Source organism: Erigeron canadensis, chromosome 5 (genome assembly GCF_010389155.1).
Source record: "Erigeron canadensis isolate Cc75 chromosome 5, C_canadensis_v1, whole genome shotgun sequence".
NCBI classification, from domain to species: Eukaryota; Viridiplantae; Streptophyta; class Magnoliopsida; order Asterales; family Asteraceae; genus Erigeron; species Erigeron canadensis.
The window spans coordinates 8,051,259-8,123,347 of record NC_057765.1 but is presented as its reverse complement, the minus strand read 5'-3'; the positions used below and the strand labels follow the sequence as shown (position 1 = coordinate 8,123,347).

General features: G+C 34.3%; 3 protein-coding genes across 6 annotated transcripts; 2 read left to right on the top strand and 1 right to left on the bottom strand.

The window, feature by feature from the left end:
- Window positions 1-23,829: 23,829 nt before the first annotated feature.
- Window positions 23,830-32,848, top strand: LOC122602313 (auxin response factor 19-like). Its single transcript, XM_043775013.1, has 14 exons — window positions 23,830-24,299; window positions 24,451-24,569; window positions 27,412-27,510; window positions 27,601-27,657; window positions 27,750-27,905; window positions 28,003-28,087; window positions 28,180-28,270; window positions 28,380-28,544; window positions 28,621-28,743; window positions 28,913-28,988; window positions 29,364-29,505; window positions 29,901-31,477; window positions 31,568-31,758; window positions 32,318-32,848. Exons 1-14 carry the CDS (start codon window positions 24,254-24,256, stop codon window positions 32,454-32,456), a joined length of 3,066 nt encoding a protein of 1,021 aa, XP_043630948.1. The 5' UTR covers window positions 23,830-24,253; the 3' UTR covers window positions 32,457-32,848.
- A 4,954-nt stretch (window positions 32,849-37,802) lies between these two features.
- Window positions 37,803-40,771, top strand: LOC122600458 (pollen receptor-like kinase 4). Its single transcript, XM_043773171.1, has 3 exons — window positions 37,803-38,602; window positions 38,889-39,473; window positions 39,789-40,771. Exons 1-3 carry the CDS (start codon window positions 37,942-37,944, stop codon window positions 40,391-40,393), a joined length of 1,851 nt encoding a protein of 616 aa, XP_043629106.1. The 5' UTR covers window positions 37,803-37,941; the 3' UTR covers window positions 40,394-40,771.
- On the bottom strand, window positions 38,674-49,906 carry LOC122600459 (protein APEM9). 4 transcript variants are annotated; one of them, XR_006324055.1, is made up of 7 exons: window positions 49,691-49,906; window positions 48,624-48,782; window positions 46,466-46,543; window positions 45,493-45,772; window positions 43,326-43,630; window positions 42,809-42,995; window positions 38,674-39,336 (listed from the first exon to the last, which is right to left on the bottom strand). XR_006324055.1 is itself a non-coding variant. In XM_043773172.1 (7 exons), exons 1-6 carry the CDS (start codon window positions 49,789-49,791, stop codon window positions 42,866-42,868), a joined length of 1,053 nt encoding a protein of 350 aa, XP_043629107.1. In that variant the 5' UTR covers window positions 49,792-49,905; the 3' UTR covers window positions 38,674-39,336; window positions 42,824-42,865. The 4 variants fall into 4 exon arrangements, 2 of the variants coding, with proteins under 2 accessions (XP_043629107.1, XP_043629108.1); XM_043773172.1 differs by having other exon boundaries at window positions 42,824-42,995; window positions 49,691-49,905; XR_006324054.1 differs by lacking the exon at window positions 38,674-39,336 and adding an exon at window positions 41,400-41,677.
- Window positions 49,907-72,089: the final 22,183 nt, after the last annotated feature.

Below are 72,089 nucleotides of genomic sequence, written 5' to 3'. Positions count from 1 at the left end.
GAAACATATTTTTTTTGGTAATGAACATCTAGTTATATAATATTTGAAAGTAGTCAAAATATTGTATTACTTGGTTATTCTATTCAATCCTTTTTATAAAACACTTCATGACTATAATAAGATAAAGTTTGTTAATGAATTAGGGCTAACTCTTCAACTCTCGATAGCCGATTTCACTAAAATGTGAAATGTCGCGAGGATGGAGTATAAACAAAAACAACTTTATAAACGTTTTATAAACACACGTACCATTATATTAAGCCCATTTCACTAAAGTGTAAAATGTCACGAGGATAAAGTTTAAACAAAAACAACTTAAAAAATATTTTAGAAATACACGTACTGTATTATTTGATTAAAGGCTTTTTAATTAATTTTATTATCTTAAAACAGAAAAGATTGTATCTAATATTAGTTCATTTAATGTTTATTTTAGTGGAGAAAATAAATAATCATTTTTGATAAATAAACACTATATATAAATTGATAAATTTTTTAGCTACAAACAAAATATAATTTGCTTTTTGATTTTTTTTTAATGTACAAATGTATTACAGAAATATAAGTTTATGAATGTATTTCTAACTCATTAAGAATTTGAATCTATTTTTTTAATAATTTTTCTTTAAATTCAGTTGTTACTAAATATAAAAATGACATTTAATAGTTTCTAATATAATCCAACCAATCAGAATACAAGAAAATAAAACTCTCAGCCAATCAGAAGCAAGAGAATTCATTCTTTTTTTCTCTATGATCTACCGGCAATATATATATATATATATATATAGGGGTGAGTTATTTTGAGAACTCCTAAAAAAAAGAACTCAATAACCATTTTGGACCACACATTCTTTTCCTTTTTCTCTCTCTTCAATTAAATAATAAAATTCACCCAAATCATTCAAAATGTTCTAACTCACAAACCGTAAATCGTTAGACAAAACAAAAAGCATGGGTAGTCTTAAAATTTTGTCCTCTTTCATTAGAGATCCAATTCGATATACTTTTAACGACTTTTTAATTTTCATTTTCTTTTTGGTAGTTACACATAACTTACACATGTGTAGGTTGAATTTACACATGTGCAGGTTGAACTTACACATATGTAGGTTGAACAAAAAATTATGATTCGGAACGGGCTTCGCCCTTAAGGATATTCATAAACCAAAGCTAGTGGGGGTGATAGGTCATAGAGGGTGATAGGTCATAGGGTGGTAGGTCATAGAGGGTGATAGGTCATAGGGGGTGACCAGTGAAAGGTGATCTACCTAACGAGCTCCGCCCTTAGCCGTTATTCCTCCGCCATGGACTGACGGGCTCCGTCCTTGGCTACCATGGCTCTGCCATGGATTGACGGGCTCCGCCCTTGACCTTCATTGTTGTGTACATATGTTCATTTACTAATTTACATGTGAAAACAATGATCTTACACATGTGTAGGATGAACCTACACATGTGTAGGATGAACGCGATGGAAAAAAAAACAAAAATTAAAAAGTCGTCAAATTTATATCGAATTGGATCTCTAATAAAAGAGGACGAAATTTTAAGACTACCCATGCTTTTTGTTTCATCTAACGATTTACGGTTTGTGAGATAAAGCATTTTAAATGATTTGGGTGAATTTTTTTATTTAATGGAAGAGAGAGAAAATATAAGAAAATGAGTGGTCCAGAATTGTTCTCGCGTTCTTTTTTATTTGTGAGTTCTCGAATAACCTTTCTTCTCTTTCTCTCTCTCTCTCTCTATATATATATATATATCTATATATATATACTAGCACGGTACCCGCGCGATGCGGCGGTAGTCGTGGCCACGAGGTGTGATGGTTGGGCGACGGTTGGTGATGGAACAACGTTGAGTTGTGTATATAATTGACGTAAAGGGTTAATGAACGTATTTTAAAACATAAAGGTTTGATAGTGTAATTTAATTATTAATGTTAACGAGGTAGTGTATGTGAAAGTATTTTAAGGGGTGCCAAGTGAAAATATTACATATTTTCAACATTACCAAAAATAAAAAGGGTTATTCTTTTTATAATATAATGTATCTATATAATTATTAAGACAGTAGTTAACCGAACGATTCCAAAGCATCTACAACTCAAAACAAGCTTATAACATTGCCACATAGGATTTAATCTTATGTGGCATCTCCATACTTTTTTACGATATTTATCTTATATTAAAATAATAATATAAATATAAAATATTAAATATACGACCAAAGTTCAAAAGATCATGGATATTATTTGATCTGCTAACCATTTAAAGCATACTCCGTATCTTTTGATTTTGATTTTTTATTCTTTTGATTTGAATATTTTTAATTAATTTATAGAAATATAAAATAACTACATATGTTAAAATCCAAATTTCATGAATAACGAATCTAAAGGAAATAAATATAGATTTAGTTACCGGATGTTTAAATCATTTGTGCTAATGTGGGGATTTTATTTTATTTAGTTGATTATTTTACTTTGTAGATTGTAATAGTTAGTATTTACTCTTTCTGTCCCATTTTAGTTATCCACTATTGATTTTTCAAAGTTTTTTGTCTCGACTTTGACCACAAGTATTTTTTTTGTATTATATAATACTTGATGAAAGTTATATTATTGAAAAATTCGTTTAAAATGAAAATTATTTATATATTTTATATCAATTGTTTTAAAATATACTAGCTTATTATCCGCGTAATACGCGAGATTTGTACATTATTTTTTAAATTAAAAAAAAATTGAAAATATAAAAACAATTAGCATCTAGATAAATTACTAAGAATCTTTACCAAAAAAAAAAAATGAAGTAACAGGTATAGAGTATTAATAAACGAATAAGCGTATAGTAAATTTATCAAATTTTAAATACCATATTCAACGTATCAACTAATTCTAAATGAAAATATATCAATTGTTTTAAAATATATTTTATATGGTTACAAAAATAAATAACACATCAAAATTATGATGACTGAATCATATTTTATTGATTATCAATATCAATATTAAAAAATTTGAAGAAGCCTATCAATATCAATATTAAAAGATTTGAAAAATCGATTCAACATCCACGCATCGCGTGGGTAAAAAACCTAGTATATATATATATCTATAATACCTTATAAAAGAAACTGGGTTCCTCCCCTTTACTTAATTAAGAACCTGATAAGACAAAAATACCTTTAAATAATCTTCCTTGCTAGGCACCTTCTCATGTGATATACCAACTATGCCCTTCAACTATTTTCATCTCTAAAAAATTACTCTCACCGCCATCACCGGACCGTCTTTCCTACCACCACCGCCGCATTGCGCGGGTACCATGCTCGTATATATATATATATATATATATATGATCAAAACTATTATTCAATACTTCCTATAAAAACTATGTTATGGAGTAAACGTTCTTTGTAAGATATTTTGTATCGATGCATTTAAATATGTATTGTTTCATACTATGTTCATTATCTTCCAATACATTATATTTTTTTAAAAAAATATGAAATTACATAATTTAAAACATTTTACTTTTTATAATTTTTTAAAAACTAATTTATTTAGATTTTTTTTTAAACTCGACTTTACATGCCCTAGATCCCTACCCCGCATGTCAATCTTATGAGCTTCTTATCTATTCTTCTTATCTATTCTGCGACTACATTTTTAATTAGAACTATCTTTCAATGCATCTTATAATTACTACGTGATAAAATAAACTTTCTTTGTATGATAGTCTCATTAAATTGTTTAATCTATAACTATTTAGATCTTTTATGCATTATATTTAATAAATAATAGATCATAAGGAATATCTTTATCATAAGGAATATCTTTATGATTATATTTAATCAATAATCTTATGATTTATAGATCAAAAATTTTTCTACAACATATATTTTTATAATGTTTCACATGCGAATAAAAAAAAACCCATGTGATCCAATACATAATTTAAGAGTTCTCAAGGTTCTCAAAATAAGGATCCCCTAATTACGCATCCTAATTTGATAGTCTTTTATATTAATTATCTTAAACTATGAATAACTAGATTATTTTTCCGCGTAATACGCGAGATAAACATATTAATTATTCATTAGGGATAAAACATGTTAAAATTTGATGATATTATCATTCAAAAAATATTTTGTATCAAAATTGGTTAGTAGAATATGTATGTTATATCTTCATAACACGGTACCCATGTTATGCGGATATGATGACGGCGATGGGTGAAAATGGCCGTTACTATTGGTGGTGTGGTGGTGACAGTGTCGAGTGATGTAAGTGGGTTAGGGTGTTAATTAATTCATTAATTACGAATTAGGTCATTTAATATAACTCTTTCCATTGGGGGTTCATTAAGAACAATTGCCTCATTTCTAAACTAACTTTCTTATTGCATAATCTAAAAGGGAAGTACTATTAGGTAATGTTTGGTAATATCTTAAGTATAAAGTCATGAATTAATCTTAATTGCCTTAATCCATTTAGTCAATCAAATATATTTGTTTCTTCACTTAATAAACCAAAGCTATTGTACAATTATCACTTCCCTTTCAAAAAGATGGGGTATTCAAATTTTTATATAAAAAGAGAGATTTAATGACGTTGTAAATATAAATGTAGTGACTATCTGCTGAAAATGAAGATATTATAATTTGACAATGGTTTTTATTGTATATGATTCGTTCAATATGTTTGTTATATCTTTATATAATGATGATGTAAATTTTAATATTATTAGCATATATAATTTAAAACATATATCAACTTTATTTATTCAAATTATATATTTAAATAATACTTGGGCTTTTAAAATAAAAACAAATATAAGTGTTAAGCTGATCAAATATATTACTTGCTAAATATATTTATGTATTATTATTATTATTATTAAGTGAGAAGTTTATTTAATTTATGACATTAAATTATTCCTAAAAAAAGATATAAAAATATCTAAGAATAAATGATGTGACGATGTAGTGGCGACGGCTGATAGTGGTAGAGGCAACGTCAACAATGACAGTCGGTGGGGAATGTGGTGGCGGTTGTGGTTGTGGTGGTGGCGGTGACGATAAGTGGCGGTGGTGATGGCGGTAGTAGCATTGTAGTTATTAACTTCTTAATGTAAAATAACTGATGTAGAATGGGTGATGCTGTTATCTTAAGGGTTGATGATATATGTTACAGAAATTTCATTAAAAGGTATTATAGATATACAGTATTAGGTGAAGATATTTAACGTAGTTAAATGATAGGTATAGTTTACGTAGGTTAATATGTTTTTATAAAAATAAGAGAGGTTAGATTCCCGATTAATAAACCACTAGGTCCTGGATCAAATGGCTAACTGAGACCCTCTTTGAAAAAACTGATGGAAAGGATATTGGCTTGTAGACCCAAGAGTAAATCTTGGTTTATCGTGGTTTTAGGCATTTGTTTCTTGAGCCTGTGAGCTTACGTGTTATCATTCACGTTGTGCAAGAGTGCGTGAATTTCAACTTTTAACATACTATCCAACTTGGTGTCACTGGCTCACTGCTAGGGTCCCAAACATTAATATCTAACATTTTCCGTTAAACAAAAGATTCTCGGCTAAAAAAGTGAATAAAGTAGATATAGTTAAGAAATAACTCAAATACTATAACCTCTATTTTTGGATGATTATCCTAAATTAGCTAATCTTGTTTTATATATAGATTTACGTGTATATAATTAAGGAATGTTAGCAAATATTATTTTTAATGTTCAGGGTATATTTTAGCAAATTACATAAAGTATAAGTATTAATATTGTCATTTATAAAAGACGAAATAATTAAATATGATCTAATGGTTCTAAATCAAAGTTGGAAGTCATCCAAAGATTCTTATTTATTTAGAAATGAATTTAAGACCTTCTTATATATATATATATATTGGTAGATTGGTAGATACTATAAGTATTAATTACTTTTTATTTACGTTTTCGTATATGTGTTTAATCGAGTTTTATAGATAGGAAAAAAAAAAACAATAAATAATAAACGCTATTTTCTCAATCATACGTAGGACCTCGTTGCACATGCCTTGCCCGTCTTACGAGTTTATAATTTGTCATTTTCCCATTATTTAACTAGTTTTCATATTTTTGCAACAAAGAAAAAAAAATGATAAATGAAGTCGTGAAGAATTTTGGCCAGTGGAAGTAATTATAGAGGCATGCGCCATGATCATATGATCAGGATCCACATGCAGAAAACAAAATATATACTAATACAACAATTTTATATAGGAGATGCATGTGGCAAAAACAGAATGTTTAATTTAAACACAATTAAAAATTGATATTAGCAGATTGATGTACGTTGCTATGTTGTTAAAGTATGACACTTCGACATACACAAATTAAACAAGTGAAACAACTGGTAAATATAGATGATTAACACATTAATCCTTAATTACAAATGTAACAAAATAGGGAAATGCTATCTAGTATTATAAACAAATTTATTTTTTTTTTATGCATGTTAAGGGTTTCAATTTATATTTTCTTATTATAAACTATTCTACAGATCATATTATATACATACATGCCAATTATGCATGTCAATAAATCACTTATCTAGAAATTTTAAAGGGAAGTACCTAACTAGTCATATTTACTATGTCAGTTCTCTACACATTTTCGAATTGTTCAAAGATAAATGATCACATCACTCTCATCCATTTTAGCTTTGATTTTGATTTGAACATTGTTTATTTTATTCTATTTTATTTTTTGAAAGTTAACTTTTATTCACACAGTCGTCACCACCAAATTAGTGGTTCGGCAAACTATACAACCTTGTTAGTATAAAACAAAATTACACAAATTTTCCCAACTAATCATACAATGTTCTTTCTATTTCTATACCAAAAGAAGCATATTGATCGTATGTCTTGAAAAATCTTCTCCGTGTTGACACTGTCATTGTTAAATCTCTTCTCGTTCCGTACCTTTCAAAGACACCAACAAGCCACGAACACGATGCATTTAATGGTTTCTTTTTCCACCTTTCCCATACCCCCGGTTTGATAGAATTCGAACAAATCTTTCACCGAGAACACTAGAACACTATTTATTTAGTTCGTTGTAATCCTCTTATACAGATGAAGTGATGAACACTAACAAAGTTAAATAATAAATGTTTTAATAACAAATACTTTTTTATTATGTGTGTTAAAAAAAAAGTGAAAAAAACCATAATTTTACTAAATTCCGAATATAATATAATATAAAAATAATTAAAGATATAATGATGGGAATGTTTTATTCCCGCATAGATACATAGTCCCCTAAGTTTAAGGCTAAAAGGAGTGGAGCAAGATTGAGGGTAGGGGATTTCCGCCATATGGCGCCATGCCACCATGAAGAATTTGTTAGAGAAAGAGGGGAGTGGTGTAGCCGGCGAGATTTGGGCGACAAGGAGATTTTTGGGCGAGATAATATTTCCGTCTGGAAGGGGATTTGGGCGCAAATGGATGGAAGGGATGGTGTAGGCGGCGACATTTGGGCGACAAGGATGGGATTTCCGCCCCACTCCATTTAGCCTAGAGACCATATTCAGCAATATACTTCAATTTGAAAAGGACCCATATTTATGTAAGCTCATCTTATGAAAAATATAAAATTTCAGCTCAATTCGTGCAACAATGGTGACTTTAGAGTTAGTATGTGAAAAGGTGTTTGTGTGTGAAGATGAGAGGTTAGAGAGAGAATTGGCGTGGAATGTATATGATTAGTATTAATTTTTGGGAAAAGGTTACAAATCTCATTTGGAAGGGGGCTATATATACATTAAAGCTAAGTTTCACTAATGCCCCTTCCACATCTAAAATACTTACATTTTAACACCATTTTTTATCTCTAACATTCTTCCTCTTGGTGTTGAAATGTAATACATGCATGACAACATCTTTTAAATACGAATTTGTTGATGAAGGTCTTCGAAGCTTTCTCACTGTCTTCAAGATCTTCCATCAAACTTGGCTTTACGTCTTTAATCTTCACACTTTTCTTAAAGATGTATCTTTAAGTCTTGAACTTCTCAGAGTATAAGCATTGCGGAAACTTGATCTTGGCTCTTTAGATTTAAACATGAAAGCCTCTTCTTGACAATTTTGACTTTGTCACACTTCCCCTTAATTAATAAATCTCTCTCTCGAAACATTTGGACAAACATCATTTTCATCACAAACTTCCCCTCAATCAAACAATCATATTTGCATACCACCAACGCTTATGTATAGGGTGTACCCGCGGCGTACCCACCACGTCGGCGATAACTATCTTCAAAGAATAATTTGGGGATCACTTTAGTCAACAATTTATCTTTCTTCCCCTCAACTGATGAATTCTTCTTTCTCCCCATCAAAATTCAAGAAAGCACACACACTTGTTCGATTTCATTGTTCTCTTTCTTCCACTCATGATGAATGTGTGGCCACATGTTCATCATGTCTCTTTGAAGTCGAAACTGGGGAATCAACCATTATGAAGTAGTAGTCCAATAAACAACATCTTTAGCCCGGGTTATACACTGACATGTGTATAAGCCATATTCATCGAATCACTTACAAACAACCTTTGGGACCCATTTTTGTGTAGGCCCAACGGTTTTTGTCTTGGCATTCCAAATGTACGTGTCATCGATTCGACGAATAGAATCTGCACTCCACGGAGGATAAAAACTTGGCGTTGATGAAAAGGGAATTTTCCGTGGGAGCAGTGGAGAAGCAATGACATTCACTTTTTGCACTGCAAATGGTTTTGGTGCAAGATCAAATAACTCCCAAAGTGAATATTTGAGTGTCCTTGACTCAGTTGACTTGGGCTTATAAACTGACTTTGGCTTAGTCTTTGTCAACTGAGCTTTTGCTTGGGAAATGAATTGAGAGTTGTCTTCAAATGATAAGAATGGAATGAGAGACTGTGTTCCATCAATAGTAGGCTTCAAAGAATACTTTCTATCCTTGAATAAGGCATAGTTAGTAAATTGAGAAGCTTTACGTTCAGCATGAGATGAAACTCTGATCTTTGAGCTCTTTAGGGTGGACTCAGTGCAAACTTTCTTTGGAGCATCAAGTTCAGTTGGAAGTATTGGACTTGCATCATGATAAATTAAGCCATCATCACTTTGAGTGTCACAAGATGTTGATTGTGTTTGCAATTCCATCTCAAGTTCAGAGATTCTCTTTTGTAGAGATGTTTCATTTGATTGAAATTGCAAACAATTCTCTTCACGAGTCTTGATTTTGTTGCAAACATCTTGTCTCTCCTTTTCAACTTCGTTCATCTCATCAATGAACTTGCTCTTAAGAAAATTTGGGCAGAGTTTCGTTTAGAATTGAAAGGGTAAAAAAATATTTTTGAGCAAAACCGGTCCGAAAAGGTTCAGTTACGCAGAGTGTATGGTTCCCAACCACAACACTAAACCACGCAGCCACAAACTCGATCACACAGATCCACACAAGTCAAAGTAGCACAAAGAAATGCTACAATCACTCAAGATCGTCTTAAAAAAATCAAGATCGTCTTGACAAAACTCAGTCAAGATCGTCCTAAAAATCAAGATCGTCAAAAAAAAATCAGTCAAGATCGTCCTGATTGAAACCGTTCTTCAAGATCGTCCTGTATTTTTTCAGTGAGATCGTCTTAAAACAAAGTCGTTTTGTCAATCAGAAAGAAAGAGATCGTCTGGCCAATGAAAACGTGTTCTCGTGCAAAGTTAACCAATCAGAATCAACAACACAGTCAACTCTGACAGATACTGTAGCTCTTGTCTCCTCCTCCTTTTTAAATAAAGATCTCGGACAAATCAAACTTGATTTAATTTTGTATCCAATCAAAAAATTTAAACGTGCCACAGTGGATTCCACTACTATGTAACTTCTTGTTTAATCCGCCTTTCACACACACGTTTTTGAACAGATAGACCAATCAATGAATGAGCCAGTCAATCCACACACGCCGACATACTTTGACTACACTCAGTTTGTGTGAATCCAATACCTCACGCGCCTAACAATCTTTTCGATATTCACAAAGTTGATGAACAGAATGATGAACACATTCGAATATGAAAAAAAATTTCAAACACTAAATCGATGATAACTCTCTCAATCCTCAACGAAATTTCACAAACTTTATATATATCACTAGAATCGTAATCAAAATCCTGAACGAGCGGTGAACAAATTTCAGCGTGAAATGAACTCGAGCAGAATTCAATTTTGGAAGAAACTTGAATTTCGAATGAGAATTTGATGAATTGAGCTTGAATTGAGCAATGGATGGTCAACACGAGGTTGTTTTTCTCTGATACCAATTGAAAAATATAAAATTTCAGATCAATTCGTGCAACAACGGTGACTTTAGAGTTAGTATGTGAAAAGGTGTTTGTGTGTGAAGATGAGAGGTTAGAGAGAGAATTGGAGTGGAATGTATATAATTAGTATTAATTTTTGGGAAAAGGTTACAAATCTCATGTGGAAGGGGGCTATATATACATTAAAGCTAAGTTTCACTAATGCTCCTTCCACATCTAAAATACTTACATTTTAACACCATTTTTTATCTCTAACATCTTACCTTTTCCCTTTCATTAGCCGAATGCTCCCACATCTATTTCCGCTTCCCAGGATCTCTTTCCAAAGAATTAACATCAGTTCCTCACCATTTAGATTTACAACTTTAGGAATATGAGATATGGCCGATTTTGTTGTTGTTGATCTAGACACTACTCGATGAAGTAGGTGCTGGTTGATTTTGTTGTTGTTCAGGCCCACTCGGTGATTGATGCTTTAGAACGTTTATTCTCTTGATTTATATAGTCGATTGAATCATTAGTCTTTCTTTTAAAGAATGAATCAATTGTTCTAGACTTTCCCGTCATCTTCCTGTAACAATGAAACATTATCATCAATACATTCAAAACCACTTGATTCAATTCATCATAATTCATGCATAAATGTATAATACTAGTATCCTACTGATACAAATAAAAATTATTAAAAATATATAAACTATGTTCTATGGCTAATCGGTTAATGAAGAAGGGTTATTTAAGATCTCGCAAATAAAAAAGAACGCGAGAACAATTTTGGGCCACATATTTTCGTCACATTTCTCTCTCTTCAATTAAAAAAGAAAATTTATCCAAATCATTCAAAATAATTCTCACAAACCGTAAATCGTTAGACGAAAAAAAAAGTATGGGTAGTCTTAAAATTTCGTTCTCTTTCATTAGAGATGCAATTCGATATACTTTTGACGACTTTTTAATTTTCGCTTTTTCCCCCTTGTACTTGTACCTACACATGTGTAGAATCTTTGTTTTCACATTTAAATTAATAAATAATCATATGTACACAACAATGAAGGTTAAAACGGAGCCCGTCAATCCATGGCGGATCCATGGTGACCAAGGACGGAGCCCATCAGTCCATGGCGGAGCCATAACGGCAAAGGGCGGAGCCCATTAGGTATATCACCCATCACCTATCACCCCCGATGACCTATCACCCTCAATGACTTAGCACCCCCACCAGCTACCATTTATGAATATCCTTAAGGGCGAAGCCTGTTCCGAATCACAATTTTCGTTCAACTTACACATGTGTAGGTTATGTGTAAGTATCAAAAAGAAAATTAAAAAGTCGTCAAAAGTATATCGAATTGTATTTCTAATGAAAGAGGACGGAATTTTAAGACTACTCATATTTTTTTTTCCATCTAACGATTTACGATTTGTAAGATAAAACATTTTGGATGATTTGAATAAAATTTTTTATTTAATTGAAGAGAGAGAAAGGTAGGGGAAATATGTGACCCAGAATTGTTCTTGCGTTCTTTTTTATTTATGAGTTCTTAAAATAACTCACCCCATCGGCTAATACATAATATATATTGTGTAAATATTTGAGTTAGTAATCATTAGTCAGTAGATAATATCAATCATCATCATTATATAAAAGACAATCAATAACTTATGGCAATCAATAGACAATAATATTAATAAATAATTAAAAAAAATTCGCAATTTTTGGAATTAAGAATTATGGTCTTATGGCCTTAGTGTACCTTGATAAGATTTACAAATCCAATACTCCAACAGTGTTTGAAGTCTCTGATTTCTTTTTATTTCTATTCGAAAGAATTCATTTTTCAAGAATCAAGATAATTGTGATTTGGGGTTTTAGGTTTTCTAGATGGATGTTTTGTTTTTGATGGGTAAAAAGACATAAAAAAAAATATAAAATTATCCTTATATAATATATATATATATATATAATTGTTAGATATGGTCCAATAGCTTGGAGTGACCATAACCCCATTTGGTTCTTCACATCTTCCGCCACTGTACTTCGTATACCCTCTTGGACGACTTTCTTATGTGCTTGTAAGCCGTTGCCACAACAACGAGGAGAAAGAGTGAAAAGACTATTCCCATAAACCTTTTATGTTAATGCGATATGGTGATTATGTCTAGAGAAAAAATAATGATGTAGAACTAATATGACACATAACTAAGGTCTGAAAAATACCCCTCATGTTTACAACACCACCAACTACCATCTTTCTCCAATAGTTGTCATCACAATTCAGGTTGTGAAAATGTTTTTATTTTCTTTTACTCTTATTTTTGATGTAATTAGACAAACAAACTATATATCTATATGTCGTTTTTTTTTTGTCCCGTCAAGATACAAATCAAATCTTCTATCTCCATTTTCAAGTCGACTATCATCATAGCCCGGCCAATATTCAAATTAAAACTGACTGAGATAGGCAACACGATTTGTTTTCAGCAATATGAGCAATATATCCAAGTAATTAAGTTTTCTTAGAAAAACCAAACAAGTAGGTTTCTGGTGAAACAAATCATAACTAAACAAGTACGATTCCCACAAAAAAAAAAGATCCGTCCCTCAAGTGGCACTGCACCTCCAATAAAGCAACATAGAATTATGCTTGCAAAACCCCTATTAAAAGGAGTGAACGGTCGCTAGAACAACCACAAAAATTGGTGAAATAGGTGTGAGTGCTTGGTCAATTAGTAAAATCCCATCAAAAGGATCAACTAAATAACAAAAAAAATAAAAAAATCAAAACCTCAACCAAAAACACTCCCAAAAAATGTCCAAATGGGAATGGTCGTACAAAAACAAAGGGTCCAAGAAAGTTGTACATAAGTATGATCGGCACCACAACACTTGCTATATATGAAAATGCCGCATGTGTTGTTTGCCAATACATAGGGAGTGGTTTGATGCCAATAAACGGTACCATTTGTTTCCGCTCTCCCCTATTTACGTTTGTTGCAACTATTTTTTTTTTTTGAACGACATTAAAATTATGTTAATTAAGAATACAGTAGTAAAAAAAAAGGGAAATACTTGATCCTCCTAATTAACTAAATAGTCTAAAAACCTCATAAATATAAGATTGTGACATTTTTCAAAAGGATTCTCTTTCCTAATCGTGCCTCCTGATTTCCACTTGTTACACATCCGATTCAAAACAGAAAAAATGCATGGTATGCTTAAACTAATTTAATCTATTGTTATTTGTACAATTTTGATGTACTACGATTTGTCTAGTCTCACATGCTTATTTGTTATCATAAAAAGTACGAAACACATATATGTCCATGTAGATTAATTAACATGTTTCAGATTTTCTATAAAAGGGTAACAAGTTGTACGGATACATGTCTTCTAATTAGGAAACTTGAAATGTTAGATCGTGTAAAAGAATCTACATCAGTTTCCTTAAGAAATTATTCCGCCGCCTATGGTGGCGCTTTCAAGCTAAGGAATTCATTGACGGCCAAAGCATACTACGCCGCCGACCACTTTCCATGATAATTTATAAAAATTAAATACAACTATACTACTTTTTTCTTCTACTTAATACTTATACGTATACCAAGGTACAAGCTACACAAACATGTATATTTTATATTATCTGCCATTTCATTGGATGATTTAAACTATTTTTTTTGGTTTTAAACTATTGTACAATAGTTACATTGATCCAATAGAAAATGCTAAATTCAGTTCTACGAGTTACAGTAAATGTAATCACTATAAGTAATGTTAGCATTTGTCCACAATTTTAGTGAGTGTGAACAAATTAAAAATTTTGTCACGTTGTTATGTGTGTAAAGATATGTAGAACTAAAAGTGTATAGAAATCTATCCGCATTAAGAAGTGTGTAGAACTAAAAGTTCACACTTTGTAGTGTGGACTTTCATAATTATTTTGTAACACCTCATTTAATTTCAACCAAACCACAGGTATCATTGCAGTAATTTACTCTAAAATTTACGGATAAACTTTTGTTGAAAGAAAATTTTACTTATTCACTACAAATAATGGTGCATTTGTCCATACGTTTAGTGAGCGTGAACAAATTAAAAATATTGTCACGCTTTTATGTGTGTAAAAATATGTAGAACTAAAAGTGTGTACAAATTTCATAATTATATGTATAATATGTACAAAAATATTGTCACGCTTTTATGTATATGATAGAACTAAAAATATGTATAAAAGCATTAATGATAGTACATTGCAAACATTCATGCTTACGTATTTGTGTTCTTATACGACTTATTATTCTTTTACAATATTCTTAATGTTATTGCTAGATAGTTAGTTGTAATTTTTAAAGTTTGGGTTCGAATATTTGACATAAATTTGTCAAAACTTTATTGTATACCCTCCGCTTCCTCAGGGCCCTTACTTTCTCACTCAACTCGCTCAGACGCTCGCCAAAAACGTAGCCCGTGGCAACGCGCGGGATCGATCAACAACTAGTTTTGTACTATTTTTGTGTAAAAATATAATAATAAGTTTTTTTAAATAACTGGAACATTACCATATACATTTTACACGGACACTGTACTATCACTTTTTTTACCCGAGCGTATGGTTTGCAATTAATGTCCTTACGACTTCTTATTGGTTATGTATTGTCGTCCCGGTTTTGCGGAAACAACCATCTAGTATGTGTGAAACGAGAACCTTAGCATCAATTTCGCTGTAAGTTGCAATTCCAACATCCAATATTACGATGGATCAAGGAGCTAACGCTAAGCAAAAAGTATAGAGCTATATTGGAAGGTATGTGTCTAATTTGGTGGTGGTCAATTTGAAAACATCGCAGTGCCATCATCTTCAATGGAGGCCGGAGGGTCTCCTTCAAGCTTAGACATTTTTGAATCGATTTTCTATTTAGTGTTTTTTTGGATCATTAATTGTACGGATAGATTAGTTTGAGTACTATTGCAAAATGCAAATTAGCCCCTCATACTTGTTATAATCTTAGCTTTTCGACGCCTTGTCGAAAGTTAAATTTTAATATAGGATAAATTATAAAAATCATACCCGAGGTTTGTTCAAAACTACACTGGTCATACCTACAATTTAAAAATTACGCGAGTCATACCACTGTTGTCAAAAATTTACGCTAACCATACCTATCGCTGACGGTCGTCTATTTGACCGTTAAGTCAAGTCACGTGTCATGCATGTGAGGTATCAAAACTGTAATTTCGTGGATACTTCAGGTATTATCCTTGTAATTTATCATAAAAATAATTATTAAGAATTTTAGAGTTTTATTTATACTTCATTTATTAAGTTGGGTAAATATGACATTTATTATGAAACAATAAATTTTATAATGAAAAATATATCGAGAAAAATAGTTGATACAAGAATACATTTATTATTAAACATGTCATTATTATTTTGTTATATGTGTATAGTAAATATAACAAGGATGAGAACCATCAAAACCACTAAAATTTTCACTTTTATATATTATTATTATTATTATATTATTATTATTAATTTATGATTTATTCTTTTTAATAAAAACCTATTTAAAAGTATATAATTTTAAAAAGCAATATAACTTTTTCGTATTGTTTGTTGACATCCCCCTCAGATTAGAGGGTAAAGCAATATCGAATACTCGTTACGATTTTAGAATATATCTTAAAATTAGCAATTTGTAGTATTTTGTGTTTAAAGTTCCAGGGTTAATTGTTAGTCTAATCTTAGAATTTCTAAGCCTAAACTTGTATCATATAAGGACATCCTTATATAGATTTTTTAATTTTTATTTTGAAATAAGTTTTCTTTTAAATATATATATATGTGTGTGTGTGTGTGTGTGTGTGTGAATTTTAATATAGAATATCTACCTACTTTAATAAATGAAATATAAATATCTTAATAATTTTTATTAGGGTGAATTACACAAATGATACCTGAAGTATACACAAAATTACGGTTTTGATACCTCACATCCACAACACGTGACTTGAATTAACAGGCAAATTGACGGCCGTCAGTGATAGGTATGGTCAATGTAAGTTTTTGACAATGATGGGTATGGCTCGCGTAATTTTAAAATTGTAGGTATGAGTAGTGTAGTTTTGAACAAACCTCAAGTATGATTTTTGTAATTTACCCTTTAATATATAATTCCGCTGTTAAATATAGAGTGTTCATCCAATAAGAAAAATAAAAAAAAAATAAGAACATGTAAGAACCAATAGAAGACTTCCAAATCATCAAACTTTAAAAAGGGTAATTAAGACAATTACAAAATACAATTAACTTATAATTTTTTTCAAGCAATTTTAGATTTTATAAAATTAACTACCTTTTCAAATTTAATTTAAAATTATACGACTTCCATATCACTTCTTTTGTTATTTTGAATGGAACGTGCAAAAATATAAACCAAAGTTAGTAATGAAATTGGTACTATATACTTTGGATGGATTATTGTTCATTTGTTGCACAAGTCATTTTAAACATGGATGCATTATTCTTATATATACAAGATGCAAAATTCTTCTATATAGATGATGCATAACTCGTATATAAATAGATGCATAACTTGTATATAAATGGATGTACAAATCTTATATAAAGAGGATGGATAAATCTTAAATGTGGATGCATAACTCGAATTGGATGCATAAATCATCTTAAAAGAATGAATGCAGAACTCCTCTACAAACTGGATGCATTTTTACTTCAACTATATAAATGAGGATGCATTTTATTGTTACATTTCATTATCTATATAGAGGATGCAAAACCCATCTTTCTAACTTACATATTATATACAATAAACCAACAAAACTATATGAAGATACCATAAAATTTAATGTTAAATTTCAATATTTGAGTTTTTCAATGAGTTGTTTATGGGATACGTTGTCTTTATTTTTATTCTCACAAATTGGATGCATTTTTTTTTCTATTTACCATTGATTTTCCATCGGACATTCTTTCAAAAAAGATATATAGTAATTATGTTATTATACAATAATAATGTACGGGTAAGCATGTAAACCTGGAGTACAAATTGAGTTTGTAACTTCGTTTGTTAATTTGAAAACCTCCATGGAACGTGCATGCAATTTTTATTTTATTTTATTTTTTTCATTTTTTAATTTACTATCATGTCTTTAAAAATTCATGTAAAAAAACATATTCACCATTAATTTTACTTAATATTTCAAAAATACCCCAATTCATCTTGACCCTTAAAATTTTTTCATCCAATGGTTACAAACTGTTCTCACTGTTCTTATTTTTAACATGTTCTTACCGAAAAGTCACCCGTTAAATATATATATATATATGGTGATAATCAAATGAGAACCAACTTAAAATGAGAACAAATGAGAACACTTAAAAACTAAATTTTGATGCATTAAAAGTATATAAAACTAACATAGTGCATAACTAATTATCATTATTTAAGTGTTTAACAACAAATGGATCCGTCAAAATAAAAGAAAATCACGTTTTTTGTTGGATGCATCATTTTGATAATATGCATCCAAGATGGATGCACAAAACGAAAAACGTGATTTTTTTACGATTTTGAAGGATCAATGTGTTGTTAAACACTTAAAAAATGATAATTAGTTATGCACTATGTTAGTTTTATGGACTTTATGCATCAAAATGATGTTTTTAAGTGTTCTCAACGTTCTTATTTTAATATATATATATATATATATAGGGTATTAAAAGTCCATAAAACTAACATAGTGCATAACTAATTATCATTTTGATGCATAGTACATCATTTTGATGCATTAAAAGTCCATAAAACTAACATAGTGCATAACTAATTATCATTATTTAAGTGTTTAACAACACATTGATCCGTCAAAATCAAAAAAATCACGTTTTTTGGTGGATGCACATTTTGAAGAATATGCATCCAAGATGGATGCACAAAACAAAAAACATGATTTTCTTGATTTTGACGGATTAATGTGTTGTTATACACTTAAAATAATGATAATTAGTTATGCACTATGTTAGTTTTATGGACTTTTAATGCATCAAAATGATGTTTTTTAATTGTTCTTACTATTCTTATTTTAAAACTATTCTTATTTGATTGTCCCTATATATATATATATATATATATATATCAGAGATAGAGAGAGAGTGTATATATACTCTCATCCCCTGTGTGGCTGTGTTGGGTGCCATGTGGATTAGTTGAATGTGAAAATCAGGAAAATACAATATAATACATTTGTAGTTAGGGATTAGTTTCCTTAAATGTAAGTATCTTGGACCAAATGTCTATAGTAGGAAAAATCTAAAATTGTGTGTATTGTATGTAAGCAACTCGAAAAAATGTTTATTGTATGTTAGAAAACATACGCGACAACCATATGCAGGTGCTACTTGTCAGATTTTAATTGGTTGAAATGAAATTCTTACATACAATAAACAATATTTCGAGTTTTTTACATACAATACACACAACTTTAGTTATTTCTTACTATAGACATTCGTTTAAAGTTTCCTACATTACAGGAAACTAATCCCTTGTAGTTATCATATACTAACGAATGGTTAGTTATTTTATATAGTTTTATTGTAAAAGTTTTCACAAATTCATTCAAGCCCACTTTTGATACTTACTTTTAAGGATCATGAATCTGTTCATTAAAAATTTCATTAAAACATAAACAAGATTATTTAGTCGCCTAGTTAACTGGACACAAGTTGTTTTCGTTATGTTTGTAAATATTCAGTAAGTCCATTTTTAACGTTTGTTCATAGTTTTGTTTGTTTATCTATATCTATATCTATACTACTATATAAAAATTATAAGCTCATGTTAAAAGTTTACAAAAATGGTACATGTGAATTGACCAAATACCCTTAATAAATTAAATCATCATCCGCTCTTAATACTGAATTACACCATTAGTCCATTATATTATAAAATATCTCTACTACCTTTACCTACATCAATTAATATCGCCGGCTCGCCGGCGCAATGCGCGGGTACCATGCTCGTACCTTTATAAAAAAAAATATAGGGTATGTGTTGAAAGTTTACAAAACTTGAGACATGTGATATTATTCTTTTACCCTTACGCATTATCTTTTCTCACACACCAAGATATTAAGTATGCTCCTTCAATCTAAACCTCTTTTGTGTTATATTACAGTCCGTCAATAATATCCGTCGCAACGCGCCGTATCCTAGTATATATGCATGCATATGTTAATTAAAAATATTATAATAAACTTGTAATGATTAAAAAAATATAATTAATGAATACAAATGTTACATATATTTGAAGTATTGTATGCTGTTATATTATGTCTATTTTGTTCTGTTTCTTTATTTTTTTGAATTGAATAAAAATTTAAAAAAATTATGTGGTAACAAACATGTATTGTCTATTTGGGCTGAGGGGAGTGGGGCGAACCCTCCCCGTTCGCCTGCTTATCGCACTAAGCTAACTCCTTGTTGATTAAAAACCATTAATATACAATTTAATATAAATGAAATGGAGTATTTATGCTTATAAGTAGGTTGAAGTTTTTCAACCTATTCAATTTAAAGTCGTATATCTTGATGGTAAAATGCTTTACAAGACTTCTTTGTTAAAAAAGAAAATTTTGATTTACCTCCTATTAGGGTAGATGGAGGGCCTTACCACCCCTCCCCTCCCCGGTTTTGCTTCTCCTCCCCGCTTGCTGCCTAATGCTAGAATGTCTCCCCACCTCTCCCCTCTCTCCCCACCATTTTCTATTTATTTAAGAATTTAATAAAGAAGAAAAGACAAAAAAAAGAAGAAAAAGACAAAAAAGGATAGGCACAACAACCGGCACCGTGGTACCCAATTCGCTCCCTACCCTATAGGTACCGGGGGGTGGGAGCGGTGTGCCAACAGGTACTTATCCGGTATCGGCCTCCTCCCCTCCCCACTCTGTCCACCCTTAAAGATGTTCTTACTTCCCGCTAGCTTGAACTTTATACATTTATATGCCATGTATATTAAAGCCAAATGTATTTATACTCTTTAAAGTCCTTTAAAAGAAATCTATACTCTTAAATTCTATTTAAGTTACTACAAGTTAAATTATCTATAGTTCTATACTACTATGTAAAAGTTATATCCTTATGTTAAAAAGTTAAGACTTTTGAGACATGTAAAATTACCATTACCCTTAATGAATAAATTTACACAGTTATTCAATTATCTTTTAAAAGATATCTACCACCCCTTTATATCAATTACTTATACTACTTGACGCTGCCACCACTATCAACAATCGCTGCCGCCATCACCATCCGTCAACGCCAGTTCGCCACCACATCGTGGCTACTGCCACTGCATTACGCGGGTACCAATGCGGTGGCAGTAGCCCATTGGTAAGGAATTCTCTTCATGAGGGTCTAGATTTGAAGAAATACAGATTCAAGTTTAAGAGGGCTAAGTTTTATCTTAATATATTGTTGTGTGTTCGGAACGATTATTAAATAGTTTTTCATTTTATTAGGTATTGGGTGTGAGAATTTTGACAACATAGCCTGAATATTCAATATTTTTTGGAAAAAAAAAATGTAAATGCAAGGAAATAATAAAAAAAAATTGTAAAAAAATCGTATATAAGAACATGGAATAAGACACCTTAAATAAAACTCGTCACACATCCCTAAACTAATTGAAAAAGAAAGAAAAATTGGATAATATAAAAGCCTTGATTATATAACAATTTAACCAACGGTTTCGTTGATGGGGTTTTTTCTCTTGTGTTGCTTTCCCCTAACTCGCGAGAGTTTTTTTCGACCCTTTTGCAACCTTTGTAATTAGAGTTTTGAGATGAATCTAGATTGTGTAATTGTTGTATCTCTGGATTGTTGTAATTGATCACTAACACCTTACTAGTCGACTTTATTATTTAATATACTTCTATTTCTGCTGTTAAAAAAAATTTGAAAGCAAAATTACCAAGTGTATGTAATAAAGGTGAAAGATTCAATGTCTATTTTATTCTACTTAAAAGGTACAACGGATTTTTCGAAATGAAAGTCCCACTATTTGGCACAGGGTTGATACACCTTATTTATAAAAGTACTAGATATTGGTATTAGTATCTTTTTTGATATTTTTATGTATTAGGTAAAATAAAACAAGAATTTAAGTAAAACAAATAAAACAAGAGGTTTCTGTTTATTGAAAATCACCGTGCATCATGAAAATCATCGTGCATTAACTGCTTTGTGAATCTTTATGCATATTTTTAATCATGATCTAAGTGTCAAGATTATGTCTAATTTGTTTTACTTTAATACTTGTTTTACAATATCCAACCCCTTATCATAATCATACAATATTAACCTATAAAATTTACTATAAAATTGATATATATATATATATATAAAATATGATAGATATATCAAAAATGTGTTATTAGTATCACCTCTATAATGTAAATAGAAATTTCATGTTTTATATATAAAAAAAAAATTCACTTAAACTTCCATACATCACATGGAATTAAAGAAGCTCAAGCTTCAAACTTGCATTTGACAAAGATCAAACCCCGTATATAAAGAACAACTCAGGTGGGCCACCATTGAACCAATGAACCATTATCGAATTTTTTTTTTTTTGGAACAACGGTGTTATATTAATATAAATTATTTCGGCAAAGAGTCGAAGGGAAATTCAAAGTTACATCAAGTATGACGGGCTAATTTGCCATAAGGATCAATCTAATGTTTCCTTTGTTTCCTTCTTGTTACGACAATTAATCCAGAAAAAAGACACATAATCTATAGAGTTAAAAACGTCGACACTTAGAGCTCCCGTTAAAGACAACATCGTTCCTGTGCTTCCATAGCATCCACCACCACGTAAAACAAATAGCTTCCATCATAAGCTTATACTTCTTTAGAACTTGTAGTTCCAAATTTCATTTAATAACTTTAGTTGGACATAGGGATGTCAATTAGGCGGGTATTGTTGGCGAATTAAATTACATCCTCATACCCATCCCCGTCACCGTCAGGGAATTAAATTACATCCTCATACCCATCCCCACCGGGTATCAGGGATACCTTTTTGAATGAACATAAATTTATCGTAGTTGAAGATATGTAGGAGAATGTGTTTTCTATCTATATATAAGCTAATATATATGGTAAGTAAATGATTAACAAAGTCTAACACGTGAAAAGTATTAAACAAAAGCTCTAAACTTAAAAATGATTCTAATTCATAGAAAAGAACTTAAAAGTGATTATAATATATATATATATATAGCTCTAAACTCGTGCCAAACTTATTTTTTTCGGACCGAGTCCAAGCCATTTGATTATAGATAGGTAAAATGAGTGAATATGAAAAATATAAAGAGAAAAATGGAAGATAGAATTATAAAAATGAGGAGTAAGTATGGAGTATTTATAAATGTTTAATTAAACAAAAAACAAAAAAAACAAAAGGCATGAAACGGCTAGTAACGTTCAAAAATTTTTGAAAATCACGTGGCAAAGAGGCAATGAATATTGATCGGCATTCAATTATTTTTTTGACATTTGTTGCCCCACGGGGCGGTGTAGCGGGTGGCGGTGAGGCGGCAAGGAGCGGCGTCAGACCAAAAGCCCCCCACTCCATACAGTATAAGGATTTGACCTCCCACCTCTGTATCTCTAATTTATGAGGTCTTGTTTGAGAAGAAATTGTTGTTTTATTGACTTGATGTCTATGTGGAAACAACATTTTTATTATATTCTAAATAAAGATAATATTATTTACATCTCATCTCTCAATATATGATATGAGCATAGTATCCGCGCGTTGGTTATAGAGTGTGTTAAAAAATATAGATTATGAGATTCTGTCGATTGTTTTAAAATCATATAGAAAAATCAATGTTAATTAAATTAGAATCAATTACAAATTGATAACAAAATTAGTGAATTATTATAAAAAAGTAAAAAACAAACCAATTAATATTTATACATACACTAAATAGTGTTGTAGTGTGTGAAAGATATTTTGGGAATCATAAATATGTTGAAAGAGACATTTTGAGAACAAAAAATATAGTTAAAGTCTTAATCCAATATCCTTTATAAGAGATTAAAGACAAAGATAAAGATAACATATAACACCGTAATGTAGAGTAAAAATGATGTTTTTTTCATTTTACCTTTTATATACACCGTAAGGAACAATATTAGACATGATTTATACTTGAAGATCACTCAAATTACCAAAAAATCCTTGTATGTAGTCAACCTTGAAAGCCTCCCTTCTCTTCACACCTTTGTATAGTGAGTCCCCACATCAAAGACACACACATACACTCACACACACAGAGAGAGAACCTTTATAGACAGAGACATTATAGTTACATAAAATATATATACAGAAAACTAGATACATATATATACATATACATCCATATAAGATATAAATATAATTGAGAGAGAGATAGAGAGAGAAAGGAGTGTGGGGGCAAAGGTGCAGCGTTTGGTCTCTGCAATACTCAGCAAACACTCCTTTTTTAAAGTGTCTCCGGTCTTCTTCTTGTCCCCCTCTTCTCTCTTCCTCCTTTTCCGGCTGTCTTTTTTTTTTCTTTTTCTTTTTTTCTGTTTCACCTTTTTAAATTTTTTTTTTACATTTTTATTTTTCTCCCTTTACACCGTTTCATTTTTCCGGCGCCGGAAAGAAAACAACATTTCAAATCAACACACACAATATTACAGTTTAACTAAAAAACATTCATTCATTCATTTCATGATCTACTGCTGTTACTGAAATCTGATATCATGTGTTAGCTTCTAGTTTTTAAAATTTTTTTTTTTTTCTCATTTTGAAGTCATTTGATCAGTTTTCTTCAGCAATGAAGAATACCGGATCTAATTTAACCTCCGTGAATGTTGACGAAGGTAATTTATACATATATATATATATATATATTATATAATGTTATATTATTGTTATTATATATATTAACATGTATAAGGTCAGAATCATTCGCATATGAACATAGGTAATATTAAGTATAATTTGATTTGTTTATATTATATATATATACAGGTGGAGAGAAAAAGAGTGTAATAAATCCAGAGTTATGGCAAACATGTGCTGGACCATTAGTGAACTTACCTGCTGCCGGAACTCACGTTGTTTATTTTCCTCAAGGCCACAGCGAACAGGTTATTTTTTATTTTTTCTTATTCTATTTCTTTCTGACAAAAATTGGGTTACCCGGGTTATCCAATAGAGAAAACGCCTCATAAATCTGTAAACGAGAGAGGAAACCAAAAAAACACGTCACCTAAAGACGTATGATAAAACCGGTCTTGAATCGAATTTGAACTTGAGACTAATAATTTCAAATCTGTTTGAAATTTATATCTTCATTTCTGCATATCAAATTGAGCTAAAACTTTTTGGATTTTTTTTCTTATTATTATCTATGATAATGTGTTGGAAATGACTAACGTGCGCTGTTTTGTTTATCATTGTAATTAGTGCATTTTTGTTATTATATACGAGTAATATATTTTTAGATGGTGGTGATGATGCAGTGTATCTCACCGAATTTTGATATTTTTGAGGATTTGGCGGTGGATATGGGAATTTGGACAACATGTGTTGCAGCTATTATTAGTCTATATGAGTTTGTTTGAAATTTGTAATTTCTTTTTACTTTTATTTTTCTTAAAAAACATATATGTGGATTAAAACATATATTATACATTAAATTAAGTCTCTATATATAAGGATCAAAACTTTCCAATACAAGATTTTTATGCATATCTAATTTTGAACAAATCATAACCTTAATAAACGGGTGATCTTTTTTTCTTTTATCCTGATTATATGAAGACCAAAAGTTTTTTTTTACTTGATAGCATGTTGTCTAATCGGGTATTCTCGTGACCCATTTTTTTTTTTTGGACCATACCAAGATGTTTACGTAGAGCATTTGAATCGACCTAGGTAATTAATCAATCATCATGTAAACTAAACACTATGTTTAACAAGATTAAAAATGAATGTTTTGCTTATTTTAATTTTATTTTATAACGGAAATTAAATATCAAAAGAAAGCAAATTTGTAAATCTGGTGTCCTGCTAAAGTGCGCCTGTCATGGTGATGGTTGGTGGAAGAGAATCATTTTCCTTTTCTCTCTCTGAAAATTCCCTTTAGTACTTGTGTCTCATAGGTCTCCTAATCAACAATTTGCTTTTTTAAAGCCTTTTTTGATGCAAAATGTTGAATCTTTTACAGTAGTAAACATTGTTTTTGTTTGCTTTTTAGTGGGACCTACTTGCCTTAACATTTCATGTGGAAAAGCCAAATTTTTTGTGTATCTAGCTTTAAAAAAAACTCCGTCCATCCCAAAAAATTGTACACTGATAAATAAAATAACATTAAAATATGTGTAGTAAATGGAGCTTTTACTTGCTACAAAATCATTTTTATCCTGGCACTCAAGACAATTTTGACTTTAAGAGTGTACTAATCTTAATTAATTAATGGGTTTTGCTAAATGAAGCTTTAAGGGCTTTCGTTAAGGTGCATTAATTAGTTGTACAGTTACTATAAAAATCAGGGGGTGAATTTTTGATATGAAAATGTACAACATTTTTAACATTTTCCTTAATTAATTAAGAGTAGGTAAAAGATTGAATCCCATAATTAATGGGAGAGGGTTCCCTCAAGTTATTTTCCTAACTTGAGTCAAGTTGGAGAAATTTTGATCCTTAAATGAAAATCAAGGGTCAAGATTCAAAGATCATCTATGAATCTTGGCCTTTGGTTTTCATCTAAGCGTTAAGATTACCCTAGTCATGTTAGGGGTAACTTGATGTAAAACTCTTCCATAATGGGATAATTAATACATAGTTTTTGAAAAAGTGGATAATTATTTTGAGACAAACAAAAATAGAAAAGTAAAATTGTATGGATGGAGTATTATTGACGACCATCAATCCGTGTAGGCAGCCTGAATTGTGGTGGATGATAATGGTGGTGGCGACAATCAATAATATGATTTTGTATAATTTTGTTAATGTCAAATGATGGCATGGTCACTTATGTCGTTTTAGCTAGAAATAATTTAATGGTGTGATAGTTATATTTGATATATATACCTTTAATTTAATATGTGATGTCTAGTCATGGTACTAAATTACTAATATAATTGTAATGCAGTTGATAGTTATTGAGCTAGAAACAGGGCTAATGGCCTAACACATTTATATCATATATATAGCCATTACTTTACATTTATTTATTTATTTATTATTATTGTGATTATTTCCCATTTTTAAACAAAAATTTCTCTAATGATGATATCCTTGTAAATATTATTACTATATTTATGGCAACATGAACCCACCAATGCCAACACTATTATACTCAGATTTTGTGATTGCCATTTTTGAAGGTAAAACTAGAATAGTTGTTGGTATGTATAAAAAAGTGGTTGGCTCATTTGAATCCAATTGATAAATACAACAAATTAATGTAAGCTTTATTTATTTATCTAACATAACAGACTTATGTTGTGTGCATTCAATGTGGTATGTACACTAGTAAATGATATATGCCCTACTGACCAAAGTAAAAGTCTGTATAATCCTATGAAATTATATGCGCAAATTCTTCCGTTGTAAGCATTTTCGTAACTAGCGTTTGTGGCGTTTGAATTCCTGCTGTTTGTTGTTTGGGGACTTGAAGAAGCGACTAAATTTGTAAAACTGTCTTTTCGGATAAACAGGTTTAACTTTTGAAATGTACAAGTGTCTGATATTCGCTAGGATATCCGTTTCATACTAGCTGAAAAAAATTTAGCACAATCTAAATTTAGTTTACCCATTTTGTAAGTAATACAATGAAAACTTTCTACACCCATTTAACAAAGGTAGAGAATTTAGATTTTGCTTAGGGAAGATATCCTTTTTGATCATTTAATTGATTATTGAATGCATGTCCTTCACATTTAAAGAATACGTTTTGAACATTGTTAAACTATACACGTACAGGTTGCGGCATCTATGAAGAAGGACGTTGATTCTCAAATTCCAAACTATCCAAATCTCCAATCAAAGCTATTATGCTTACTTCATAATGTCACATTGCATGTATGGAATTTATAATCAATAATATCATACAGCGCGTAGTTGGATAAATTATTTTATGATCTTAGTTATTCACCTTTTCTTATGTTTTAGGCTGACCCAGAAACAGATGAAGTTTATGCTCAGATGACACTGCAACCCGTTTCTTCGGTATGGGCCTGAATCACAAATGTGTTGTAACTCGTTTTATACGTTTCTAAGCGATAATTAGAATGTATTAAATTGAGTGAGATTCTATGCAGTTTGATAAAGAAGCTTTATTGAGGTCAGATCTTTCAACAAAAATGAATAAGCCACAAACACAGTTTTTCTGCAAAACGTTGACTGCAAGTGACACAAGCACCCATGGTGGATTCTCTGTACCTCGTCGGGCAGCAGAAAAGATCTTCCCCCCTCTGGTGAGAAAATTTCATGACAACATATATTGGTTAATTCTAGAGGTAGCAAAATGTGACTACAAAAATCTTATATTCAATTTAACATCTTTTTATATAGGATTTTTCAATGCAACCACCTGCACAAGAACTTGTAGCAAGGGATTTACATGATACCCAATGGACGTTTCGTCATATATATCGTGGTAAGTTTTTATATATCATCAATTTTTAAGATCCAGAATTTCCTTTTTTGTGACTTTGGAATCAATGATAATATTCCACAAACGAAATTCAGGGCAACCAAAACGGCACTTGCTCACAACTGGTTGGAGCCTTTTTGTTAGCGGAAAGAGGCTTTTTGCTGGGGACTCGGTCTTGTTTATTAGGTAATGCAATCACATAAAAAACTTAGTAATCTTTTTTCGAATTATTGAAATGAGTCTTAAAAAAGAACAAGTTTCAACTTTTTTTCATATTTTCTTTGGCATATAATAGGGATGAAAATCAGCAGCTGCTACTGGGTATCAGACGAGCTAACAGACAGCCAACCAATTTATCTTCGTCAGTTTTATCGAGTGATAGCATGCACATTGGGATTTTGGCTGCAGCTGCCCATGCAGCTGCAAACAACAGCCCTTTCACTGTCTTTTATAATCCAAGGTAGTTACTAACTAGTTAAAAATCACACGGGAATGAATTAAAATTTATTTTAGAACTAATTGATTATTTGAAACAGGGCTAGTCCGTCAGAATTTGTCATCCCGTTAGCCAAGTACTATAAAGCTGTTTGCAGTAACCAAATATCTCTTGGCATGCGCTTCCGGATGATGTTTGAAACCGAAGAGTCGGGAACAAGAAGGTGAGTGCAAGCTTAGTTCCTTTTTCCTTTCTTTTTTTTTTTTGAAAAAAAATTCTTCGACTTCATTACTGTAATTAACTGTGGTTCATGTGGAAATGGTGGTGTCAAGAAAAGTGTTTTTATAAATCGAAATTTCTCGAACCTAAAACTTAATGTGCTAAACTTGCAGGTATATGGGTACAATTACAGGTATCAGTGATCTTGATGCTGTTAGATGGAAGAACTCGCAATGGCGAAACCTGCAGGTAATTTTTCTCGAGTGCTTTTTCTCTAGCCATTACCACCATTGTAGATAATCGTACTTGCAGAAGATATGGGCCCGTTATCAAGGGTTGAAAGACGAGCAAGTTGGACATGTTAGGTAGCAAGTCATAGTTAATGCCTTGATCATGAGTATAATAATGATATTATTGCAATAATAATATAATTCGCTGGATAAAACAGTTAAGAAGGTTGTCAGCATTTCGTTAGACTTTGGCCACTTCCTACCTATTTGATTTGATCACCTTTTACCCGCTTTTCATTTGACACGTTTGAGATAAAGAAAAAAAAAACTCAAACTAGATCAGCTCATGCATCTTCATTTTTGCTCATTGCTACACCAATTATAATGTGAATAGGTTGGATGGGATGAGTCGACTGGTGGTGAAAGGCGTACCCGTGTTTCAGTTTGGGAGATTGAACCCGTCACAGCTCCTTTTTTTATTTGCCCAACACCTCCTTTTTACCGGCCAAAGCGTCCAAGGCTACCCGGAATGCCAGGTATGTTAGCTAGGTTTTAAGATATCTTCTTTTTATCTCCAACTGAAAAGGCTGTATATTTTTTTACCGAAAAAAAAGCTGTATATTTCAACAGAAGCTACAGGAGTGCTAAATTTGACTAGAATGAGAATAATTCTTCTATTTTGTGCCAAATTTTTGACATAGGTCTGGCCCCCATCATACAATCATTAAAACTTAAAAGTGCATAAAAAGCCACAATACCTTGTGGCTTATATTCTTTTGTTGTTGTGTCATTTTCATTCTTTGACCAACTTGAAGAGCAGTAACTTTCAAGTGAACAAATGATTATTAGGTAAAAAGAATGAAAACCATAATTATTTTTCGAAATCTTTTGACTTAAGTTTTCATAAAGTTTGGCCTTTAAATATCTGTAGATGATGAATCTGCTGACCTAGACAATTTATTCAAGAGAACCATGCCTTGGCTCGGTGAAGATCTTCCCACTAAAGATCCCGGTTTAAGCTTAGTCCAGTGGATGAACATGCAGCAAAGCTCCTCACTGTCTAACCCGTTACAACCAAATTACTCGAACTCGTTATCTGGATCCGTTTTGCAAAATTATGGGATGCCACAAATGCTTACTCAAAACAACTTGCAATTTAGTAGTTCAAGGTCAACACAGTTTGATCAACTTCAAAAGCTACCACAGTCTACCACCATGAGCCCATTAGTCTCGATGATGCAGCCTCAACAACTGTTGAATGATCCAAGTCAGCAACTTATTAGACAAAATTCGATCAATCAAACGCTTCCTCAAAACCAAATGCAGTCCCAAAGTCATCCTCAGAATGTGATGCAGCAGCAGTCTTCAATGCAGAATCATCACCTCTACAGAAATCTTCAACAGCAGCAGGCAATGGGAGCGAGTCAAAGTCATATTCAAACTCAAAGTCAAAGTCAACAGAATAGCTTGTTACCACCTCAGTTTTCGGATCAACAAATTAGTCAACAATTACAGATGCCCGATAACCAAATTCCTCTTCAACTTCTACAGAAGTTTCATCAGCAGCAACAATCATTATTGGCTCAGCAATCTGCGCCACAGCAGCCACACGATCAGCAGAAATCAATGCTGGATGCAGGTCAAAGTTTATCGAGGTCAATGTCAACAAGTCAAACAATGGACACCAGTCAAACAGCAGTCACACCCCAGTCTCAACATATGTCAAGAAACAATAGCCAGGCAAGTCTTCGGTTTTCTCATCTCTCCCAGCAACCAAAACTTCATCCTACCAATCAGATTTCAACAAATGGCAGCAGCTTATTGACCGGGGCTGCAGGTATTGGTCAATCTGGGATCACGGATGATGTCCCATCGTGTTCCACCTCTCCTTCCACAAATAATTGCCCAAACATGGTTTCATCAATGACTAATACAACACATGTAATTAATAATGGTGTAGAAAGTCAAACTATATCAGCAAATGTCAACTCTGCTAAAGGTTCTCCTTTGGTCAACGTCTCGAAAAGTCACAGTCAGGGATTTTTGGCGCCCATGACATATTTGAACAACATGAACGGAGCGCAGATGGATTTCTTGGATAGTTCATCATCAGCCACTTCAGTTTGCGTTCCTCAAAACGATATTCATGTACAAAATCAAAACCATAATCAATTGTCTTCCAATTCACAGCCAGCAATTCAAGATGATGAAGTTCAAAATGTTCCATTTGGGGTCAATATTACTAACCATATGGGAATGCCATCGATGATTCTTGACCCTTTGTCCACAAAAAGTATGGTGGGACCCAGTAAGGATTTTCAAAATGATCTCAGCCCAGAAGGCATAATACAGCCTGAACTCTCTTCATCAATGGTTTCTCAGTCGTTTGGAGTTCCTGACATGCCCTTCAACCCTATCGACTCCAACTTAAGCGACAGCGCTTTGTTGAGCAATGATGTGTGGGCTCCGCCTCCGCAACAGTTTCAACGATTGCGGACATATACCAAGGTTTGCTTATATTAACTTTAGAGCTTCATATTTGTGGCAGTTGAGTATATATAATATGTGGGAGCTGACTTTTTGGTGTTGTACTTGTAGGTTTACAAGCGTGGAGCAGTTGGAAGATCTATTGATATTTCTGCTTACACGGGTTATGAGGGTCTGAAACAAGACCTGGCTCGAAGGTTTGGTATAGAGGGTCAACTAGAGGATCGGCAACGAGTTGGCTGGAAACTTGTATATGTGGATCATGAGAATGATGTTCTTCTAGTTGGAGATGACCCTTGGGAGTATGTCCACATTTGTTTTTCCTATAAATACATACTTCTAACAATGTAGAGGTGGCAAATAGGTCGGGCTGGGTAACAGGTCAAATGGGTCCGGTTTGAGTTGGCCCAAAATTTTTATGTTAAAACTTGTTAAGTTGTTATTAAGTATGATAATTCATTGAATCAAAAGTATTATGTACGATGACGATTAAAAGGGTCAGAAGTCCTAAATGGTTGCAACCTCCTAAAGCTTTTTTAATCAAAAAAGGTATATTGTAACTTTAGTACTATAGATATCTGTATCCATAATAAATCAGCAATTGTTATGTATGAGTTGAATTCAAAAGAAAAATGACAGAAGTCACAGAACAATGTTGGCAGGTCACAAATTTCCCCGGTTCAAGATGTTTTTCCTAAACCAGCCCAAAAGTCTACTAAATAACCTAATTTGACCTACATTTGTCCTCTTGAACCAAATCTTTTTGATGCTTTACAAAAGAAAAAAACAAGCAGCTTCGACTGACTGATTTTGATAACCTTTTCAATTTATGATTTGGGTTGCTAAAGTTATGTTTTACAGGGAGTTTGTGAGCTGTGTTCGGTGCATCAAAATCTTGTCACCACAGGAAGTCCAGCAGATGAGTTTGGATGGAGATTTTGGTGGGAACAGTGTTCTTCAAAACCAGGCTTGCAGCAGTTCTGATGGAGGAAATGTTTAAAATATAATCGTCTAACTTTTAGTTAGGAATTTGTTCTTACATAGCCAACTTTGGGATCCTGTGTTTTGGCAGTTATATAGCCATAGAAGGGTGGTCTCCTTTCCAAACATCTCAAAAGCATCTTAAGGCTGAATCCTGAGAAATGGAGGGAAGAGAATGGTAACTTTTTATTCTTGGTTTAGAAGTTAAGTTTGACAATTCTAAAAGACAATGGCGTCAAGATGATGAATAGTTTTATAAAGTTGTATCATTTAGGTAGAGCATTGAAAGTGTATAGATGTGCCTCGTAAATGAGAACTGCTCAATGCTTTTCGAGTTTTTGTTATCCATAACTGTCTTGTATTGTATAACAATGACCACGATACGATACGTTTTATTAGGTGACTTGTTTATGACCTCGTGAACACTGCAAATGGTTGTTACTAAATATTGTATGCAACTAGCATGGAATGACTACCGAAAAAGTTTTTGAGTTACTCAGTCTGAAGCAATCCAATTGGATTGAATGGGTTTAAAAGTAGATCAAAACGTATCCAAACGCATATAATCTTCTAAATTGCATATCATTAATAGAAATAGTATTGTTTTTGGTGCTATATACTTTGTTGAATCACATATAACACATCATATAACGTATTATCATATTTATAATATCACTGGATTTGTAAAATTTTGGTTTTTTTAACATTCAATCGGGATGCGACATTAGGAAAACCTCACCGTGTAACAGTGAAACCTTGCACGTATCATATACAATGAGATGTGGATAGGGATGGCAAAAAAAAACTCGATGAGGAAACCTGATACCCGAACCCGTTTCGGGGCAGGGACTGGGGCATGTCTACCCCGACCCGATATCAATACCTATATCTATTTATAAACCCTCCCCGACCCGATATCAATACCTATATCTATCTATTTATAAATAATTAGTTTTGAATCTATATTCCACATTAATATCAACAAAATTTGTATCTATGTTAAATAACTTATACATCCATTTTCTTAAAACATCAAGAATAAGTAATATCATTTCTCTAAGGGATAATGGCATGTGAGTGTAACCAACTATGACCAAAAGGTTATGTAATGTAACCAACTACTCGATTAGCTATGTAATGTAACTAACTTTGTTTTTTGGGTTATGCAATGTAAGCAACCGGATACAAAATAAGTTGCCGGTTACCACTTTTATTTTTATGGGATAATGGCACCGGAGTGTAACCAACTATGACCAAAAGGTTATGTAATGTAACCAACTACTCGACTAGCTATGTAGTGTAACCACCTTTGTTTGTTGGGTTGTGTAATGTAAGCAACCGGATGAGAAACAAGTTGTCAGTTACCACTTTCATTTTTATATTATTTTTTAATTAAAAAAGGGGTCACGTGTCACATATATTAAGAATATATATTTGCTAATTATTTATATATGGGAAAAGTGAGTATGAGATTGTTCCCCATCTAAGCTTAGATGGGGAACCCCTCACATACAAATATTCTATTATTTGTTTGAATTTAAAACAAATACATGGCCCCCCATGATTTTCATGATTATAAAAACCAAATGTGAGGGGTTCCCCATCTAGCTTACATGACATAACCCAAAAAACAAAGGTGGTTACACTACATAGCTTGTCGAGTAGTTGGTTATATTACATAACCTTTTGGTCATAGTTGGTTACACCCCGGTGCCATTATCCCTTTCTCAAATCATACAAGTTCTAGTAAATATTATTGAAAAATAACTATCCTTATCGGGTCGGGTTTCGGGTTTTGGGCATGATTTTATCCCCGATTAGGTACCCGATGGGTATCGGGTCGGGTTCGGGTCGTATATTCCTTATCGGGTTCGGGTTTAGTACTACTCGCCCCGAACCCGACCCATTGCCATTCCTAGATGTGGACCATGAGTTGTCACAAATATTTAAAGGGAAAAACCCAAGACTTGTCATCCCCTGAGGGTCAAGCGCAAAACCTTGAGTTTACCGATAGTGTCTCTGACCAGTTGGGCTGACCATTATTGACCGTAAAATTTTGGTTAACGTGTTCATTGGACTGTCTCTAGTTGTGAACTTGTGATTATAGTTAAATGAGCCATTATGGCCCGATTAAGAAATGTATACAAAACTTTATATGCATCTCCACACACATAAAACATGTGCCTGATAGTATACATAAGATTACATAGTATACATACGATACCAAAAGACAACCTTTCAGGTTACCAAAGGACAACCTTTCGAGTTACCAGGGGACATCCTTTCGAGTAACCAAGGGACAACCTTTAGAGTTACCAAGGGAAACCTTTCGAGTTACCAAAAGACACCCTTTCAGGTTACCAAGAGACAACCTTTTGAGTCACCAAAGGACACCTTTTCGTGTCACTAAAGGTCACATTTATCACTATAAATAGTGAAACAAGCTAGGAAGGAAAGACATAAGAGTTTTAATCAAAACTCTCTAGTACCAAAATCTTTCTGAATAATAAATCTCAAATCACCGTCTATTAATCATAGCGAAAACACTTATCATCACCACAGGATTAGATGGCGTAAAACCGTATACATAATACGAGTTACCAGCAGGGAATCACCACCCAAATATCCTAATCTTCCTCACTCCTTCCCATACTAGGTGATATGGGATCCGTATAAACCACCCTTATTTTGTATAATGATATTAGATTGCATACTCCTAATACGTATATGTTAATCGACGTATCATCATTTAGCGCCATCCGTGGGACCGAAGTTATAATTCTCCTTTTAACAAAGAAAGCCAAGAAATTCAAATTACTGTTGTGTTAAGTAACTATCAAATGACTGAGAGTAACCCAGACCAAACACCAATGATCATTGTAACCAACGCTCTTGAAACTCCTAACATTGAGCCCATAGTCACTCTTCAAGACACAAGAGAACCTAGCCACCTAGCCTCTCGATTGGGCTCGAACGAACTTGTAATACAGTCATTAGTTAGAAACCTTGACCAAATTCACTCTCTGTACTCTGAACTTGCTCAAAAGCTAAGAGACATTTCCCCTCGTCCTTTACCCATTAAGGTTAATCCTTTGGTCGTTGAACCATGGAATTCTGGTTCAGACAACATATATCTAGGAAAAGCTAAAGATAACTTGTTTGTTGAAAGTGACAGCGCGGACCGAGGAAGAACTCATACCGTCATGGGGGCTAAAGTCTCACCAAAGAAAAGCTCACACCAAATGCAGACTTCTACCACGAGCCTTTCGTATACAGGGAACCAGAAAAAGATGTTAGAGATTTGGTAGCTTCACCTTTTACAAAACGAATCCGTGACTACAACATGCCTGACGGTCTAAAGGTTCCAACTAACCTGCGACAATACGATGGAACAACAGATCCCGACAATCATCTAACTGTTTTCATGGGAACAATGGATGTGTACAAGCTACCAGAGCCAGCGTGGTGTAGATTTTTTCACATCACATTATGCGGAGCGACCCGATATTGGTATGATAACCTCGCACATGGAAGCATCAATGGCTTCCACCAGTTAAGAGACAAATTCAGGGCAAACTTTTTACAACAACGAAGATTTCAAAAAACTCAAACAGAAATCCTTGGTATAAGACAACGACCAGACGAGTCGGTAAAAGACTACGTAACTAGATTCAACATGGAAACATTGCACATGGTGGATAGATCAGATGCTATGGTATGTGGAGCTTTCATTAGTGGTTTACGTCATGGAAGACTATTCAAAGACCTCATTGCACAACCACCGACATCCTTAGAAGATTTGTTTACTCAAACCCACAACATCATACGAGCTAAAGATGCCAATGACGAAAAACTACTTCGTGATCCTTGAATTGCAAGGCACAAGATAATAACATATCTAAGAGACAATCATCATTTGTAACCGCTCTTAGGGTATTACTATAATTGCCCAAATAAATAAGATGGTGAAATTACTTATTGATATGTATGGGATTCACATCCACAATATAAGTTATTACTTAATAAAGTATCCCATGGGAATTATTATAATATGTCGACAATGCATGCAAATATCCCGACATTAGAGGGATGAAATATCGTGAAAACACACGAAAGATATACATATTATACACGGATAGTGTATAAATAGAAAATATCGTGGAATACACAAAAGATGTATCGACGCGAAAAAAAGCAAATTGTACACAGATAGTGTACAAAATGAAAAATGCTGTGAAAAAGTCGTTATACGCATAAAAGTAAGTTATACACGAATGGTGTATTAACTACCACTCATTAAAGAAGATGAGAAACATTTTGCGAGAAAACACCTGGCAATATGAATGCCAAAAAAGTACTAACATGATTCGTTCTATAGTTCAATTCAAGAATTTTCTTTACTCAATAAAGAAAACAATACATATCTATTCTTTCGAGTAAAAGTTACTCTTAGAATTTTGGAGTTACTCATTGATAGTAGTATCAAATATCACTCTTGATCAACTAATGTTTGAATTTAGAATTCACATGTCTAAAAAATATATATATTTTTTATACACATGAATTGGGGGACTTGATAGTATACATAAGATTATATAGTATACATACGATACCAAAAGACAACCTTTCAGGTTACCAAAGGACAACCTTTCGAGTTACCAAGGGACATCCTTTCGAGTAACCAAGGGACAACCTTTAGAGTTACCAAGGGAAACCTTTCGAGTTACCAAAAGACACCCTTTCAGGTTACCAAGAGACAACCTTTCGAGTCACCAAAGGACACCTTTTCGTGTCACTAAAGGTCACATTTATCACTATAAATAGTGAAACAAGCTAGGAAGGAAAAACATAAGAGTTTCAATCAAAACTCTCTAGTACCAAAATCTCTCTGAATAATAAATCTCAAATCATCGTCTATTAATCATAGCGAAAAGACTTATCACCACCACATGATTAGATGGCGTAAAACCGTATACATAATACGAGTTACTAGCAGGGAATCGCCACCCAAATATCTTAATCTTCCTCACACCTTCTCATGCTAGGTGGCATGGGATCCGTATAAACCACCCTTATTTTGTATAATGATATTAGATTACATACTCCTAATACGTAAATACGTATATATTAATCGATGTATCATCATGCCCTATAGGCATATACTATCTGAAACTTGAGACTTATGGCTATCTAGTATCTACACACAGATGGCAGACATGTATTTTAATATTAAAGTTCGAATTTAAGAAACTAATTTTTAAAAAACAAGAGATAGTCCATATAAAGCTGATGGAAATCCTTGTATGGCAAATTGTACCTCTTCATTGTTCCTGCCATTTTCTTTCTTCCTTTCTCTAAAATCTTATCTTTCCCTAAACTCTCTTTGTCCATTGTTTATGCCCACAAGAACCCCAATTTATCTTCAAGATTTGTAAGCCGAATTGCACCAGCCATCGTTGTCAATTCCCTATTAAGTTTCTGGAGGGAGAGCCTCCGTCATTGTCATGACGGTGGCTCGAGCCCATTTGAATGTGTACCACCTTCTTCATGTTATCCTGTTGATGTTGATCATGCAGCATGCAAATAGCGCGGACAATGACACCCTTCTCGAGTTAAAACAGTCTCTTAAAAATGGTGATAAATTAATCACTTGGAACCCATTAACCACCCCATGTAATGGTAACAAACCCAATTGGGAAGGCGTTCTTTGTGCCAATAACACCGTTTGGGGTATACGACTCGAAGGAAAAGGGCTTGGTGGTTTCATTGATACGAAAATCTTGATGAATTTGCCATCTTTATTAACAATAAGCTTTCAAAACAATAGTTTAGAAGGCGAATTTCCTTCTTTCAAAAAATTACATAGATTAAGAAGTATTTTCTTGACATCCAACAAGTTTTCTAAAGAGATTCCAACGGATGCTTTCGATGGGATGAGGAGGCTCAAGAAGCTTTACTTGGCTAATAACTATTTTGAAGGTCAAATTCCTTCATCATTAACTGGATTGCCAAGACTCAGAGATTTGATGCTAGAAAACAATCGATTTGAGGGCGTAATTCCTGTGTTCATGAAAGATAACCTAACAATCATAAACTTTGCAAACAATAACCTATATGGTCCTATTCCAAAACGACTTCAGAGTTTCCCTAAAAGCCAATTTTCTGGTGAGTTATTTTGTTCTTTTTACCATCTTCTGCAATGAAAACAATCTTGACTCGAGTTTCAGAAGAAAAGGAAAAGAAAGAGAGCAATATTAACTTTTCGAGTTGGAAAGTAAAGAAATGAAATCTCAAATTTTCCCTTTTTCTGGCTAGGACAGGAAGGGTGCCAAGTCAATAGTATACAGTTGTACATCTAGACACAATACAAAAAGCTGCATTAGTTGATAATCCATGATAAGTATATGGTTTATCACTTCACAATTCTTTACACCTTTACTTTGGACAACAGGTAACGGCGAGCTTTGTGGACCACCATTCGCGGAGTGCAAGACAAAGATCCCTACTGCTACCATCGTCATGGTAGCGTTAGTGGTCGTTGCAGCCCTGGCAGCAATCACTACAGCTTTCATTATCCTACAAAAATTTGGACCATCTTCAAAGGAAACCATTGAGGTACCACCCTATAGAAACGTAGTTTCATCCAACCATGATCAAATGGAGCAAGGTGTAGGCAGTGCTGCAACTACAGTCAACACCAAGAAAGTTGATTCATCTCTGAAGCTAACTTTCTTGAAAGACGACGCAGAAAGGTTTGACCTGGCAGAGTTGTTGAAGGCGTCTGCGGTGGTTCTTGGTGGTGGGGTGTTTGGATCTTGCTATAAGACCACTATTAGCCGCCAGAAAATACTCGTTGTGAAGAGATGCAGTCAAATGAATAACGTAACACAAGATGAGTTCTGCAAGCATATGATGAAATTAGGAAAGTTGAATCACCAAAATGTCGTACCACTTATCGCATTCTACTATAGAAAAGAAGAGAAACTACTTGTTGCACACTATGTCGAAAACATCAGTTTGGCTGTTCATCTTCACGGTAAAGTAGCTAGCAAACCCCTTTTTGGTTCATTCTTAATTCATGTTCTTGTAACTAATGTGTTAATGATAAATTGGAAAAAAAAATTGATACAATCCTAATCTAAATCTTTCAATGACACAATTTAGAAGCATCTAATCCCTGGAATGATTCGAAGAGACTCATTCGACCCATGACCCGTCCCTAGTTGATTGAAGTATATATTAGACACCTCCGAGATTAAGCATTTTACAAAGCATGGGTCTAAACTGCCAGTATTGATTATAACAATATACAAAGCATTTTACATTCTAACCGTGATAGAAATTGTCTCAGGAAGTCGGTCGCAAGTAAAACGAAGCCTAGATTGGCCTACTCGATTAAAGATTGTTAAAGGAGTAGCAAGAGGGCTTCTTCATCTATACCATGAGCTGCCCAGTCTAATTGCACCTCATGGTCACCTCAAATCATCAAATGTTTTACTAAATCGAGAATTTGAATCACTCCTCACAGACTATGGTTTGATTCCTATAACCAATCAAGAACATGCACGAGATGTCATGATCGCCTTCAAATCACCCGAGTACAAGAACCATGGTCGAATCACAAAGAAAACAGATGTATGGAGTTTAGGGGTGCTGATTCTAGAGATCATGACTGGCAAGTTTCCTGCAAACACTTTCAGCCAAAGCAAAGGCGGAGATGTGGAGCTAACAAACTTTGTTGATTCTATGTTTAAGGAGGAGATGACAGTTGACATGTTTGATAAAGAGATAGGAGAGTTCAACAAACATAATGAAGGGGAAATGCTAAAGTTGTTGACAATAGGGTTGAGTTGTTGCGAACCGAATGTAGAAAAGAGGTGGGACATTAAAGAAGTAGTTGATAGGATAGAGGATGTAAAAGAAAAGAATGAAAATGACATAAAGAATGAAGACTAGTGACCTCAATATCAAACAAGTAACACAGTTGCTCATCCATCACCGATGTAGGTGGTGACTCCATGCTTTAAGATAGCAATGTTCAATGAATCTAAAGGGGAATCTTGCATGGAGTTTTGAGGTCCAGATAGAAAGGCTATCTTTGAAGGAGTGACCTCTCCAAGGGTTTGGGATGGAGTTTGTGCAATGATGTTGTCATAGTTTTGAGAAGGTTTTAGTGGGATTTGGATCATAAAGACAAAGCATGAGGGGTGAAGTTACACTAGGTACATTTGTCTGTTTTCAACTTTTTGTAGTTAAAAAAGGTGTAAAAAATTGAAAATTCTAGCATATAGTTTTTATTTAATTACAAATTAACATTCTTTTGGCTCCTTTACATATAGTGTGTCTCTGTTGCTCTTCAGTCCATAAAAATTAATTTTGACAAGATCATAGGAGAGTAGAGACATGTTGTTGAATCTAGATGTAATCTGGTGAATAATTTATAGGCAATCAAGAAAACTGAAACCAGGATTTTCTTAAACTGACATTACTGAACATAAAAAAAATCAGATTACTGATAACTGTTAGGGTGCCATTCCAGGCTCGGATAAAAGGGGTGGTAGAGGGTGGACTAGTCATGCAATATCATAGACAATATCTCAGAATCCTGAAATTTATAGGCTGATGTGGATTTTTGTGAATCATGTATTTAAAAATTTCAACAAAAAGCTTAATGGAGTCATGTAGATATTTCAACTTAATTGTTGATGTTCTCGCAACCTCTTAAACTAGAAGTTGTTATTCTCATTTAAATATTTAGCTTTGTAACTTTTGTAACAAATTCTACATGACATCTCAAGGAAGATGTCTGTAGCTTGATTGTGTAATCTTCCAAACTTCGACTTAAACATTTTTTCGCTACACATTGTGTGATCTAATGATACGTTTTATTAGTATGAGTTCTAACTTCCAAGGGATGTAACTCCAAGCATCTGAAAGTGAAGCCAAATCCTTACGGAAAACAAAACTATTACAATTACTAAAGTGTAAACAGACAGTATAGACCTTGAAGTTCAAATAAAAGTGGTACAAATTTATACTAATAATGATCATGGTTATGTGTAAGGAAACAAAAACTAGCTACATTGAAATAATGTACGTGATTGTTGGGTACTAGTTTAAACAAATTATCCCACAGAACCAAGCTTCACAAATTTGGGCCTTATCATTCAGGGCACGTAATTTTGAGTACAAAGGCACAACACAAGTAGGGGTGTGCAGACTGCAAAACATGGTCCAATCCTAACGGACAAAAGGAAAACCATATCAGACCAAAAACGAGCAACGTGTTGTGAAGTTCTTCATTACATTTTTCTCAAAAGTCGGTTCTTGGTTCCGTATGGTCTTAGAGCCCCAAAACTGAGTTATATACGATTCAAAAGTGCCCCAATAAATTTTTACTTAAAATTGTGATAACAATGAAAATGCCACAAATAAATCATATTTCATATATATAATATAGTATTTCAATACTCGTAATAAACAAAAGTTTTATATACAGTAATCTCCGAGATGTGGATGTAGTTAGATAAACTTCAAATGACTTTGGCCTGATTTCTTTTTAACTATTATAATTATTACCTATCTATCTATATCTATACTTTTATATAAGTCTAACTTGGGCTTTGGTCTTAATGTTAAATTTTAAAATCACAAAACTAACCTATTTATCCCTAATAGTATTCAATATACAAGTTACATTCAAAAAAGTTAAATAAAAATGAATTAACTAATTATCGTTAAAACAATACAATTAAGTAACATACATATACTTCAATTAAGGTAACATTTAGTCTCAATGTTGATAATACTTTTTGCAACACTTTTTAAAATATATTTTGATTTTTTTTAATAATAACTTGGAAATGTTTTTAAATTTCAAAAGAATGTTATAACTTATAACATTATCACAAGTTATTATAATAAATTAAAAAGTATAATTGTCTTTTCCGGGTGTTTCGATTCATGTATATATGGATTTGTATATGGCATGCTGACAACCGAAAACTTAGACGTTGCATTACATGAAATATTATATGTAACTATGGTATATATAAAATATCTTATGTTTCATTATCCACAACCAACACATTTAATCACGATGTTTTGATACGCATACCATAATAATTTGAGATAAAACATAACCCAAGTTCACCCATTTATATATAAATTCTGGATTGTCATCGAAGATAAGTCTCTAACCTACAAGATTTACAAAGTTGTGCCTAATATCTAACGACATCAAATAATGAAGAGGTTAAATTATTGCCATGGCTGGAAAAACTATTTTTTTGTATATGTGGTCTTGTAACTTTATATAAGCATGATCACTATGCTTATGTAATTAACATCTTCAGGATGGATCATAAGTACCTCGGCTAGACTAACCTTAACCAACTGAAGCAGGCTAACTTTAAGATAGAGGAGCTGTTAATGGCTTATGCGAGTAGGATTTGGAAGAGACTCAACAGCTGCTAATGGATTCACTTGATACGAGAATGCAAGCTGCCACAAGTCTATGATGGTTTTCTTCACAAACAAAGCCTTGGCATTGAGAATTCTGTAGCAACAAATATACTTTGATCAAATATCATGACACTTTATAAGGGTAACCAATGACTTGATGTCAATTGACATTTGATATCTTACTTTGAGTTTAGTCACCAAGAATTAATATGAGAATGAGTCGAGATTAATGATTATGAAATCGTTTAAAAGGGTTTAAAAGGTTAGACAAATTAGAAGCCCAACATGTGTTCAAATGCTTACAATGTCCTAAATTGTTGGGTTTTATTGGTGTATGTTGTTCTAAATATAAGCACAACTGCACAAGCAATTGTTTCTAGCTAGTTACTTGATAGAGAGTAGTTGAGAAAACAAATATTTTTACCCTGTTATTGTATACTTCTTCCTCCGCAAAAAATAATAAATGAGAAGCACTGACATTGTCAACAAGATACTTCCATTTGAAACCGCAAATCGAACACTGCCAAACTTTAAATTAACATTTCGGAACAACCAAAATGTAGAAACATGTTGCGCAGAATATCTCAAAATAGCTTGTTTTGCTGCATCATTCTCATCACGTTGTTTCCCAGCTTGTTTCCCAGAACTATTCTCATCTGTTAGTGAAGATGATGCTTGAGATCCCGTATCCTTGGAAGAGTACATGGAGTGTAAACGCCGTAAAAATTCCTAAAGTTGAAACAAGCAGAACTGGTCAATAACGGAGTCCATCATAAAAAGTGGAGGTGCCAATTTGACCAATTTACTTATAAATAAGTTGACTTGAAAAGAAACCGGTCAAACAGATCATTGTATATAAAAAAAAATCTTAGAGGAAACGATCCAAACAGGTAGATGGTCATACCTAGACTTTAATTTTACTGCACAAAACCTCCTAAATCATCATATATAAGCAATATAATCTTTTCGACTCTTTGTAATCATATTTGACACATTACGTTATTACAATATACATATTAAAAAATTATGATTTTGGATAACAAGTTCGGGTCAACCCAGCATGCCTTCCCATATGACAGGTCATTTTGACCAGAATCTGTTACAACCCATCACCCAACCAGCCGAACCCACCCATTTTGCCACCTCTAGGAAAATTTAACCCAAACCAATCAGCCAATGCCCATCTAAAATAGATAATCTCATCGTGCCATTTGAACATCTAGATAATCTTACTTTTATATTTGATATATAATAGTAGAGCAGAACTCTATATGACTGAAAACTCAGAACCATCAAGAAAAGTATTTCTAATGTCGCTATGTTGGCGTATTGTTGTCTAAGGCCACTAAAAGGCTGCTGTTTCCAGGGCCTGATTTGTTTAGGTTAAGCAAGTTTAGCAACCCTAATTATGTAGCCTATATAATCATCTCTTGTACATGTATCCTTTTGTGAATATCAATATAAAACTTGTTTGGCCCCCATGGATTAGTTCACATAGTTTAGTGTGAGATACCACGTTAAATCTCTAATGTCCTTCCTTTATGTAATTTTCTGGTTCTTGTGTGTGTGTGTGTACGGTTTGTTGGGTCTTGGATTCGCTGACCAGACTTGGTCGCTCACGTGTGTCGTCAGCGAGTCATCAGCGGGTTGTATGGGTTGTATGCTGCCCAATTTGTTGGTCAAGGCGGGAAGATTTCAAACCAGATGAAGACAAAAGTCACATGGTGGTTTATCCAACTGTAATTTGCCTTGTATGGTAAAGGTACAGTTGGGACCAAAACAAGGGTTTTCTCTTACATACCCGATTTGGTAAAGAAGACAAAGGCTCCTGCATGCAAGTACTTCGGGCCAATGGAACGTCGACAACCACCATCAAGTCACTATCAAAGGAAGGCTGTGTTGCCCTAATTTCCCTCTATAAAGCAACACAGCCGCAACACATTGTGTGTTTGTCACCATAAAAAGTGTGTGTCACTTTACTTGTAATTGTTCAAGTTTTTAGTGTGTCTAGACTTAGCAATTACTTTGTTCATTTGTATTCTTGTAAGTCAAGTTGTAATATCGACCATGTATTCATCGTTTAATCAATGATACATATGATTAGAGTTGCCTAGATTCCTTGCATTTGAACTTGTTATTGTTCTTGTTATTTACTTTCTGCCTAGTTAATTATAATACAAGTTGTGCATTCGTGGACTGAAACGGTTTATTTCCTTGCTAATGACATTTCTTTTGCCGCTGGTGAGAAACAAGAAGATTATACGGGATAGGAGCAGTATGGAAAGAATCTGGATTAACGTTACAATTGACTATAATTGGCAATTACAACTCATTTACTTATAAATGGTGTAAATCAGGTAGTGTTTTACTCCGAATGGGTCAAATAAAAAAAAAAGCTAAGGAAGAATGGGTCAAACGGAATTTATGTAAGTCGGGGTGTATTTTTGATGCATAAAACTCTTAAATAATTTTATATAAAAAAATAAATAAAAATCATTCATATAGCTTACGTAATCATATAAGACACACTAGTGCAAGAAAGCGAATTGATGTAACACTTAAAATTTTGTAAGAATGCTATTTTACCATACCTGCCGTTTGTCCTCAGGCAATGCAGCTTTCTCAACCCATGAGATGGCCAGATCAGTACCTCTTAAAATCCCCATAAGAAGTGTTATATAAGCCTCAACAACTTGAAGGTATGCATCAATGTCTAGAAAGAATCTACTACTAGAATCTTTTGTGTAAGATGTATTTGCTTCTAGACTTGCAAGAGCATAATGTTGCTCGTCAACAAAGCTCCACTGGCTCAAAAATTCCTCAAGAATCTTTTGAGCACCACCGGGGTTTTCTAGTATCTGAAAACAAGCCCTGAACAAGTATATTCCTTAGAATACACGCTGATTGAAATAGATTGAAACTCAACAGGGTGTTTGGATTTGACTTTTACAACTAACTATTAGAGCTATAAATCACAATGATCAGTTTCTAATGTCTACATTCACAAATTCCATTTCTGATAATCAGTTTTAGATGATGTGTTTCATAGCAATTGCAAAGTAACTTATTCAGAGAATTTTATTCAATTTCACAGCCTGTGACCTGTCTCTACTTATGTCACACCATGTCAGTTTTCGGTAGTTTTCTTAAATGATTATAATTTGCAAAAGAGTTAAACATCTAATAGCTAAAACTTCAGACAGCAGAAGCACATCCTCACACTAATTTCTAAAGCCCGGTTTATCACGAGGTCACGGCCAATTGTTTACTTCTTACTATTCAATATCACATAATAACTTTCAAAATGCAATTCCAAACTCCTCCGTATAGAAGTCGGCATCTTTCAAAAGCATGCACATAGAAGCTCTAAGTAACAAGTATTATGCATACACTGATGGAAATCACTACTCATCACAACTAGCATCATTAACATCACAAGTACGTCAGGTACTTGGTACTGTATAACAGCATACAACCTAGACGTCTTCTGTGATGTTTATGATGGACAACATCTGTAATGCATATATTCATCTATGTTACTATCATGCAAAGATTGAGAAATACCCGGCAAGAAAAACTTGGACTGGAATGGAAGTGAGTGAACCATAAAGCTGTGTCAACTCTGTCATTATCACTGATGTTCTAGAAAACAAAAAGTATTCATTAAATGTTGATTAGTACTTGTGGATTTAGACTAATGAAATAAGATTATTATGAGTTGACTTCATATATAATCAATAAGCATAAGAGAAACCCAGATTAGTTCATCATTTTAAGGTTGATTATCTATGGGATAAAAACAAAAGATTCAAAGACAGGTGTGACCAATCACAAGAACAACATGCCAGCATAAAGTAAGTTCTTTATATCACAAATTCCAGATATATGTACAGGACTGTGACAGTGTGACTATTTACACATCCAATACTTGTTAAACCGGCTTAACAACTTCAACGTGTATAGGCCAATATACCATAAACAAGTGGACAACTACTAACTGACTTTTCAGCCACTTCTAAGAATTCAACTTTTTCTTGATCTTTGACTTTAACTGACATGGCTTTGGGAATTCGACCCAAGCTTATTAGATTCATATTATGGCTCGGAATTCTAGATTATTCATATTATTAAATATAATTTATAATAACTGTTGTTGCTTTTTACTGAGAAAAAAGTAGTTATATTATGTTAATGGTGCACGGCATTTGAGTTTTTATATCTTTAGATCTGAAAAGTTATGTTTTCTTTATATAATGAGCATGTTTGGTAAGAAGATTTTGAGGGGCTTTTAGGAGCTTAAAGCCCCAACCTTTTAAAAACAATGCCCTTTTAAAAAATAGCATTGCTTTGAATGATATTGTGAAAAAACTCCCCAGGCCCAAAAAGTTCCTAAAATCCCTTAATAGTCTTTAAAATGAAAGCTTCTCTAAGGAGAGCTGGAAAAAAAAACATATACCGGCTCCAATGCCCAGCTTGGAGCTTTTTTGCCAAACATCCCACTAACTAGATATCAACTCTATTATTTTCAGCTATGTTATTTCACTTATATATTACACATGAATTTTTTTATTATTTTAACATATATAGTTATTTGAAAAAGCATAATGTTAACTTTTTTATTTTTAGTTTTGTGGATGTTACAAGATAAATATACAGAGCATATGTGTCATTTGTAATGGCGATATATAAGCTTTTTTCCCTTGACACTTCTATTTTAATATCGTGAATATTATCACATATCAATGTTTTAGCTGTGAGTGTTTCAATTTTCAAACAAGTTAGATGTATATACAGTCTTTAGAAAAATATCATTTTATCAATGATCAAACATCATCCAAAAGCTGTTATATACTAGTGTAATTTTTATTTATTTTACCTGTCATACACTTATATCTATATATCAGATATCTTAAATTTACTTTATGATAGGTGTGCCGTGTGTTAGCACAAGTGCACTACTATTTCATACCTGGTAGTTAAAAGTAGCCAACATGAGAGGGGATCATTTCAGTATTATGAAACATTTATGAACGTGTGTGATGGGAGAGAATAACGATCGTAGGTAAAAATCGTGCAATGAATCATTGTATAAAGAGGTCAATCTTGCATCTCACTCTCTACCCATACTGTTTTTCTTTCCTTAATAAACTATTTCAGTTGCCTAGTTTATATTCAGCTTCATCCTTGTCCATAACTTCAAATTCAAATACTGCCACTTAGAAATACTTTATACATCCAACATATTGCAGCTTAACATCTAGAGAAACAAAAAAACAGTCATTCTAAATGGCCATTAACTCGTGTGAAAGAAAGACATTGATGACTGCATCTGCAATCTCCATGATCATAAGAATTGGGTAAATTGAAAAAATTAACCCACAAAGAGAATGGCTCAAATAAGTCGACTAAATTAAACGACTCATATAGTCAATCTAGACGGTCAAATAAGAAGCCAAGCTCCTAAATGGTCTTTAATCTTTATTCAAAAATGGAGAACTTTGTTGTACTAATTTTGCTTTTGTAATCATACCTAATAAATAATAATAAATAAATGGTCAAAAAACCGTTAAGGTTCAACCCCACCCAACCCATCCTGACATATACCCAAAAGTTACTTAGGTTGACCCATCACCAAACCCAGCCATCAATAACTAAGTAGCAACAGGTATAATCCCAACATCGAGCTAGTAAGAAGCTGTACAACAATGAAATTAGTGAATACCTCCCAAGTTCCTTTAAGGACTGCACAAACACCATCCCAGCCGACTCCAACATGTCATTGAGTTCAATATCTGGTATAATTCCTTGTTCATCACGTAAACGTTTCAGAACACGTGAAGCGGTTGATGATGCTTCTTCAAACATAGAAGAAACAAGATAGCTGCACATTCATTGTAAAAGAGTTTAAAATTTTGCATTCCCGAAACTCACACATTAAATAAAGTATAATGTTAAAAGGATGTTCTTTTGTGTAATACAAAGTTTAATCTTTTCGAAATGTAAGATCTCCTATACTACAAATAATTAAGGGGTGCTTGGCTTAGCATACAAAATGTATTGTGCTTTACACTTTCTACCATTTTACGTAAACGGAGAGGGATCACTATTCAGACTACCCACGGAGAGTCGAGAATTTAGTTCTAATGAACGAGGCCTATCCGGTATTCCCGTGACCCTTTCCTAGACTATTTCCAGGCCATCCCAAGATACCTAGGGAAGTTAAGCTCTGGCCTCATATGAGACGTTCACTTTTCCAACCACTAGACCACCTATGAAATCGTTCTGCCTTTCGTAAACAAGCTAAAACAAACACCCGTTAAACTTCCATACCGTCGATATTATATCTATCCTATGACCCTTTCATCCAATCACCGGTTTATTTAACTATGTGGCACATACACTGGCACGCCATCTCCTACATTAACATAATATGCATCACCTTACCGCTTTACACATACATATAAGGTCACATACATAAAATAGTAGCAAGCAAAAAGTTCAATACATTCTTGAATAAATACCCTTAATTCAAAACCTTATAATCTTATCGACGCTTAAAAAAACCGCTTACGAGATAATCAGCCTATTTAACCCCAAAAAATTTTGAAACAAAATATAATCAATACTACCTCAAAAAGTCAACATGTGTTATGTAGAAAAAGTTATAATTACTAACTAAAGATTGTAAATTTAAGTGCAATTTAATCTTAAATAACAGAAAATAAAGATTATAAAATGAATATATAAATTTAAGAAATAATATAAAATTTGGGAATTAAAAGTTAGAACCTTTCAGAGAGGTCAATTTCTTGCCAAATTGACTCACTTGTCACCGGAGTTACAGTGACATCTGGGTGGGTTGTGACGGATGTTTCGGTGGTGGCTGACATGGCCGGAAAAGGGGTCGCCGGAGAATCGGATGGTGGTTCGTTATGATGTGGAAAAAGGGGAGTCCTTCTCACAATTGGTTCGGATAAACACTTTTTAACCTGACAAACTGACCCTTTTATAACTTTATCTTTTACTGTTTATGGTTAAGATAAATAAAAAAACATTACATTAGTAAATTAAAAATTATACTCGTATTAATTAAAAATATTATAATAACTAAAATTTTATAAAATTAAAAAAAAAAAGAAAAGAAAAAAGAATAGTTTATATTAATAAAAAAAAAATACAATGCACCTTAGATATGTGTTTAAGGTGTCTTTTAAATGCCTTAGAGGTGCTTGAAGCATTTATTGTGTTGTAAATATTCCCAATAGATGATTTTTGCCTAATATGAGCTATAAGGAAGTCTATGGACTAGTTTTGACATATGTGAAAACTAAAAAACGGGATTAAGGTTACTAATCGGATCATTAGCCCCAAAATCATATTTCACTCTTATCATTTGAACCCTAGAGCTGCCCCTCTTTTTCTTGAGAAATCCTAGTGTATTTCTTGCGATTTCGGGTGGATTTATGATCAATCGATGCACGTATTCGATCTGTTAATCATCCTCCAAGGTATAGATGGTAATCCTTGCTTATTATCACTCATTATCACCTTTATAATTCGTTCATACCTGGACGTATTGAGTAATGGTTGAATGCAATCGTTTTGTGGTTAGATTTGACAATTTCGGGTCAATCAGTGATTGTTATTGCAATCATTTAGTATCTAGAGATTTTCTGCAGGTATGAAATCATTGTTAATGTCATTTTAATGTTCAAATATGCCCAATATTGGGTTCACACCTAGTCTAGGTCATTAGAGGATAAATTGATGTTAAAAACATGTGTTTTGATCGATTCGGTAACCTAAAACGTTTGTTAATGTGATGCAAATCAAGTAGGGGTTAATCAATGATTTCATTGCATCATTGTGGTCTTAAAATGATGAATTTTGAGGTACAAAAGTTATTCATATGGTTTGCGATTGTTTGGTTTTGATTGGCTTTCGTTTTGAATGAAAAACAAATGAAGGTTGTTGGTTCGTCCGGTAGGTGCGACACATCTCTAAAGAGGGTGCGGTGCACCTAGTGTTTTGAGGGAGGTGTGGTAATGTGTCATCAATTAGTGCGGCGCCCCTTGAGATAGGTGCGGCGCACATTGGATTGCCGAGAAGGAGTGCAATGAGGAGTGCGTTATGGAGTGCGACACACCTATGTCTAGTGTCACAGGGTGCGGTGCACCCCTCTATTGAGTGCGGCGCACCTAGTGTATTTTATGTTGAGTTTTTGTCATTCGATGCTTAGATCATTCGTGCTTCATTATAGGTTTGTCGGGTGTACTTATGAAGCACCGTAAAGCTTACTTTAAGTTGTTGTGAGCCCATATAAGGTAAGATACACTACTTTGACACGTTGAGGGTTCAACAAGCATAGTTTTCATATAATAACTTCCCCAAATGGTATCTTGTTTACTTATGGTTAATCGAGATTACACGGGAGGTGATTGGGCTATGTATATGCATATTGAAGCTTGAAATGCTACCCCAAAGATATGTAACGTTAAGAGTTGATATGATATGATGTGAAATGATATGAAATGAAATGCTTTGAGATGTTATGAAATACGATATGTAATGAACTATCTTATGCAATGAAAGATGATATGTAATGATATATGATATGCAATGACATATGATGTGTAAGGATATGAGACATATGATGATGTTTGTGATGTAACAATGTATGACATATAATGATGCATAATATGTATATGTGCATGTGTATATGTGAGATATGATGATTACATGACTTGTTCATCTAGTTCGCTAGACTTATTAAGTTGTCATGACACGTGCACGTTTAAGGGCCCAAACGTTAAGATGAATATGTGATAAATGTTTAGGTAATGTGGACACCTAAACTATATGTGATGTAAAACGAGCTCGTAAATGATGTGAAAGTGTTAACCCGTACTTGCCCTTGCCCATCGGGTGTGTATATGTGGTTGCTCGGGTGGCTCATTGCAACATAATTAAGTGGTAGAGTATCTCCGGGTGGCCTGATTACCCACCAATGTCATTGAACATACAGACTACTCTTGGATCGGTTTTTCCTTTCCTTAACGACAAAGATGGATTGCCGAAAGGTTTCACCATCGAGTCGGGTGTGAGGGTTGTTGTGAGGTCTTATGACCACCAACACATAAACTTTCACCTAACGTGAGATGTGTGGCATAAATCACACATAATTTGATTTGATGTGAACGTGAGATATGATATGTGTTGCAAACATGAGATGTGATGTGTGATGTGGATAGGCACAATTAGGTTTGATAATCCTATGATGTTTAATGTAATGTGAGATGATGTTATGCTATGACTTGTCCCTTAACGATTATAATATATTATTTCAAATATTGAAACGGACAAATGCTTTATAAACTATGTGTTATCTTACTTAGCTAATTCGTTAGCTAACACTTGTTTCTTGAAATGTGTTGTTCCCTCAGGTTTAGTATGCTTGAGCTAGATGACGATAAAGTGCGAGGCATGAGTAGATTACAATGAAGCTGGCTTTAGTTTACCCATAGTAGCTTCCCATATTAGACATATTTTTTTGTCTAGACATTGATGACTTGTAAATACTTTGATGTCAGTTGTTTTATGTTGGACAACCATTGGATTTCCATTTGAACTATTTATGATGACATTGCTAGTAACATCTTTTGATAAATGAACCAAACAGGTCCTTTTGGTTTGGTCTTTTAAAGTTGTTTCTGCTATCTTTTGACGCCGTTAGGCAAAAAATTTTGAAAATTTATATTTTTAAACGACGGGTGTTACATGCTATGTAACCGTTACTTCCAATAAAAAAAATATTTAGCCAATTTTCGAATGTCATCCACCAGCTCGTCAGTTCACTAACGAAACCAAAACTGACGAGCCAAGTGAAAAGTCTGTGCCAATGAAATCTCCAGAACAAAGAGATTGGCTAATCCAACTAACGATACAGTTGGCACGGGTCTAAGATTATAAAAAATTATCCTCTCAATAAGATTCATCATATTATCATCTCACATCAACAATTTACAATGTTGATCTTCACAATGGTTAGAACATTTAAAGTTTTATTAGATAAATGTTAAACTTGAATTTAACTCTAACGGTCGCATTTAGATGTGATAAGCGCTACTTGTTTTCCAAGAAACCAAGGAAAACAGAAAAAACAATCAAATCATAATTTACCAAACTGTTTTTCACATTTCAAGGTGAAATCAAAAAACAACTTCTTATTGTTTTATACTTTCATTTTTCATTTTATAAATTTTAAAAACCTCAAATTATATTGGTTGGAGATTCTTCAAGTTCTTAACATGTTTATAACTTGAAGCCTTTATAAGTAACTTGAGGGGAGCCCTCCCAGTTATATTACCTTTCCTTTTACGCCCCCGCCCTCCGTTACTCCCCACCCTAACCCCACCCTACTCCACCCCTAACCTCCACTTAACCAAGTACTCTATATTAGAACAAGTATATTAGAACATGTTTTCTAATAAGAAAAATGAAAAAAGGATTTTCTACTTTTGAACATGTTTTCAAAATTTTCAATTGTTTTATAGAGTTGGAAAACTCTCCTTCATTTTCATGAAAATTAGAAATCATTTTCTACAACTAAACACGCCCTAAGATATTCAACGTTTTGAATCTTTCCAAGCTGTATAAGTGATGTGCGAAATCTAGCTTTAAATTTATAACATGATTTACCGAAAAATACTGATAACTACACACTCACAGGCAGTGTACCTGATCGTATGCAGTATAGTGAAAAATGGTAAGCCGAGATCGTTCGCAAAGACTTAAACAAGCATTTGTAAAAACGTTTAATGATTCAAGTAAAATGGGGGGGTTTTTGTGGCCGAGTCGCCACAATGCAAGTAGTTAGTTGAAAATTAGTAATCCCAAAGGATTAATCGAAAAAGAGATTTTAGTTTAAAACAAGAATTTAAAGGTCATCCATCTTGATTTCGCTCAACAGAATGTTAGGATTGCACTTTTGATGAAGTTCAAATTCAATTTGGTGATTCAATGACCGAGACTCAAATCTATTGCCAAACCCCGTACCCGTCAAGTTAACAACTTATTTCATTCTCTTGTAATAACTAGTTTCATTATTAAGACCGGTACCCCGAGACGCCTTTTAATAACTTCCCTAGTTAAACAATGGTTTTGGTCATTTTAGATAACAATTTTGCCTATCGATTGTACCCAACCGTCAATCCATTAATTCTTATCAACTATTGATTACCCTCTACCGTACCCGTCATAGAACCAATTGCTTCTGACTAAGCAATCAAAATAACTTATACCCAAATCCTAGTCGTCACTAAGCAATGAATACAAATTATCCGCAATCAATAATTGAATAACAAAGAATCAATAGATTAAGTTCACGACAAAACGTTAAATCAAATCACTTGAATTAATAAATATTGCGCAATCCCTACATAATGTCTCACTCCATCAAGATGGATGAAAGGGCGATTAGCCACTCATATTAGATATGAAATAACAAATCAAAACGAAAGAATTCATTGTTACTGAATACAAAGGATTGAAAAACGAATAACGAAATGATTCCGAATGAGTCTTTGATCCTCCACAATGATGAAAAATAAGATAAACCCTAGGAAAAGCTCTTAAAATCGTCTGAAAAGTGAAAGATAGATTTTTGGAATGCTTTTGCAGCTATTTATATGATTCAGAAAACTGGACAGATTCGGCGCCCAGGTGCGTCGCACCTCACTAAGTGCGTCGCACTTTCCTTTTGACTTTTATTGACTTTGACTTCGTTGACTGGCCTCTTGTCGCCTATAGAGAATGTGCGTCGCACTTTGACTGAACTGCGAAGCACTTGTTTCCATGACAAACAAAACGGCGACGCACTCCATGAGGTGTGTCGCACTCTTAGGTTGACCAGCATTGACCTTTGACCAGTCTTGACTTTCTTCGATTCTTTACATATGAGCCACATGAAATATCCGTAAACACCCATTTTGCTCCAGAAACTCTGTTTTCTGCAAAATATCGCTTCGGTACCTGTTTTCCACCTGAAACACTAACAAATACCATAAACGCACCAAATGTATACGAAAATGACTCGTAATCCTCACTAAACGACACTTTAAGCTATGGGAAATGGGCATAAAAATACGACATATCAATAAGCATCAAAAGTTTCTTTACTATGGTTCAAAATTTTTTAAATCTCCTCATATTTAATAAACCTCAATTTAAACGCATTAGGTTATATGTCGGGGTTATTGCTTTAGTCATGGTTCTAAAACAAGGATACGACTCCGCAGAATGCAATCGAAGAGTAGAGAATTGCGCCTCAAGCGACACAATTCTTCTTTTTTTTTTTGTTATTTGTGGGACTTGAACCCATAACTTCACCACTACTAGCCCCTCCCTAAGGTGTTCTTCATCTTTCTCATCTTGGTTGTAGACTTCGTCATGGATAGACAACCTCCCATTTATCATCTATGCTCATTAAAAAAAGGGTGGATGAGATTTAGTGGACCCATTTAAGTGCATGTTTGTAGAAAGTTTTGTAGTTTTTGAATTGAGGATGAGGTACGTAAAGATGAAAGTATTATAAGGATGTGATAGTTTTCGAGATTTTTTTTTCTTTTCTAAATTAGTGTAGTAGATAAACTTATTTATCAAATTAGTGAATTTTAACTAACCCTAACCCTCATTTCCTCCCCCTCCCATCTCACTTCACTCCCTCTCCTCCCATTTTCTCTCTTATGGCCGCCCCCCCCCCCCTCTCCATCAACAAAATCCGGCCGACCATTCACCACCATCCACCATCCATTTCTTCATTAATCTTTTAGATCTTGACAAGTTTTGGTTGGATCTATGTTGTTCTTCATCTAAAATCCGTTTTTATTGTATATATATACATATTTTTCGGCCATATAATTATATAAATATATTAGATCTGTAAAATATTTTATATATATATAGATCCGGAAATATTATTTATGTATATCTTTAAATCGTATGATGTATGTATATATATATCTATAGATCCGAAATTTATACAAAAATATATATTTAAATCGGTTTTGTTATAAAAATATGGATTTGAATCCGGAAAGTGTTACTAAAACATATATATTTCGGTTTGTTAAAGTATTTATGGGTGTATATATAATCGAGATCTTTAGGTTCGTGATGTTTGAACCGAAATCCTCTTAGATCCGGAAAGTTTATACATTTTTATACATATTTCGGTTATATAAATATATATATATATATAAGGCTATAGATCCGAAAACCTTCTTAGATCCGAAAAGTATGGACCAAAATCATCCAAATCCGGAAACCTTATAACCGAGATCCATGAAATCCGTGAACAAAGATCTTAAATCCATCATCTTGGGTAAGAGTTGTGGTGTTGTTTTTGTTTTCGGTATTGTATGCATTGTTATAAACCGAAAATTGTATAGATCTGTGGGTAAATTTGATTTCCGAGTGGTTCTTGTTGATTTTGGGATAGATTTAGACTTGTTCTTGGTTATTTTGGTTAGATATTACTTAGATCCGAATTGTCTTTGGTGAATTTGGTCTAAGAATGTGTTATTCGGGTCGGTCAAAGCTGGTCAAAGTTGTTTTCTAGTCGGTCAAAGCTGTTTTCTAGTTGGTCAAAGCTGTTTTCTAGTCGATCAACGTCGGTCAAACTTGGTCAAAGGGGGCAGAATTGTATTTGGTTTATTTTGGTCCTTTTGGTAATTTAAAGTTGAGCTATTTTGGTTCATTTTAGTATTTTGGTCAAAAATTAGATTAAGTTTTTGATTAACTCAAAATTAAGTTTTCTAGCCAAAAGTCAAAATTAGGATTTCTCGGTCAAAGTGAATTATGGTTAGTCATTTCGGGTCGTGTTTATGATGTAATCCAAAAATTGTCGTGACATCGGTGTTTTGTGGACTTATGACTATATATATACAATTATATGAAAGGATTTTATAATGACTATATAAAATGCAAAGATTAAAGGACTTTGTAAACACAGGTACAAATCATATGATTTTCGGACTTAATATATTTTACAAAGGCGTTTATATGGGGACTTGACGGGATATAAACAATAAAACGTGACATCGGAGTTAATATGGACATTAGACCTAAGTATATATATATACGGATTAATTAAAATGGACAATTTATATATATATATATACAGAGGAAAGTTATTTTTAGTACAAGGGTTTAAAAAAGTACAAAAAGTATAAGGTATTTCCTCCTTTTTCTTCCTTCTTCCTTCCATCTCCGACCACCACCACCACCATGATCATCTCCGACCACCACCATGATCCTCCGGCGACGGCGACCATCTCCGGCGAGAGTTACACATGTGTAACTAACTTACACATGTGTAAGTACAACTTTTTTTTTTTAGCATTTTAGGGTCTAAAATTTCTAGGTTTTTTCCTTCGCGAGACAATCACCACCAGCCACCATCATCTCCGACCACCCCAACCACGGCGCCGGCATCAAGGGCTTCGCCCGTACCGTAGCAAACCGTCACCATCTCTTGGATCGCCGCCCATCAAATCCATACGATTCCCATATGTGTCCCTTGACGGTCAGATTAGAACGGATGAGGGCCTCTGGCCCGTACCGTATCCACCCAAAAACGAACCTAATTCTCGCCGGAAAGTTAACTTACACATGTGTAAGTTGTAGTTACACATGTGTAACTCTCACCGGAGATGGTCGCCGTCGCCGGAGAATCATGGTGGTGGTCGGAGATGATCATGGTGGTGGTGGTGGTGGTCGGAGATGGAAGAATCAAGCATGTGTAAGTTAACTTAGACATGTACTTTTTGTACTTTTTTAAATGCTTGTACTATAAATAACCCACCCCTATATATACAAGGACTAATTTAATAAGAACATATGTATATATATATATATATAATACAAAGATCAATGGACTCGAAAAGACCAAATAAATTATACATCGGTATAATAGTAATTGATGACATTGATATTAAAATATGATTTATTAAAAGAAGTATCTCTTTTGGGAAATTTATAAGAACAAATGAGACTATTATATATTATGACGTTGACGAGATATAATGGCATTTCCTAAGACACTAGTATAAGACATGGACTTGTGCAATTAAGTAAGTACTTACTGGATGACTTGTGGACAATGTAGGGCTTTTGGACAGATAGTGTGCATGTTTCAGGTGTATATGACTGTTCGTGTTCTTGACATTGATCTAGAATACTTATGCTTGTGCTGCTTTCAGGTGAGTTTCGTAGCCCCTCTTTTTATAAGTTTTTGGGGTGAAAAGTATATTTGTTCTTTTTAAACAGTTTTGTCAATTTCTGTTATGTTCAATATTGAGCCTGTGCGTATAGAGTTACTTATGCCATTTGACGTGCTTCTGTCTTGTTGTATGTGTGTGATTATGTGTTTGTTAAGTCAAGATCTTTCCACTGAAGAACATTCTCATTGAAGCCGAAGACTGAAGTCTGACAAATAGCGGAGCTCACTGGAAGACTTACTAGATCTCCTGACTGGAGTCCTTGTCAGTGTTCTAGACCTTACAAGTCTGAACACTGATTACGAGGAATTGACTTTATGCCTTTACATGCCTTTAACCGGACAATCCATTTGTCTTTTGTTAAAAGCCTTACACGCATGTAAAGGTGGTTGGTTAATTAGAAGACAAGTCACTATCATGTGACTTTATTCTTGTACTTTAATCAATGCTTTTAAGGAATTAATGTAATTTCCTTAAATGCATGTAACCATATTTGTACGGCAAAAAGAATATTATATTTATTCTTTTTGCCTATAAATACCAAGTCACTTCCTCGTCCAAATAACATACTTTTGCAATTTGGTGCCTTTGCTCAAATACTCTCAATCTAAACAGTCATACTTCACAACTTTAAGTATTTTGATCAAAGAGTTTATTTAGCAAAGATTAGATCACTTGTAATTCATAGGTTGTTTAGATACTTACTTTGTAATATCTTGTTCCGCAACAACCTTGTATTTTATTTAACATCAATAAATAAAATACACTTGAAAATTACATTGTGTCTCACCTTTTACTTATTTGCTTATCTTTATATTGCTTAAGTACGTATTACGTTATATATATTCTTGCATTTATATTAATCGTAATACTAGTCCAATCTAGTGTTTACTTGACGTTTAATACTAGTCATCTCTAGTGATTACTTGACTTGTTATTCTACACTTGTGGGTTAAACCATCGAGTGAGGGACTTCACAATTGGTATCAGAGCAGAAGGCTAACATACTTGCCTATATCTGCATTCTCTCGATGGCCAACCCAGAGAATACACAAGGAAACCCTTTAAATACTGGACCTCCACCCATAAATGAATTTGAACAAACCAATGACCATGCTAACAATAATCCACCACCACCACCTCCTATTCCTGCTTCTCCACACGTGTATGTGCACTACTCGAATACTCCTGTTCCCAAATTCAGTGGGAATGGTGATGATTTTGCCACGTGGAAGGCTAGGATGTTATTACATGTTACTGGTATTGAAAGGAATATGCTTAAAATTTTAAATGAAGGACCCTATATTCCTAGAAGTCCTCTCAATCCACTTCTTGATCCAACTGGAGCAAGATCTGGGAGGGAAAAGAGAGAGGAACATTGGTCTGAAGAGGAAAGGAGACTTGTTAATATTGACACTACTTTAAAAGTCATGATCCTTGGGGCCGTTCCTGAAGCTCTAATTCCTACACTAGTGCTTTATCTCAGTGCCAAAAGCATGTGGGATGAACTAGTGAACCAGTATGAAGGTGGTGATGATACTATTGTTACCAGGAAAGTGGCTTTAAATAAGAAGTACGAGTCATTTTTTGCCCTACCCAATGAATCATTAACTGGTACCTACAACAGATTTATGTCTATCATAAACCAGTTAAGAGGGCTTGGGGTAGAAAAGGACAAGGACATACTTCTTGAAAAATTTTGTGATATTCTTCCTTCAAAATGGTCTCATATGATCGTGGTCTTGAGACAAGGTAAAACCTTGCATTCCCATACTCTGTCATCTTTGTATGGAGCCTTCAAATTCACTAATGAGAATCAAGCCCAGAGAATTGAGGCAAAAAAAAGATGCTATTAATCATACTTCCAGTAGTTCCCCTGTGGTTAGTCATACTGAACCACCATGTGCAGCATTAATGTCTTCTGACAATGTATTTTCTATGAAGAAGATGATGTCTGAATTAATGGATTCTGGAGTCATGAATAATATCTCTCCAGATTATGATGAAACTAATAGTGATGATCTAATGGCTATGATGGCTAAAACGTTTAACCGTTTCAAAGCCAGAGCCAGTAGACCCACTGGACACAATGCACCCAGTTCTTCCACTAATAAGACCAATTTGACATGCTTTAAGTGTGGCAGAAAAGGTCATTTCATGGAAGAGTGCAAGTCCAATCAGTTTGTCTCACAATCTGGTCCATCAACTTCTTATAACAAGCCTGATGATAGCTACAGATTAAAATACAAAAAGCTTAAGGCTCAAATTGCTCTCATGTTTGCAGAAAAGGATAATAATAAATGCATGGTGGCAAAAGAAGAATGGGTTCCCTCTGATGACTCATTAGTCGATGATGAAGAGGAAAGAGATTGTTGTTATATGGCTCTAGCTGATGAAGAGCATCTGGTGAAAGAAGGTGTCACATATGGAAGATGGGTGGACATTGTCATTAAAAAGGTAATAGATTATGACAAAGAAATTGATCCTGAATTAAAATTGGACATTGCTGAAGCTTTAAACTCTGATTTAATGTTTGTGGAAACTGTTCGTTCAGAAATGGCAAATAATTTTGAAACAGATTTTTCTGAAATGACAAACTTACAATCTAAGTTAAAAAAATCATATGATGTGAATAACATATGATGTTGCACGTAACCAGTATCCCTCCCAAAATCGTGCATATCTGGGGGTGATGTGAATGTTGCTGCATTAATACCTGTTGTTGACCGACTGCCTGAAGTGTTAAAACCTAGCACTATCTATGATGAACCAACAACACCCAAAACTTGTATTATTCCTCCTGTTCAATTGTCTGAGGTTAAGACTGGAGTTCCACAGATGAATGCTCCAGTCAATAAGGTTAAGCAGAATAAACCTTTGCCTCAATCATCTTCTAAAGAACCACAGGTTCAGAAAAAGAAGAATGTTGTTCCTCCACCTAAGCCAAAAGTACAGTCAACTGGAAAGGCTATGGTGTCATCTGAAGAAAATATTTTGTTAAGGCTAGAGAGTCAGTTTCAACTACTGGCTCGTCAAGTTCAAAGTTGTAATGCAAGAATTAACAATTTTGAGGGTACTTCATCTGGCCCTAAACAAAATACAAAACCTTTTTCCAAGAAAGAAAAATCGAGCACACCTATTGATAAGAAAAAGGTTTCAAAACTGTCAGCTCCAGTGGTGTTTACTGAGAAACCCACTATTTTTGAAAGTGAAATCAACCAGATACCTGCTGGGATCCATCCTTGTGGATCCAGAGAACCCATCAGTCGATGGGTTCGCAAACCTTTAAACTAATAATCTGGTGGATGTGCAGGATGATCGAAAGAAATATATTTGGTATCTTGACAGCGCTGCTGGCAGGACAATGACCAGATGTAAGACCCTGCTGGAGGAGTTCAAAGTTTCAGACGGACCCTCCATTACTTTTGGAAATGATGGTTCTGGAAAAACTGAGGGATATGGTGTTCTGAACAACGGTCAAGTCAAATTCAGACGAGTGGCTTATGTAAATGGGTTGAAGTATAATCTCATAAGTGTGAGCCAGTTGTGTGATGATGGCTACCAGGTGTTATTTAACATCTCTCAAGGCATCGTATTTAATAAGGATTGGAAGATAGTATTGATTGCTCCCCGAAAAGGGAATGTGTACATAATGGATATGGAAAGCTCTCCTTCAGAGTAGTGTTTCTATACCAAGGCTGATGAAGATACAAACTGGCTATGGCATAAAAGGTTGTCCCATTTAAATTTCAAAAATATCAACAAGTTGTCCAGAAAACAACTCACAGATGGGATACCTTTTGTCTCCTTCAAAAAGGAAAGGCCATGTCCAGGATGTGAGATGGGGAAGCAGAAACGTACCAGTTTCAAGACAAAACAGAATTTTAGCATATCTGAACCTCTTCATATGCTTCATATGGACCTCTTTGGTCCAGTGAATGTTCAGACTCGTGCTGGTAAGAAATATACCCTGGTAGTTGTTGATGAATACTCCAGATATTATTGGGTAATATTTCAGAATGCAATTGAACTCAAATACAAGCGAAAAGTGTGTCAGTTAAGAAGTGATAATGGAACAGAATTCCAGAATGCAATTCTGGAGAAATTCTGCACTGACACTGGCATCTCCCAGAATTTCTCATCAGCACACACACCAGAACAGAATGGAGGTGTAGAAAGAAAGAACAGAACGCTGATAGACGCTGCCAGGAGTATGCTTGCTGAATTTGGTCTTCCTAAAATGTACTGGGCTGAAGCAATTCCAACCGCTTGTCATACTCAAAATCGCTCAGTATATGTGAAGAGACACAAAAAGACATCCTATGAAATATTGAGAAATAGAAAACCAAATATTGGTTATTTTCACGTTTTTGGATGTCCAGTATACATCCTGAACGACTCCAGTCAGTTAGGCAAATTTGATGCCAAAGCTGATGAGGGATATTTCTTAGGATATTCAGCCATTCGCAAAGCCTTCAGAGTCTACAACAAGAGACTGGAAAAGGTCTAGGAGTCAATACATGTCACATTTGATGAGTCAAATGAAGCAATCAATAAAAGGCCAACCCTTAATTCTCCCCCAGAAAGTCCAATTATCTTTGGTGAATCTGATCCTATCAACTTAAATAAAGATTCATCTGAAGATGCTTCCAGTCATCCTGACTTGGAACCAGTGCAATTTGAAAAACCTCCCAGTAATACTTCATTCTATCCTTCAATAAGTTTCAAACTACCCTCTGAACTTGTTATTGGATCAGATGTTCGTACTACTCCTCCAGTATCAGATTCAATTGATTTTGAGCCAGTAATCCAAGAAATGCCTTTAAATGAAGAATTTCATGATGCAAATCGTGATCTTACAGATTCTGATGAAGATGCTGAAGTTGTCTGGCAAGATCCTACTCCTGAAAATCAATTGAATTCTTGCACTGATATTGTTGTAAGAAACAATCCTGGTCAATACTCTAAGTGGACAAAAGCTCACCCAATCAACCAGATTATCGGTGACTCCAGTAGAAGGGTTCAGACCAGAAGTGCCTCTAATGAACAATGTCTATATGTCAGCTTCTTATCACTGATGGAATCGAAGAAGATTGACGAGGCAATGAATGACCCAAGCTGGGTGATAGCTATGCAAGAAGAGCTTCACCAGTTCGAACGAAATAAAGTTTGGAATCTGGTTCCTCCTCCAGTTGGCAAGAAAGAACCAATTGGAACCAGATGGGTCTTCAGGAATAAGGTTGACGAAGATGGTCATGTGCTCAGAAATAAGGCCAGATTGGTGGCACAAGGGTACGTCCAGACAGACCTTGACTTTGAAGAATCATTTGCACCAGTAGCAAGATTAGAAGCCATCAGAATGTTTTTAGCCTTTGCTGCTCATCATAAGTTCAAGGTCTACCAGATGGACGTAAAAAGTGCATTTTTGAATGGAGAATTAGAAGAAGAAGTTTTTGTCAAGCAACCTCCAGGCTTCATTGATGAAAAGCATCCACATTGGGTATATCGTCTGGACAAGGCACTGTATGGCCTCAGACAATCCCCTCGAGCCTGGTATGATACTCTGACCAAACACTTATCAGAAAATGGTTTCAAAAGAGGTGCAATTGACAATACCTTATTTATTCTTCGTGAAAGAGGTAATCTTCTGTTGGTACAAGTTTATGTTGATGATATTATTTTTGGTTCTACTGATGAATCTTTGTGCAAGAAATTTTCAAAAATCATGTCTTCAAAATTTGAAATGAGTTTAATGGGTGAATTAACTTTTTTTCTTGGACTCCAGATTAAACAAACCAGTGATGGTATTTTTATTAATCAAGAAAAATATGTTAGAGATATTTTAAGAAAATTTGATATGAATTCTTCACCCTCAAAATCAACTCCTATTTCTGCACCTTTAACAATAGATTCAGACCCTGATGGGAAGCCAGTGAACACCACTGTCTATAGAGGCATGATTGGTTCACTAATGTAATTAACTGCCAGTAGACCAGATATAATGTTTGCAACATGTCTTTGTGCCAGATATCAGTCTAACCCAAAAGAATCTCATCTGGCAGCTGTAAAGCGCATCTTGAAGTACCTTAAGGGTACTCCCAGTTTGGGTCTTTGGTATCCCAAAGGCTCAGGCTTAGATCTAATGGGTTATTCAGATTCAAATCATGCAGGTTGTAAGATAGACAGGAAATCCACTACTAGTGGATGTCATTTCCTTGGTGGCAAACTGGTGAGCTGGACCAGTAAGAAGCAAACCTCAGTTTCTTTATCCACTGCTGAAGCAGAATATGTGTCTGCTGCCAGTTGTTGTGCTCAGATACTCTGGATGAAGCACCAGTTGCTTGATTATGGTATTAAGTATTCAAAGACTCCTATCTTTTGTGATAATACCAGTGCCATTGCTATCTCAAACAATCCAGTCATGCATTCCAAAACGAAACACATTGATGTCAGGTATCATTTTATTCGCGATCATGTAATGAAGAATGATGTTGAAATCCACTTTATTCCCACTGATAAACAACTTGCTGACATTTTTACAAAACCTTTGGATGAGAAAACTTTTCAAAATCTTGTCAGTGAGTTGGGAATGTTGAACCCTTAATCTGGAACCTTGTTATGAACGCCTTTGTGACACTGGCAGGGTTCTTTGATTCCAGATTTATAAATCTATACCAGTAAAGCTATCGAACGCCTTTGTGATACTATCTTTGCACTGATAGATTTATGGATCACCATTCTGGGAGGAAAAACTCAAACCACATTTTTTTTATATATATCTAAGTTTCAGGGGGAATTTATTAATTTTTTATCTCACTGGACAAATTTTTCTGAGAAATATTTCTAGTACCTTGTAAATGTGTCCCTCTCATTAATACTGGATAAGTTGATGTGCATGTTTGAAGTAACTTATGTTGCTTTGTAAATGTGTCCCTCTCATTTGTTTATATTAGTTGATGTGCGTGTTTGAGGATTACCAGAATGGTCAAATCTGGGTACTTACTGGAGTGTCCCTCCAGTGTACCATTAATGCATGTTCTACTGGCCTAATCCACCAGTGAAACTGAAGTGTCCAGTCAACCTCCAGATGCATTAAAATGAGTCTGTGTGTGTCAAATCATTTCTTTTTAATATTTAAGGTTAATGTATGCCAACCTTACAAATTTTTCATCTAGACAGTTACTGTTCAGCTTACGTAGCATGACACTTTCAATTTAAATGATGGTTTTTGTTACCTTGGGAAGACAAAAAGTGTTAGTGGGTAATTTTTGTGGGCTGTTAACCGTCATACATTTATGTGTGATGGGAAACATTAAATGTGGATGTCAAAACCGATCAAAACTGTTTTGAACTTTTTCAAACTTACCGTTTTGAATTCCATTTTCTCTTTCCTCTATAAATACTCACATTTACCTTCACTTTCAGATTCATCTCAAAAAATCATTTACTCCCATATCTTCAAATTCCTTCATTTATTTCCTTCTTCATTTACTCTCCAATCATCATCATCTCTCTTATTAAATTTCTGCTTTCACTCTTAAATTCCTTCACTTTCATTCTCATAAATATCTAAAATGGCTCCTAAACCTTCTCCTAAAAATCTTCTTGCTGCAAACTATAATCCTGTCGATAATGTCAAGAAGGCATCTCATATATCTCTCTCTGCTGATGCCATCCGTATAAACATGAATAACTGGATGGCAAAACTCTCAACAAATCACACTGCCACTTCTATCATTGGAAGGTTGAACACCTTTTTCTTGAGTAGTCCACTCTATGGTGCCCTAACTCTAAATCCGGGCAAAATGTATCATGAATATCTCTGTGAATTCTGGTATATTGTTGTGTACGTGGAAAGTGATGAATCCATCCACTACACCTTAAAGCAAGGCACCAAACACTTCACCATTACTGTTGATTCCCTCAGAGATGCCCTGAGGATGAATTATTTTGATGAAAATGAAATGCCCATTGAGATTCCATCTGGAATCAATACCAGGGAGGTGTGCAGGTTGATGGGGCACACAGAAATAGTGGACGAGAATGGTCAGCTGCTCAGGAAGGGCACTGTATATATGAGCAGGCTGACAGACTCATGGAGGTATTTCTTCACTCATCTTGTTGAGTGTTTGGGTGGTAGTTCTGGAGGTCTGGATCAGATTAACTAGACACAGCTCCAGATTGCTTACTGCCTATGGAATAGATACAGGGTGGACTTTGCCCAGATCTTCTTTAATGATCTGGTGGACAGACTGAGGGTCAATAGTAGGAAGGCCTTCATTCCTTACATTCGATTTATGTCCATCATATTCAGGAGGGCCCTGAAGAATGAGTACAATGTAAATACAATTCATTTTTCAATGTGTAAATATCTGAGGGACCTCAACCAGTTGACCTCATCTCCTACTGAGGTCGACATTCCATCGGTGATGCTCTATCAATTCAGAATTCAAGAAGATGCAATTGCATCATCACCTGATGAGGAGGTTGCTGGTGAGCCTCATAATGTTGAGGAAATTGTTGATGATGGTACTGCTGAAAGGGTGTGATGTGTGAAATCGAGTTTAATAATTTATAACAAGATCTACCGCTTACTGACTACCACACACTTACGGGCAGTGTACCCGTTCGTATGTAATATAGTTAATTGGTAAGACCAGGATCGAACACAAGGACTGAATGTTGTACTTAAGGTTGTAAAAATGGAAATCAAGAGAAAGTTTGGTTTGTGACCAAGTTGTCACTTTGCGTTTCAGAAAGCTAATTAATTGACAAGTAAAATAAATGAAATACTCAACCGGTGTCAATCGAGAGTATGCGAAAATAGTTTGAGTTGTAACAAATAATTAAAAAGCCATCTATGTCGAATCCACTACACAAGAAGTTTAGGTTGCATATGGTTTAAGCTCAAAATTCGATAATGTTGGTGACAATAATCGTGACAAGTTCAAAACACAAACGGGTGCACAACATTTGTAAAGTTCACTCAATCACCTAATTCAACCCAATTTCTTGCAACAAGTGGTACCACCAACCCTATTACAATTCTTTGAACTAACTAGTTTGTTTGATTATCTAAATAACAATTTTATCTTTGTGAAAGAAACGTGGTACCACCAACCGTTAAATTCACTTAACAAAGTAATTTCTATTAAACTTATATTCTTTATTATCATACCATGACCTAGCAAAAGTTGTTCATAGACAAACAACTAAAATAATACTTGCATTCAACTAGTACCACTATTGAAGAACACAAATATCACTAAGAACACAAATTTAAGTAGAAGAAATCACTTCATTAAGATCTCGACAAAATGTTAAGTAAAACCAACTTGAATTCAAAATACTATGCAACCATAACTAATTGTTTCACTTCATCTTCATAGATGTATAAGGATTTAGCTACTCATAATGTTAAAAGCTAAAGATTGAAGTAGAAAGGAAGACATAATGTACCCAATATAGAGAACAAATCCAAATCGAAGTTACAATCGAGCTACAATGAGTAACAATAGCTAAAGTTAATCTTCAAGTCTTCAAATGATGTTGGAGTAGTGAAAAACTCTTGAAAACCTTGAAAAACGGCTGAAGTATAAGTGTGTGAGCTGAAATGTCCAAGACTAGGGTTTGGGTTGAGTAGTGGATGGTATTTATACCCCAGGAGAGAGAAAATGGTGATGTCAGATAGATTTCGCACCGCTAGGAACTCGGGTCGCGCCGCTAGAGGTGTTCTTGAGCATTTCTGTCCGAAAAACAGCCAAAATCGCGCCGCTAGACCTTCTCCTCGCGCCGCTACTGGGCTAAACACACTGGATCGCGCCGCTAGAGATGAGGGTCACGCCGCTAGCTCCTTCAGGCCAAAGTTCTGACTTCGAAGGTGCCCAACTCACGCCGCTACTGTCTCGCGCCGCTACTTGCTCTCCTCGCGCCGCTAGTCTTGCCTGGAGTCTCCGTTTCAGCTTCGTTCTTCTCCGGTTAGTGCATATGGACCACTTCTGAGCCATTTTCTACCATTTGGGAGCAATATACCTGCTGTAGGCCTGAAACCACTAGCAAATACCATAACGCACCACAAAACAAGTATAAACGGCTATAAAACTAGTACAAAATGTCCAATTCGGTGTAGGGAAACATGTACAATTTGAGGCTTATCAGGGTGAAACCTATTTCTCAGATTGCCCCAGATCTTCAGCAGCCTGGTGTGAATATTGTTGAAATTCCACCTAACCCCACCAGGCCAAGGAATAGAACTCGTCGTCTGAGGAGAGACGGAGTTCTGGTATCAACCCTTCCAGAATCTACTAATCAAGATTCTGGAGAAATGGGTCAGGAGACTGCCCCAGTAACCACTTTCCCAGTACAAGTAGAAGGAAGTGGTGAAGAAGAAAGAGGATCTGGATCACCTCTTGTCATTCCAGTGGCAACTGCTGAAAGTGGGGACATTATGGCTACTGATGGGTCCCTGATTGTTGAAGAAGTTGAGGGGGAACAAGTTAGGCAGGTTGCAGGAGAGAATCTGAAGCAGGTGGCTCAGATTGATTTGAATGTTGGGGTGGAGAATATACAAGTAGAGGACCAGGCAGGTGGAACCGGCCTAGATTGGGATATGGTTGACTCTCCACTGTCTGAGGATAATGATTTTGATGTGAATATGAGTTTTCTGGGAGAAGAAGAAATTGATCGCACCATCCACTCTGTCTCCCATTCAATTCTATCTGATATGCCTCCTCCACCCCCAGAAAATACACCAACAACCTTTCTAGAACAAACAACAACAATTCTTGAATCACCCTCTGCACCAGAAAATCAACATTCTGAACCATTGGCAGTCACCCAACCAACTGAAAATATCACAAGGGTGGTGCCAGTATCATCAATCACCAAAATCACCAATCCTTCCAGTGGTCTCTCCTCTTCTTCTTCAACCGAGGTCCAAGGCCTTTTTGATAAGGTGGCGGACCTGGAGAGATCACTTCAGGCTTCTTCTCAGGTTATTTCTGACTTCAAATCTATAATTTCCAATAATCTTAAGTCAGAAATGAACATTTTTGCTGGTAATGAGAAGATAGTCTTTGAGAAGCTGGATGAACTTGTCATGGCTACAAATAAAAATTCCGAATCAGTACAAGTTGCAGTCCAGGGTATCAAGGAGGATGTGGTAAGAAGTGTTCAGACTGCCATTCAAACTGAAGTTGCTCAACCTCTGGCAAGTCTGACTGGTGATGTTCAGAATTTGACCACCAGAATAAGCTCTTTGGAGAGCAGGCCAACCCTGGAGAAAAACTCAGTGGTCAGCACCCTTAGTGATGAAGTTGTTAGGAAGTTCAGAGGAAATATGTTGAAAGAAATCACTGAGGAGGTGTCTGAAACTCTCCTTAGAAATCTCCGAGATGGGTTGTTGCCTGAAGTTATGAAGATGATTAACGCCCAGTTGCCTCGCCACTTTCCTCAGGATCTTGAGATAATCAAAAAGGAAGTGATGTAGTTGAGGAAAACTGTAAACAACATTGCTCCAGTGTCTGGTCAAACATTTGACTCTGTTGACAGACATAAACTGGATCAGGTGTGGAATCATCTTCAGTCTGGAGATGCTTCCAAGGGGGAAGGTTCTGGTTCTAGAACAGAGAAAGTTGATCTCAAGAAGAAGATAGAAGTCTGGAAGAAGGTTATTGGTGAAGATGTCACTGGTACTGAAGCCAGTTGACAAGTTGAGGAAGAGGCTGCTGGTACTGATGCCAGTGAGCCAGTTTTTGAAGAGTTCCCAGATATCACTACAACAATGAAAAGTCTCAAAAGAAAGAAAGTGGTATCTGGGGAACCAACAAATGAGGCAGAAGAGTATGTGTCTGCTGATGAGGCCAAGGCAAAGAGACTGGAGCAAGAATGCATCTTAATTGAAATCTTCAAGAAAAATTTAAAAGATGACTTGATTGCTCACCGATGGGATATGGCCAGGCATGGGACTCTGGATTCTTACAACGCTGGTAGGTTGGGCGTACAAATTGAAGTTTACAAGAAAATGAAGGATGATCCCAGGCTAAACAATGTCTGGATGCCTTGGATGATGTCTATATTCGATCCATGTATGCTCAGGATGAACAAGTATATGATTTTGAAATTTATGGGGTGAGCATACTGGATCTTATTACCCAGAGAAGAGAAGAACTGAAAAATCTCCAGCAACAAGTAAGGAGTAATGCAACTGCTCTGGAGCATGAATATAGGAAGAAAGTCAAGGGTTTGCCCAAGGCACCAGTCAGAAAAACCAAAGCTGCCAGAGATGCAGATCTCAGCACCTTCATTCCCTTGAACACAACTGAAAGGATTAATAAAGAAAAATTTCAACAAGTTGCTGAACAGAGAAAGGTGTCCAGGGAAGTGGATGAAATGGTGAAAAGGGCTCAGACAAAGGAAAAGTATGAACATTTGTCACAATTTAGAGCTGATGTCCGACCAATAATGGGTGCTGAGATCCATCTGGCAGAAAGTCATGATAACTTCTCTAAGTTCCATGTCAAACTCTTCAGAGAAGGGAACTTTACTGATGAAAGAAAAGACACCTCAATCAGGGCTTTTGGGTGGTCAGAGTTAAGAGAGATTGGGCTTTCATTCAGGGGTAAAAATGTCTCCCAAGATGTGAAATACTTTATGAAGAGGATTGGCAAGGAATGGATGATGAAGGAGTTGATGGAGATGGAGCTGGGCTTAAGGACTTCTCTTACTTTGTCTTCATCTCCAGGTGTAAAGAGGAAGGCCACTGAAGAGCCAGCTGGGCATGCAGAAAAGAAATAGGCCTGACTCTGATATTGTACTTGTATTTATTTTAATGTTGATAAAATTAAACTTACCTCCAGTTGATGTCTGTAAATATAAGTTGCAATTCCTATTTTTTTTACAAGTACTTATCCAGATTAAGTCTAGAAATTAAAATGTACAAACTGGGAACACTAATGATCTATAAAGTGGCTCTCCAGAAAATCAAATTAGACTTAGTCAAAAAATTTTAAGGATTTTTCAAGCACAAACTTGTATAGATAAAAGCTTGAAAATCCTTGCATAATTTCTAAACAAATAGGGGGAATTTGTTAGGTCCAGATTTACTGGACTAGCTCCAAACGTGACTACTAGAGCCCTCTGAAGATTTGTCCAGAAATTATGAGAAGACTAGTGAAAAACTTACTTGTATAGCAATCTGGATTCCACCAGATTGTTCACTGGACTTCACTCCAATCAAGATCTTTCCACTGAAGAACATTCTCACTGAAGCCGAAGACTGAAGTCTGAAGAAAGAAGTCTGACAAATAGCGGAGCTCACTGGAAGACTTACCAGATCTCCTGACTGGAGTCCTTGTCAGTGTTCTAGACCTTACAAGTCTGAACACTGATTACGAGGAATTGACTTTATGCCTTTACATGCCTTTAACTGAACAATCCATTTGTCTTTTGTTAAAAGCCTTACACGCATGTAAAGGTGGTTGGTTAATTAGAAGACAAGTCACTATCATGTGACTTTATTCTTGTGCTTTAATCAATGCTTTTAAGGAATTAATGTAATTTCCTTAAATGCATGTAACCATATTTGTACGGCAAAAGGAATATTATATTTATTATTTTTGTCTATAAATACCAAGTCACTTCCTTGTCCAAATCACATACTTTTGCAATTTGGTGCCTTTGCTCAAATACTCTCGATCTAAACAGTCATACTTCACAACTTTAAGTATTTCGATCAAAGAGTTTATTTAGCAAAGATTAAATCACTTGTAATTCATAGGTTGTTTAGATACTTACTTTGTAATATCTTGTTCCGCAACAACCTTGTACTTTATTTAACATCAATAAATAAAATACACTTGAAAATTACATTGTGTCTCACCTTTTACTTATTTGCTTATCTTTATAGTGCT

Excerpts from the sequence above, each read along its gene's own strand:
- LOC122602313 (XM_043775013.1), top strand. The coding sequence starts at position 24,254 with ATGAAGAATACCGGATCTAATTTAACCTCCGTGAATGTTGACGAAG. Across the intron at positions 28,744-28,912 it reads GAAGAGTCGGGAACAAGAAG|GTATATGGGTACAATTACAG; the intron begins GTGAGTGCAAGC and ends CTAAACTTGCAG. Across the intron at positions 31,478-31,567 it reads GATTGCGGACATATACCAAG|GTTTACAAGCGTGGAGCAGT; the intron begins GTTTGCTTATAT and ends TTGTACTTGTAG.
- LOC122600458 (XM_043773171.1), top strand. The coding sequence starts at position 37,942 with ATGACGGTGGCTCGAGCCCATTTGAATGTGTACCACCTTCTTCATGTT. Across the intron at positions 38,603-38,888 it reads CCCTAAAAGCCAATTTTCTG|GTAACGGCGAGCTTTGTGGA; the intron begins GTGAGTTATTTT and ends TTTGGACAACAG. Across the intron at positions 39,474-39,788 it reads TTTGGCTGTTCATCTTCACG|GAAGTCGGTCGCAAGTAAAA; the intron begins GTAAAGTAGCTA and ends AAATTGTCTCAG.
- LOC122600459 (XM_043773173.1), bottom strand. The coding sequence starts at position 49,791 with ATGTCAGCCACCACCGAAACATCCGTCACAACCCACCCAGATGTCACT. Across the intron at positions 45,773-46,465 it reads GTCCAAGTTTTTCTTGCCGG|GGCTTGTTTTCAGATACTAG; the intron begins GTATTTCTCAAT and ends ATACTTGTTCAG. Across the intron at positions 43,631-45,492 it reads TGCCTGAGGACAAACGGCAG|GAATTTTTACGGCGTTTACA; the intron begins GTATGGTAAAAT and ends TTTCAACTTTAG.